The 72,089-nt window shown below is 38.3% G+C and overlaps 1 protein-coding gene across 2 annotated transcripts; it reads left to right on the top strand.

The window, feature by feature from the left end:
* Positions 1–18,165: 18,165 nt before the first annotated feature.
* On the top strand, positions 18,166–21,167 carry IZUMO3 (IZUMO family member 3). Of its 2 annotated transcripts, XM_036329165.1 has the most exons (7): positions 18,166–18,397; positions 18,534–18,608; positions 18,757–18,846; positions 19,062–19,079; positions 19,485–19,565; positions 20,620–20,710; positions 21,029–21,167. In XM_036329165.1, exons 1-7 carry the CDS (start codon positions 18,166–18,168, stop codon positions 21,165–21,167), a joined length of 726 nt encoding a protein of 241 aa, XP_036185058.1. The 2 variants fall into 2 exon arrangements, with proteins under 2 accessions (XP_036185058.1, XP_036185059.1); XM_036329166.1 differs by lacking the exon at positions 19,062–19,079.
* The last annotated feature ends 50,922 nt before the right edge of the window (positions 21,168–72,089 follow it).

Below are 72,089 nucleotides of genomic sequence, written 5' to 3'. Positions count from 1 at the left end.
TGGATGCTTTTATAAGCTAATCATAATTCTGATACCACAAATAAAAGAAAAACAGAAAAAGCAAGTATAGTTTAGCCTCACTCTTGAACAAGATGAAAAAATAAAGAAAAATTAACAAGAAATTATATTCAGTAATATACAAATGGAATTAGTAATACCTAAAACAAGGTTTACCCCAAATATATAAGGTTAGAGTAACATTCAAAAATCAATATATTTCACCATTTAAAAAATAAAGGAGCAAAATCACATAATCATTGAGGTAAGTGTCTATAATATTATACTTAGTGATGAGGATTTTAATGCTTCCCTATAAGATTAGAACAAGGCCAGATTTTATGCTCTTGCCACTTCAATCAATATTGTATTGGAAGTCCTAACCAGGTAAATAATGCAACATAGAAAAATGAAAGTTAATCAAATTTGAAAAAAATAATTAAAATAGTCTCCATTAACAGAGAACATGATGATGTACATAGAACATCTTAAGGGATCTACAGAAAAAGTATCAAAATTAAAAAATAAATTTAGCAAGAATACAGTATATAAAAGTCACATTTAAAAATAAATTTATATATCATCACCAAAAAAATTAATAATAACATTTTAAAGGCCATTTTCAATGTTAATAAAACTTGAACCATTTAGGGATAACTGCAAAACTAAATAAATAGACATGCCTTTTCATTCTCAACATTATTTAAATGTCAATTCTCCCAAAATCAATTGATAGAGTAAATGCATTCCAAATTAAACTTACAAATGATGATTTGTAAAAATAGACAAGAGGGTGGTAGAAATTAATACAAAAATAGCAAAGAAACAAAGAGAGCCAAGACACTTGAAAATTACCAAAATTGGAATAGTCACATTGTCATATATCAATAGTCAATGTAAAACATTTATCAAAAAAGTACTGAATTGGTTTAAAAACAGACAAACAGATGAAATATAATAGAAAATCCAGAGAAACACTCACATTCATATGACCAATTTTCCTTGTTCCCAAGATAAGTCACTGAGAAAGCAAAGTCTTTTAAATAAATGATGTCGGAATAACAGGATAAATGTATGAAAATAAATTACATTTGACCCCTACCAAACACTAAGACTAAGAATTTATTTGTGATGAACCAGAAAACTAAACAGAAAGCTAAAATCTTAGCTTCTAAGAGAAAACCTAGAACATCTTGATGACCTGAAAGACAGAAAATATTTCTTAAATAGGTGACAAAAAGCAGCTGAAAATGATAGATTGGGTTCCATCTATATTAAAACTGTTATTAACAAAATTTAAGCATTTAGAAGACAGAAAAGATACTTTACAGACATGCAGAAAATATTTGCAAAATGTATATCTAACAAAGGTTTTTAATCCAGATTACATAAATATCCTTACAGTTCAATAATAAAAAGACAACTCAATAGAAAACAGATCAATATGAATAATAGAAAAATCAGACATGATTGTATAAACACTTCACAAAGGAAATATATAAAAGGCCAATGGGTACAGGAAAAGGTATTCAGTATCATTAGTGTCAGGGAAATGCAAAGTAAAGCCAAACTGAGATACTAGTTCATACTATATTGACTAAAATTCAAAAGCTTGTAAATAGCAATACCAGAGTCTTTCATAATCTGGGGGAACTTGTATATCCCTGATGGGATGTAAAATTATACAAAATCTTTAGAACAAAAGCTTGCAGCTGTTATCATATACATACCCATGGCCGAGCAATTCATTCTTTTCAGCATTTATCCATGAGAAATAAAAACATGTGCCCACCAAAATACATATCTGAAAATACCATCTACATGTTCATTAATAGGATGGCTACTCAGCATGTGATATATTTAATAATACTTATACCTTAAATAATACTCATACCAAAAAAAATGAACTACTCACATATGCAACAGTTATGCGTATCAAAACCATTATGCTCAGCAAAAAAAAAAAAAAAAAAAAAAAAAAAAAGATACAAAATAACATGTGTTCTAAAATTGTGTTTAGATAAAGTTCAGTAACAAGCAACATTAACTACAGCTATGGAAATCAGACCAGTGTCTGCCTTTGCATGGAGTAGGGTACTCAATGGAAAGAGCACAAAGGAACTTTTTAAAGAAATGCAAAGATTCTACATCTTGAGTGAGGTAGAGTCACACATATACACATTTGTGTAGGCATGTACACTTAAGATCTGACCTTTTTCCAACTCAGTGTTCAGTGATGTCATTTTTGTAGCCTGAAAAAGGCCATAGTGAAAGTATTTACACATGGAAGTCTGGAAATGCCACAAATCAAGGCTTCTGTTCATCAACAAACTACTTCCAAGATCCCTCTCTCTTAAGGTGATTGATGTTAGACCAAATAGACGTCTGGGACTACTGGCATCCAGCTACCATAGGGACTGAGCAGAAGAAAAATCCTGCCTGCAACAAGGGAAGAGAAATGAAAGAGATGCTCAAAAATAACCAAAGAGACTGAATAAGATACCCAATAATATTGGAAGAAGGATAACATCAGTGATAGAAAGGGGATGTACAAAGAACCCAGTACAATAACTGTAGTTAGCTCCTGTCTTCCTTAACTCACTAAAACACCTCTATAGACCCAGTAAAAGGTGACTTTCACAGGACTGAAAACAATGCTGGCAGAATAATGTAATCAAATGCCATTACTATGATACAAAAGGAGCTAATTTTATTTTGGTCATGTCATTCTTCACAGTGTCTATCTTTACCTGACATAATAATAGTGTATTTGTTCATTTTATTGCTGCTATCCAAAAGAAGGCAGAATCCTTGTCAGACTTTTCACTAAAATAATGCCAGCACTTACACCATATCTAGTACACTGCAGGTGACAAATAAATATTAGTAGAATGAACCAGTAAATGAGAGGGGGAAAGGCAGGTTTTTTACATTGAAGATGGGGTAAATGTTCCACTATTCAATAGGTCAATGACTAAAGAAGGTGGAAGTTTGGTCTTTGATAAGGAGTTCAATTTCTTTCCTGATGACTTTGAGGTATGGAAAAACTAAGCCTCACACAGAGATTTCACCTTGATTCCTTTCCATCCTCTGTTCACAACTGTTTAAAGAAATGGTTGAAGATCCAAAAGCATATTATCAGACCCAGGCTCCAAGCTACTACATGACATAAAACAGGAGCTTACCCAGAACTGTTTTAGAGTGTCAGCAGGAAAATATCCTATATAATAAAAGGCTAATATGCAAATCGACCGAACAGCGGAAAGACTGGTCACTATGACACGCACTGACCATCAGGGGGCAAATGCTCAACACAGGAACTGCCCCCTGGTGGTCAGTGCACTCCCACAGGGGGAGTACAACTCAGCCAGAAGCTGGGCTCACAGACATCACCCGAGGGCTCCGGACTGCGAGAGGGTGCAGGCTGGGCTGAGGGACACTGCCCCCCCACCCCACCCCCGCAGCGCGAGTGCACAAATTTTGTGCACTAGGCCTCTAGTCTCTAATAAAAGACCATTTCCCAGAATTTGTCATTATTTTATGACCATCTTAAAGATGATCAACTGAAGACTGGCAGGAGATCAGTCTACCTGGGTACCTCTGGGTTACACAGCCTTGGAAATATAGCAAGTAATGCAAATAAAATAAAAGTATACTCCAACCATCATGCAAGGCGTTTGCACTACAAAAATTATATAAGAATCACTCAAATGATTTTCTATGGTATTTTTCCACATAATTCTTAGAATTTCACAAAATGTAGGAAGAATTGCTGCTGGGAAATTCTTTGAAAGTTCCTAAGTAGAATGAAGTAGAAGCACTCACAAGTAAATAAAAATTTCACCGACCCTGTGATCTTCAATAAGTTTCTTCACTCAGTTATGCATATAGATGTGTGTATATTTACCGTTCTTCCTCACTAAAATGTAAGTTTCTTGAGGCCTTGGATTTTGTTTTGTTTTTTTCCCCTGCTGTATCCTAGTGCTTAGAACAATGACTGCAATACAGTAGGCACTCTATAAACCTATGACAATAGACTGCCTGACGGGAAATGTAAAGGTATGAAACAAACAAATCACCGGCTAAAGAGTAGGAGCTACTGAAGTCCAAAAGGAGTTCAGGCCCGAGACAGTGTTAATACTGGGACCAGAATCAGTACCTATCGATAGAGAAATGGGTAAAAGAAAGTAGGAATTTGATAAGACATGGACCCAGAGTAGTCATATAATCTTGATGTAGGGAATTCCTGTAGTCATGCATTCCTTTCTGTAGAGGGTCAGGTTAGTCTAATATATTCCTGGTGAGCAGCATCTTGACACATGCAGATGCTTGAGCATTACGGGCGTGTGTGCCTGGTCCCACTGCAGACTACTGAAGAAATCAGCAGCTGACCAAGCTAATAATGTAAGACCATAATTTAAGGTCTGTCTTCTCAGTACAAACACTCTGATAACTCTCTTTTTTTGTAATTATTCCTAATTGGAATTATAATATGTGGCCCCTTTCTTAATAGAATAGATTTGAGACTTTCACATTATCTTTAAAAATCCTTAGGTTTTTTTCATTCCACATCCCTCGAAATAGCAATTCTATTTCTCTCCTTTTCTTTCAATTAAACCTTTAAAAGTTATCTCTTATTAAAAGTTTCTATTTGCCTCCAAATTATTTTGCAATTTACTACTCTCTGATATCTGAGTCTGTAAGTCCATAGAAATAATCTTTGCTGAAATCATCATTGACTTTACATGATGATTCCCATGTAAGTACATTCAAGGGCCATCTTTCAATTTTTGTTTCATCTGACTTTACATTGGACAACAGTAATCATCCCCTTCATTTTCCTATCCAGTTTTTTCCCCTTGATGTATATGCTACAAGATTTTTGCGTTTGAAAACATTTTCTTCCTACTCATCTGGTTACTTTTTCTTTGTCTCTCCGTAAGACCCATCTTCTCCAACCCAGTCATTAAATAATAGTGCTTCTCAGAGCTAAATCTTACTTCCTTTTCTGTTTTCACTCCATATTTTCTAACAGGGTAATCTCATTCACTCCCATGATTTCAATGACCACCTAAATGCTATTGACTCCAAAATTTATCTGTAGTCCAGAACTTTCCTCTGAACTCCAGATCCATATATCTAAAAGCTTACTCAACATCTCTGTTTGGATGTTTAAAAGGGCCTAATCTTCATCACATCCAAGTGACTCATAATAAAAAGAGTAACATATTAAACTTTTGCCCTGTGCCATGTGATATCATCATGAGCCTCCTCATTTCATAGATGAGGAAGGTGAGGTACAAAGAATATAAATAAATTGTCTTGAGTTCATACAATTGACAAGTATCAGACCCAAGCATTGAAACTAGGCCTCCTGGGTAGAGATGGTAGAGATCAATTTTTTAACCACTATACTGTATGGCTTCCAAATCTTCTTTTAATATTATCCATCTCTATAATAGTACTTTACTGATAAACTATCATAGGGAGCAATGAGAAACAATTTCATTCTTCTTCCACCTCATTTAACTGCCAGTTCAACTATGCTTTGTGGAGATAGTTTTTCTCTTGTTCCTTTGGAAAAATCTCCAGTATACTCCTTATATTATTTGTTAACCCAACACACACACACACACACACACACACACACACACACACACACACACACACACACACCTAATTTTACTAGTTAAAAATCAAGGCCCAAGTAATAGTTAGAAAAGCCAAAATCCATTCAGCCAAGTTATGGCCTCGATTTCCACACCCCTGGTCCAATCTAACACTTTTTTTTTTTCACTATTGCTCAATAGCTTACTATTTTCCTTCCATACACTCTGGAACCCTTAAAGGTTTTCTAAACTGCAATTTGAATGATATTTTCAAACATAAATCTGATCAGATTAGCTGCTATTTAAACTATTTCCATGGATATTCTCTACTCTGGGGCCAAAGCTACAATACTTAACCTGTCCTGCAGGGTTGAGTGTAATCTGGGCCTTAGCTCTTTTTGCAAATCCATCACATTACCCTCCGCCTTGATTTAATCAAACTTCTTTTAGTTCCTTGAGTAAATTATACTCTTCTTGCTTCAGGGCCTTTGCACACACTTCCTTCTCCATCTGGAACATTCCCTCAAAATTCTTTACCTTAGTTAAGTCCATTCCCTTTTCAGGTCTCAGTTCAAATTTATTTCTACCGTGAAAAACTCCCTTCAGCACCCATTATAAACAAGGTTCCTGTGCTTTCCTAAAACCAGGTTCTTATCTTTTAGGGTCTTTATATCAATTTTAATCATCCATTTCCTTTCACAGATTGTGATGGGAGATTTGTCTACATCACTCACATATATATCCCCAGAACCTACCTCAACACTTGATGTATTATAGAAAGTAAATGAATATGCAGTCCACTGAGTAAATTAACTATAGTAATATATTTAAGCTATAAAGCCTATTAATATGATAACATTCTATTTATGTTATTTTTATGATAAAAATAAAAAGAAAAAAATAGTTTTCTATTTATGAAAAAAAGAGAAACCTATCCTTAAAATGATCCTAGTGTTAAAAATCTCAGAATTGTATTAATTAGCAAGATTAAAAATAATACATATTTCCATAAGTGTATTTCAGGAAAACTAATGTACAAATTATATTTTTTCATGCTCAGAAATTTTGTGAAGGATGAACTAATTCTTTTAGATCATAACATCTTAGTAATACCTACAATGGATCATCACTTTCATTGTTTCATGACCTCAGATAATACCATCCATTCCATGAACACATGGCCTAGGCCATATGGAAGACAGAGTAATTTATTTGAAGTAGATTAACACAAAATTAATTTCCATAACTTAAAAAATCATTAATAAGTGTTAAATACCATAAGAGTATATAAAATATTTTAACAATGTTGCTTCACTCTATAAATGGTATTAGGACAGTGCAAGGAACATGAGCCCAGGGATCAGACAGATCAGGTGAGTCTCACCACGTCTGGGCTTTCACTCTAGCCTACCAATACTTTCCAAGTGCCAATCCAAGTCAACAAACAAACTTCTAGATCCATGTTAAGCACTGTCATCAAATGTCATTTTATAACTCAATTTAAACACGTGCAAAAATTAGTTCAACCATCTCAGTGGTTTGCTCTGTTTCATCTTCTCCATAATCTACACAGAACTAAAAATACTTTTCCCCTTTAGTTTCATCCCTCCTGAATCTATTTATCCTTTGGTTGGGCAAAGATTAAACACACATGAAGACATTTAGTCCATGTGATCTGATTCAACTGTGTAGAGACATTGCGTTGGCCCCAAACTCTTGCCCTCACAGGACACGTGAGCTATGACAAGTAGTTTTTCCTTTTGAGGGTTCAATATCTTTACTCAATATATGGAGAATATCAGATATTTGTCCATGAGGTTGCCATGAAAGTGAAATGGCAAAATACTTCTAAAAGTGTCTGACACACATCAGGACTTCATTAAATACTTAGGATCGAGCTTCCCTGCTAATATTGTCAATAAAGTCACAAGAAAAGCATTATGTACAAAAATTAGCTCTAGAAAGTGAACCAATGTTTCCCTATTAATAATTTATTGGTTAATCATAGTTTTAGTTTACTTTTGACTTTTAATAAATTAGGGAAATACAGAAGTTTGTTCACTGTTAAGACTTACTAAATATTTTACTTTAGCCTCTGTAGACTCAAGTGACTCCACTGCTTCCTGTTACTTTGGAATTTTCTTTCCTTTCGTCTCAGCTCTTAAGCTCACTACCTAGACATCTCGTAACTAGTATAGAATCACAGATGGGGCTTTGCAAATTTTACTGGAGTAGATCTGATCACTGGATTCAGTGCTTAGGTCAATGCCACATTTGCGTAATTACTTAACATTTACTTCTGCAGGCAACAAGGTCTTCAACAATTAAACTGTCTTTCCCAAATTATCAACCCCTGAGCCCATCGGATGTACCTTGAGGAGTGACATACTCAACTTAGTCAATCCCTCTCTGGAATCCCAGTACATAAGCATATTCCCTTTTACAGTTAGCATCTAAAAATACACTTTAATGAATGCTAATTTAGAATGTTCTACCTTCAAAAAATGTACACTGACTATGAAACTTTTCTTTGTTATTTTATGAGGATGTTATATGTTCACATAACTAAAAATTCCAGGAGGAGAGCAGGTTTCCAGTAAAACTTAATTTCATAGTTAAATTATGTCACGAAGACCCAGTTTCTCTTATCTCTTCATGGGCCCACTGGCCTCATGCTGTCTCCATACTATGGAATCTCAGAAGAGAGAGAGAGAGAGAGAGAGAGAGAGAGAGAGAGAGAGAGAGAGAGAGAGAGAGAGACCCTACATTTGTAGAATTTATTATTTCTGTGATATAAATACTCCCAACATGGCAGTTTCAAACTACCAATGTGATGTCACTGAATGCAAAGTGGGTTGTACAGCTCTCACTCTCATAAGGCAGTTAAGGGCCAGTTCCAACTCACCTCTGTTGGTTGCAGCTCAGTGTTCATGTTTTCACATCATAAAGTCTGAGGGACAGTTTCTCCTGGTAGCTCCTGAGGAAGGAGCAGGAAATGTTTGTTGTTGTTTGTTCCCAAAACATCCCACTAGTGTTTGCCAGTATCTCATGAACTCTGATTGTTTTACATAACCATGTTCGATGGAATTACTGGGGGAATAAAATAAATTAATTGGCTTAAGCTAGTCCAAGGCTATCTCGTTGATCTGTGGCCCAGGCCATTCAATTTCTCCATTTGGACAGAATGAAATGAAATTCCCATTCAGAAACAAGGAAACTGCTGATTTAAAAAGATAGATTCAAGAAAGAAGGGAAAGAAGGCAGGAGGGAGGGGGAAGGAAAAATGACATCAAAGCATATAAAAAATTTTAGATTAAAATATCAGCTCTATAAAGGAAGAGGCATTTCTGTTGAATGATAGTTAAATAGTAGGAACTCAACTATTTTGGACTGGATGAATGAGAAAAGTCAAAATTTTTACACAAAAGGCTACTGGCTTCTTGTTATTGAAATACTCTTTGAATTTTGATACATGGACCAGTAGATATTAATAGTTTTGTAACTACATATATTATTTAACATATTATAATATGTTATATAATATTTAATATTATTATATAATATTTAATATATAATAATTATATATATTAAGTTCTAGTCTATGATTGGTTATACTAAGGTACTAGTATATTTTTCTGGTTTTTGTTATGAGAATTGGCCTATTATCATGTACCACTCGTCTATTGATGGGCACTTGGATTGCTTCCATAGTAAAATAATAATAGTTATTATACCCCATTTTAGGATGTTGAATAGCATTTAACTCACTGTGCCATCCAACACTGGAGCCCGAAGTAGGACTGCACAGTGGCGAGCCATACAGGATGCGGAACCAGAGGTCAAACCTCCATGTTCATCAAAGGCACGGCTTCAACATCAGCAGTCACTACTGATTCCTTTAAGGCCTTTTCTGTTTTTTGAGAGACTTGAAATAATTTAGAAGTAGCAAGAAGATAGGCATCTTCTTTTTATTTCCTCTCAATGTAGCATTTTTGCAAATGTTAAAATAGCTACTCAATTGTTTTCTTCTTAGCATCCTGTGTATTTTGTGGACTGTGTTGAGATTAATAGCAGCCTGCAGTAATCTGTTGTCCTTTGTGGGAAAAGCTATGCTGCTGTTTCTGGAAAGAAATAATTGGTACGTAGCTTATAGAGCCAACGTCTGGATTTAATGGAGCATAAAGGGGTGGTATTTCTCATGAAGGAGGCATATTATCCGTTTAAACAGCTCTCAGTCTTGCACATAAATTAGGCCTTCGACAAGCTCTGGAAAAAGAGAAACCGCACAGTAATGAATTAACATGCATGCATATTCCTAACAAAGGAACCATTTCTTCTGAAAAGAAGAGAAAGCTCCAGTGTCTCTGCTACGTTTGGAAATCTAAAATTAATTATTGACTTTTCCATATTGTTTGCAACCACTTTGTTTGCCCATTTATTGTAAGGTGTATATATGGTAATTGTTTTACGGGAGCTCATAAACCTCAGACTGCAAATGAGATGATAGATGACCAATTTATCACACATGCCCTTCAGACAGAACTAGACCTGGCATAAGTGAAAAGTGGTCAATGCACACTTTGTAAAGGTCTTTTCTTAAGGCACCAGAGGAAGAAAATGAAAATGGTAAAATTCTCAAATAGCTGCAATTGAAAAACATTTTGTATTTATCTCCTAAATTTCCTCTTGCCACTCCAAAAACTGATTTGGAGTGGGTCCTAGAATCCATCTTGGTGAATATATTTATGCTAAAATGTCAATAATTTGTTGAATATGAAACTAGAAACACTCTTTTCTCGCCTAGTGTGTATAATACCACAATTTCCATTCTTTAAAAAAAAAACAGATCTGTTGTTAGACCTGCAGGAAATTTCAGGGAAAATTAATATGAAACATGCTTTTCAAGTCATCACTCTCTCTACATCATAGCCACTGTATCAAGCTGGATGAACCCCATTCGATTCAGCCCAAACACCAAGGAAAGACTGCCCAACACTGGCAGGTGGCCACTTATCTCCAGGAATGGAGAGTCCACACCTTCTTTGGCAGCTTATTCCAATACTTCAAGTCAATAACCCATTCCACCGTCTTTCCTCCACTGACTGGAAACCTCCCTGCCTCACAGATGACTCTTCCAGTTTCCTCCTGTCATTAGGTGGTAAATAGGAAGATGGTGAATTTTGTTGAGGGCTTTTTTCAGAAGACCCTCCAAGATATAACAGAATTTATTTAAATTGCCAGGGGGCTGATCAATAACATAATACAGCTGTAGTTCTGAAAAGAGGTATTTCAGCAAAAAATAATTACTAGCATATTAGGAAAAAAATCAAGAGGAAACTCAGTCATTTCAACATGACAGGTAGAACTCTGCAAATAGAGAAAGGTCCAAATGTAAAAACTTCCTATATAATAAAAGAGAAACATGGTAATTAGCCGTAACTTCGCTACCCTTCCCATTGGCTAATCAGGGTGATATGCAAATTAACTGCCAACCAAGATGGCGGCCGGCAGCCAGGCTACTGACACAAACAAGAGGCTTGCTTGCTCCAGTGATGGAGGAAGCCAACCTTCCCCGCCTGCTGCTGCTGGGCTCTGAGCTGCTAAGAAACATTGTTAAAAATATAGAAGCTAAACAAAACCCCAGAAACCTGCTTTCAGCCAGCCGGGATCTCAGAGCTGGAGTCACAACAAAGTTTCAAATACAGAAGGTAAACAAAGCACAGAAACCTGCTTTCAGCAGCCGAGGTCTGAGCTAAAGTCGGCTCTCAGCTCCAGTGACAGCTATAGAAGGGAAATAAATCCAAGAATAAAATAAAAAAAAAGGAAAAAAGGAGAGGCTGGGAGCTTCAGTCACCCACCAGCCTGAAAACGGCCCTCAGCCCCTCACCCAGACTGGCCAGGCACCCCAGTGGGGACTCCCACCCTGATCCAGGACACCCTTCAGGGCAAATAAGCCGGCCCCCACCCGTGCACCAGGCCTCTATCCTATATAGTAAAAGGGTAATATGCCTCCCAGCACTGGGATCAGTGGAGCCGCGACGCCTCCTGGCCCCTGGAGCAGTGTGACATGGGGCAGCGCCCAAACCCCCTGATTGCCCTGTGACTGTGTGTGACAGGGGGCAGGGCCACAACCTCCCTATCTGCCCTGCTCTGTTCGTGACAGGGGAAGGCGCCCCAACCCCCTGATTGGCCCTGCTCTGTGCCTGATAGGGGGGAGCTCCCCAACCCCGATTGGCCCTGCTCTGTGTGTGATGGGGTGGAGCCGCAACCTCCCCATCAGCCCTGCCCTGAGGGTGACAGGGGGGAGTGCCCCAACCCCCTGATCGGCCCTGCTCTGTGCATGATAGGGGGCAGTGCCCCAACCCCCTGATTGGCCCTACCCTGAGCGTGACTGAGGGTGGCATCACAAGCTCCTGATCGGCCATGCTCTGTGCATGACAGGGGGGAGCTCCCCAACCCCCTGATCAGCCGGCTCTGTATGTGACAGGAGTGGCACCACAACCCCGTGATCTGCCCTGCTCTGTGCGTGACAGGGAGTGGTGCCGCAACCTCCCCATCGACCCTGCCTTGAGTGTGACAGGGGGCGGCGCCCCAACCCCCCAATCGGCCCTACCCTGAGCGTGACTGAAGGTGGCATGGTAACCTCCTGAATCCCTGCTCTGTGCATGACAGGGGGCGGCGCCCCAACTCCCCAGTTGGCCCTGCTCTGAGCCCAACCAGGAGCTGCGGGGTAGGCACCTAGGGATTGGGCCTGCCCTCTGCCACCCGGGAGTGGTCTAAGCCAGCAGATACACTCAGAGCAGGCGCCTCTCTGTGTTGATCTCTCAGGCTCAGAGTGGTGCCTGCGTATTGTTTTCTCAGGCTTGGGGTCCCACCCGGCCCCTCCTCCTGAGCTAGTCTTGACCCTTACAGAGTCCTGACCTCATTTGCATATTACTTCTTTATATATATAGTTATTTTTATTACTGTATTTTAACTTCACTTGAATGTAGACAAAAACAATACTACTATTGCCTGGTATTAATTGAAGGTAATTCAGATGAACATGGATGTCTTTTTATAGACAATATTAAAGAAAATTAAGAATTTCAACTGGTAGACAAACAAGATACAGCAAAACATATATATTTTTCAAATCTTCGATAAAAGTAATTGGTGAGGAGGAAAAAATTGGGTGAATGGAGAAATGTTAGAATATGTTTGGGATTATAGACTCCCTTTATTTTAACTGTATTTAATTTTTATTTAAAACAGACTCCATTTATCTCCATTTATTTAAATGAGAAATAATAAATCATTTTTCTTTTCTCTGAAAAATCATTTCCTTGAGGGTCCCTATTTTTGATAATTTGAGGCAATGATGATTATACCTTGGGAGAACTCGACTCAAAAAAAAAAAAACATCTTGGTATCTGGAGACACATGGACTTGGAAAGCAGACAAATTCGTGTTATAACCCCAAACTAGGTGTGTTACTAGGTGTGTGACCTTCAACACATTTCTGAGTGTCTCTGAACATCAGGCTTGTATTTTATAAAAAAGAAATAGTAATGCAGGCTTGTCTTGAGAACTAAATATCATGGTGTTAATGTTGCAAGGTCACACATTTATTAACACTACTAGAGGCCGGGTGCCCAAATTCATGGACCAGTAGGGTCCCTCGGCCTGGCCTGCGGGATCGGGCTGAAACCGGCTCTCCGACATCCCCCGAGGGATCCTGGATTGCGAGAGGGCGCAGGCCAGGCTGAGGGACCCCACTGGTGCACGATCAGTGCCAGGGAGGGATGCAGGAGGTTGGCCAGCTGGGGAGGGGCCATGGGAGGGCTCCAGGGCATGTCCAGCCTGTCTTGCTCAGTCCCAATCAGATGGACCGCAACAGCAAGTTAACCTATCAGTCGGAGCGTCTGCCCCCTGGTGGTCAGTGCACATCATAGCGAGCAATTGAGTGGTCTTAGCATATCATTAGCATATTATACTTTGATTGGTTGAACGGATGACCAGATAACCAGACACTTAGCATATTAGCTTTTTATTATATAGGATTCTCAGATATACAAAGGAGACATAACTTCTTCATATTCTACAATTAATCCAAGCTTTCTCTGAACACCTCACTTCTCACCTTGCAGGGAAGAAAACAAAGAAATATCAGAACAATATGATGAGCTCCATCCCACCCAATAGTTCAAACAGTTTCCTTTGGAAGAATAATTATTTCCCATTTCCTCCCCCTTTCCTAATTCTTTCCAAAATGTGATATAAAAATGGAGTGGTAGTTGGGGAGGCTATGCTAACTTCTAGTGGCCAAAGGATGTATAGCATGTGGAGGAACATTTTCCCCTTATTTGCCCAGGAGATAGGAAAGTGCTATTTCACTTCACTGGCACTAACCTCATGAGAAGGGACTATGAACCTTGAGTAACTCTGGGATGCCCGACCTCCCTTGGGCCCAATCAAAATATCTTCCTAGTCACTGAAAAATCAGGCTTGTTTTAAGTAATCAGGAGTCCGACAATGGACTCAATCTATCTTATCCCGCATGCTAAATGGTATTAAGTCCAGCACAACCACCATGAACACTTTCTAGTATTTAAAACCCCAGCCTTTTCCTCCTGAGTGAACAATGCACTGAATTTCTTCACTGATGTGTGTTCCCTTGCATGACAACATTTTTTTAACTGTGAGGATATTTGTTTTATTCTTTGACAATGTGTTGGTACCTTCTCAGGTGAGACTGGTTCCACTCCCTCTGACTCTTCTGGTGTTGCTGGCTGGGTAATTCTACATGTTTAGCGCTCTGGGGCTATTCTCTATTTCCTCAGTGTGCGGTGGCCTTTCTTGACAGTTGGGCCCCTTCAAGGTAGTGGGGCTGCCTGCGGATGCTTCCTTTCCTGGCCTGGAGGTTTTCTATCCAGCATTCAGACAGGGACCCTTTACCTAAAGTTCTGGTGATACACACTGGCTAGTTTCCCAGTCAGACTGACTTCACGGGCACATCTCACCTAGCAGCCAGTGGGAGCGTATTGGTCCTGCCACACCACATGGGAACTTCATTGACCAGGGAGCACCTTCTATTTGCTAATCCTCCAGTTGTGGAGGATTTTAGCCTCTATGTTCATGGGATATTTGCCTGTAATTTTCTTTCATTGTAGTGTCCCTACCTGGTTTTGGAATTAGGATAAGACTGGTCTCATCAAATGAGCTTAGGAGTCTTCCCTGCTCTTGACTATTGTGAAATAATTTAGGAAGGATACGTTTTAGTTCTCCTTTGAATTTTTGATAAAATTCACCTGTGGAGCTACCTGGTCCAGAGTTTTTGTTTGTTGGGGATTTTTTCATTACTGCTTCAATTTCATTAGTTGTATTCAGTCTAGTCAGATGTTCTGATTCTTCCTGATTCAGTTTTGGAAAATTGTATGTTTCTAGGAATTTAGCCATTTCATCCAGATTGCCCAATTTGTTGATATATCATTTTTTGTAATATTTTGTTACAATCCCTAGTATTTCTCTGGATTCAGTTATTACTTCTCTTTCATTTGTGATTTTATTTATTTTTACCTGTTCTGTTTTGTTTTTCTTGATGAGTCTGGCTGTGCTTCAGATATTAAATCTCAATGCATTATACCAGCAATTTTCAAACTTTTTCACCTCATGGCACACATAAACTAATTGCTAAAATTCTGTGGCATGCCAAAATTTATATAATATCTTTTGCCAATTTCACTAAAAAATAGATTTTTTTTTTATTCATTCACAATAGATAGCTATTGTTGTGTTGGCTGTTGTCTTTTTTAAAAATATGTTTTTACTGATCTTTTTTTTAGAGAGAGGAAGCTAGAGAAATATCAATGAGAGAGGAAAACATCTATGAGAGAGAGAAACATCAATCAGTACGCACCTGACCACGGACCAAACCCACAACTTGGACATGTGCACTGACTGGGAATCGAACCCAGTGACCTTTCAGTGCACAGAACAATGCTCAACCAACTGAGCCACACTGGCAGGCCACCTGTTATCATTTCTTTATATGATAATCTAAGGGAAAAGGGGTCAGTGCTCCTGACTAAACAGTCAGGTATTGCATGTTTTAAAAATTCTTGTTGCACACGGTTGAAAATTGCTATGTTATACAATCTATAACAAAGGCCAAACACTACAAACAAGTGATTCTAGATCTTATAAAGGGGACCTTAATTGTTAGGACTATCTAGTTGTTTTGTAAAACAAAACATATACAACACTGCCCATGAATATCTTATCTGTGTAAGAACCACAAACGAGTAAATATATATCTGGAATAATGTTATGAATGCCTGTTCTACTATGTAACTATTGTACCATTTTAAGCTACTCTACAGAGTCACATTGACTATAAATCATATCCCCTCCAGGGCAGTCAAACCCAAACCAAGATCTGGGTGTTAGCCTTTAGCCTTCCACACTAGCATTCTCTTTAAGCTGTTCTATCCGAAAGGAAAGGTACATAGTGTTGACTAGGAAACATCTCATCTATAATGTATATTTCGCTACAAGAACAGTTTTTCCTTATACCTGCCTGCCAAATTTCTGAGCCCTTAGTCTTCAACTTTGGTCTCCAGAGTTAATTTAATCCCATTATCATGCACGTTTAGACCACAGCGTGTGAAAATCTTGTGGGGTATCACCTAAAGATGAGATCATCTAGCCTAAAGAAAATAAAATCAGAGCAGAGAGGTGCCAATTTCAGAGCATCAAATACTTTTAATTGCCCCCCAAAAAAATTCTGATATATCAAATTCCAAGAGATCATTTTCTATATTATCTGAGAAAATTTTGAGTCAATGGTTGAAGTATATAGAGTCAGACATGAGCTTGAATCCTGATTTCATAACTACTAAATTACTTGGCAAAGAGGATAAGATACTGACACTTTCACACCTGAAAGTGTCAGTATCTTATCTATAAAATGGAGATAATCTCTCCAAGTATTGCCTATGCCATAAGGACTTGCAATAATCTATTTGAAGTGCATAACACATATCTGGCACATGGTAGGCACAGCATTAGTGGTAGTTGGTGTTTTTTTTTGTTTGTTTGTTTTTTTAACTTACCTCACAACCTTCCCTTCCATGACTCCCATACCTTAGATCTAAATTCCACCATTAACCTTTTAGTGTTTCCTAGTTTCTAGGAGGGTTTCCTAGTTTCTTGGAATTCACAGCCATATAAGCAATAGAAGGTGTCTCATCTCCTCAAATTTCTACGCATACATTTTTGATAGCTCTATTGATGTTTCTTTTTTTCATATAGAATCCATTGGAACTAATAATTATTTAAAGTGTGTGTACATTTTACGGGGACACCCTGTATATTAGAAAAGAGGTAACTAATGCTCTAAAATGTCTGCAAAGCAGCCTTAATTTCTTCAAATAACAAAGAACATTCTTATTTAAAGAGCCTTAAACTGAAGGAAACACATGTTTATTTGGCCACTTTCCATGTAGGTAGCCTAAAAGGTCAGCCCATGATAACTGTGGTTATTTTCTTATATGTCACATGCTTCATCAATACTTTCAAGATGAGCCTACTAAAGTAGCCTAAAGGCTACTGGATTTTTACTCATCATATCTCCCTCCACTGTTATTCTAGTCTTCTTGTTCCAGACTCTTTATAAGAAGAATTATATGCCCAGCTGGTGTGGCTCAGTAGTTGAGTTTCAATTTATGAACCAGGAGGTCATGGTTCAATTCACAGTCAGAGCGCATGTGCTGGTTTAAGGGTTTAAGGCTTGATCCCCAGCAGGAAGCATGCAGGCAACATGCAGATGGTCAATGATTCTCCCTCATCACTGATGTCTCTATCTCCCTCTCACTTCCACACACACACACACACACACACACACACATATATATGAAGAATTATGTAAAAAGGTTATTGAGTATGGAAGGAAAAATCATCCTACAAAGATAGCCTAGACCAAATTTGCAAAAAATTATCATTTATTTCAAAATTATTGTTTTTAATGATATAAATTGTATACAGATACCTACTGCTAATTTTCACTGATACTGTTACAATCAGGGATTGGAACCCCAGGGAACTCAACATTCTGGCTTTTCTTGCCTCCTCTACAGAAGCAGAGTTTTGGCTAAGCGGTCTCTGAGGTTACATATATCTCTGCCTAGAGACACTACCACAATGGTCAGGGGGGATGTGGAAATTTACTAAGGACACAAGTAAAGGAGAACATAATAAAAACCTTTTTCTGATGTATCGCCCTGCGTGGAATTCTGCGGGGTGAGCTCAAGACTTTCTTTATGTTCTACACTCAGAACTCAGGTATCTGCTCCCCAGCTGGCAGTTCCCTCTCTCAGGAATGAAGGATAAAAGTCAGAAAACAGCTGAACATTCAGAGAGAAATGAAATTGCTTACAATTGGAATGAAAAATGGAAGGAAGGGTGGAGTCAAACTCTCCAGGACAAGGCTCTTATTCCTGGATTTTTGAAGGAAAGGGAACTAGGTGAACTGGTTGCCAGGACAACCTGCTGTTGGGGCAAGAGCGGTTGTGGCAAGGAAATGGGAGACCTTTGGCTGTTCCTGCTCCTGCCTCTGCCCCTGGCAGCCTTCCTTGGAGTCAAAGGCTGCTTGGAATGTGACCCCAGATTTATAAAGGATATTAAGTCATTGTTGGCAAAGTTGGTACCCTCAGAAGTCCCTGGCCGAACTGAACTGCTTGACAGGCAGATTAAAGCGATGACCAACTTAAGCTTCAGGGTCTCCCACGGGAACAAGATGCTTCGGGTGTTGGGTGAGGGAAGCTTGAGACCCTAAGAGTGTGAGAGTTAAAGGGAGAAGGGAGGCAGGGAAGAGAGCACCTGGGTCCACCTAAAATCCTCCACAAGTATAATTCTTCCCCCACATGTATGTTTGCCTTTATTTTCTAGCTGTTCAAAGGGTTGTCTATTTGAGAACATGGCTGAAGAATGAACTTTATAAAATGAGCAATAAAACATGGAAAGGTGAGGTACTGTTTCACTGTTAAAAGACTGTGATGCTCAAGCAAATATGAGAAGAGTTCCCTTGGGACAATAAGGCAAAACAATCAGGACTCAATCCTGAAGGGAAGGGCCACCCTTATTTTCTGATGTCCCTTCCACCCACTCTTAGGTGTCTTTATCCTTCAAGGCAAGCTTCTTGATGTTCGCCAAAACCTGGAATCCAAACTGAAAGAAGTATTAAAGCACTTCTCTGAAGCTGGTAATAAAATATGTCTACCTAACAACACTGACATTATGAGAGAGCAACAGGAAATGAAGGGTGAGAGAAGAAATGTAGTTTCACATGAGAGAGATTTAGAATGGCTAGGGGGAGGCTGGAGCTGAATGGATAAGCAGACAAAAACTACTTGGGTATAAATATGAAGAACTCCAAGTTGATTCTAAGCTCATTAGAACTTTCTGATTCTCTTTTAGCTTGTTCTGAAGATTGCGGTGAGTATAGTACATGTGATGCCTTGAGGTTAGCTCATCGTTTCCCATCTCCTTTGCTCTCTATAATCTGATCTCTCCTACTTGTCCCCCTGAGAACCCAGTTCCCAGAGCTGTGGTTCCAAGAAGGCATGTCAATGATATCTGATAACAAAAACTAGCTTATGAAATCTTTGATCCCTCACAGAGTTTGGAGGGGCTCAGAGGCCTCCTAAAATATAGCTACAACCCATAGCACCCGTGTAGTTAAGGCATCATTTTCCTATTTCTTCACCTGAGATCTGACTGAAATTATGGGAGGTTTGACCCATCAGAAACTTGTTTGCTGGGGGAAGAAGGAATTCACAGATGTCTGAGCTAAGGAAACTCCCTGCCATGCTCCCCTCCAATTGTCTTACTTCTCTTCAGTCCTGAATGAAGGTCCTATCCTGGATTGTTGGAGCTGTCATCAGAGCACCACGCACTGCTTCAAAGGAGAGTATTGTGGAGGTAACACAGATTGTGGTGTGGCATTTTGAGGGGTCAGTGATCAAGGTAACGAGCCATTCACTGATTTATTCAACAAATACTGAATACATATTTGAGCACCTACTATGCAGTTCACGCTAATGTTACAAATACAGTAAAAGCCAAAATGCTGAACAAAATTTGTATATCAGTATGAACTACGGGCACTGGACCGACTTAAGGACTGAGAAATACAATGTCTGAACTAAAGGTTGAGAAATTAGCTAACACAGAAAAAACAAAAGTTTCCTAGAACCTAAGGGTCTAATAATAAAAAAGATCACAGGAATCAGAAAACTGTGATGGAAATGGTGAACAGAGCAAACAGTTTGAGGTTAAAAAGAAACATCTATATGCATAAAGTTCTCAAGTTACTATTTTTCTTCTTTAAAACTCACTTTATTTTATTTTTATTGTTTACATTAGTTGGGGAGCACAAGAGACTTGGTTGGAAAGTTGTAAGGAGGACATTCTGATAACAGGGAAGTGTGTGGAAGGCCGCCTGCCCTGTTTATCGGAATTCCGACTTAGGGGAGACTTAGGGGAGTGTCAAAGGCAGTGCCCCTAATTATTCCTTGACCTTTCCAAACAAGTCTGTGCATATGCAGACCCCCAGGTGTTTACTGAAATCCTTATGCTTAATCCCTGGATGCCCTTACCAAGAGGACAATGTAAATACATGTGTCCTCCCAAGATTACTCACCGTACTGATTGTATCTAAAGATAATAAAAATTCCAATAAAAGCCTAAGGAGGCAGGCAATCCAGGTTGCCTGGCTTCTTCAGCCCGGCAGTCCCTTAGCCCTCTCCCCCGCAATGAAACTGTGTCGGAGTCATCTGTTCATGGGGCTGCTGGTCAGCCCCAGCATACATTGTTACAGATACCTCCATTTACCACCCTCCTTTGCCTACCCCCTCCACCCTCTTGCAACCCCCCACCCCTTCCTTCTGGCCAGCACCACACTGCTGTCTGTGTCTATGGGTTATCCATATATATTCTATGGCTAATCAACTCACTTTATTTTTACCCCTTCCAGAAGAGGATTCAAGGAAGCATGAGAATCGAGAAATTGGGCTATTTTTGATTTTGATAACAGAAGCTGTAATACTGGGAAGTGCTTTGCTACTGTGAGTTTTCCTCCCTCCAAATACTGGGTTAAGCATTCCTTTAGCAAAGAGACTGACCAATCTTCCCCCTCCTTCCAATGGAAAGAAGGGGAAAGAAATCACTTCAAACTTTTGGATATGATACTGACAGGAAGGAAGTGAAGGGAAGACTGATGGGGATAAAGTAGAAACAGGGGAAACGGAGGAGGTACAATGAAGTATGAGGAAAACCTTTGGAGAGTTATCTAGAAAGGGAAGAAAAAATACAATCTGTATAATTGTTTTAGAGGGTTGGGGTACTGATATTGCAATTGGAATTATCTTGTTTCTCTACTCTAGACTCCATGTTTGTGTCACTCATCAGAGGAAAATGAAGGCAATACGAAAGTCATTAGAGAATTACGTGGAGAAAAAACTTGAAGAATTAATGGGGAGGACAGATAAGAAGAACAAGCAAGATTTTGGAATCAGAAAATAAATACAAAACCATAGACAAGAGATCTTTCATGATTCTCTAAAGTGTTACTCAACGTAGAAAACTGGGAATTAAGTTCTTTTGTGGTCCTAAAATCACAGCATTTTAAAACTGATATAGAACTTAAGAGTTTCTCTAGTAAAGATCCTTACTCATGTCCCGAGGCAATGGAATCAATGAGAGGGCAAATGCTCTACCCAGAGTTGTACAGAAAGTAATGCTGCCATGTTGCAATGCACACTTAAAAAAGTGATACTCTGTAAGCTTTAATAAAAAAATGCATGGCTGGTAACTCTCATTAATTGCTGTAAGTAGAATAAATTTCCACTTCTAAGCTGCTTTTATTTCTATCTTTTGGTATTGTCACTATTTTTAAAACTGTCTCTATTAGACTTAATGTGACAGTTTTCTTTGATAATATATAACATTTAATCTTCATCATGATATCATATGCACACACCATGAAGTCCAAAATATAAGTTCTGAGTAGTTGAGGTTTAATGAGTCCTTTCCCCCTAACTCTATGCTCCATGACTGAATTTCATATTAATTTCTGATTGTTGTAGTTGTTTCCATTAAACACTTTTTTGTGTATAGTATATTAATTAGTGCTTTACATCTATCATCTAATTGAATTTTTGCAATAATCTTGTGAGTAATATTATTATCTCCATGTTGGAGATGAGGAAAGAGGAAATATCTAACTCAAGGTTACACAGCTACTAATCTAGGCTATGACAAACTCCTCTGGTGGCTGACCTTTGCTTATGCAAATCATATGATATGTACTGACAGCTATAGTCATGGATACAACTTATAATAATAAAAGCATAATATGCTAATTAGACTGGGTGTCCTTCCAGACGACCTTCCGGGCAAAGCCAGGGCTGTGAGGGAAGCCCGAGTCTCAGGTGCCAGAGGGAAGCTGGTGCTGGCAGCCAGGGGAAGGAAGGCCTACTCTTGCATGAATTTTCATGCATTGGGCCTCTAGTAACTAGATAAATGGAGAGAGAATAAATATGGGTTTATTGTCATAAAATATTCTTGATTACAGATAGTAGTGGCAAAGCCTAGAATGAAACTGAAGTTCGGCTAAGTCTAAAACATAGGAACTTTCCACTCAATTTTGTGGGGGTTTTTTCTGGAAGCTTATTTCAGAAAATAAACACCACAGTGTAGCAGCAGGGGAATAGTTTTAGGAGTTCTGCTTTATAGGTGGGTAGAATTGTTTGCAAATTGTTTACCCCTCTAGAGCTCAGAGGGCTTGCTTGTAATTGCTGCTATACTACTGAAATATGGAATGAATGGGAATGAAACTGGGAGGAAGGACCTGAACACTGATACCTTTCAGTTGCTAAATTTGAACTTCATGTTAAAAATTCCCAAAAAGAGTGTTGTTGGCATCTTCCATTTCCCCAGGATTTAAAGCTCATCTCAACCAAAAAATCTTGAGACATATTTACTTCATTCATAGTATTAATTAAATTATTGTCTGTATATTGTTTTATTTTTCCCTAGAGGCCTGATGCACAAAATTTGTGCAAGGGGCTTGGCCCTCACAGCCCCGGCTTTGTCTGGAAGTTCATTTGGACGGTCATCAGGAAGGTCATCCAGACAGTTGTTCTGCTGTTCAGTCTAATTAGCATATTAGCTCTCTATTATATAGGACTAGGGGCCTGGTGCACAGATTCATGCACCGGTGGTGTCCCTCAGCCTGGCCTGTGGAGACTGGGCTGAAACCGGCTCTCTGACATCCCCCGGGGGGGTCCCAGATTGCGAGAGGGCGCAGACCAGGCCGAGGGACTCTACCAGTGCATGAATGAGGCTGGGGAGGGACCGTCTCTAGGGAATGTCCAGCCTGTCTCGCTCAATCCCAATCAGCTGGACCCCAGCAGCAAGCTAACCTACCGATCAGAGCATCTTCCCCCTGGTGGTCAGTGCACATCATAGCGACTAGTCAAATGGTTGACTGGTCGGACACTTAGCATATTAGGCTTTTATATAGAGAGATTATAAGTAATTATATAAATGGGATAACATACCTGTTAGGATTTGAGTGTTTTCGTGTCTCTTCATTTGCTTGAGTGCAAGCTTTTAAATTTCTTATCCTATCAATTTATCCTCTCCTCCCCACTGCTTTCCTACTCCAATCTCATTTCACTCTACAAAATCTAGGTAATAATAAAAGTAATAAATAGACCAGAATATATAGAAACAATAAATTGTATGAACCTAACAACATAACCTTGATATAAAGAAATAACAAAAAAATATTGATACAACTTCCACAGTCATCATGGGAAAGTTTGGTATCCATGTATTAGAATCTTATAAAGGTAAAGAAAAAGAAATGTTAATATGATTACAGATTTTTATAACACAATAAACAACCTTAAACTATTAATATTACTTTTATTTAACCCTGTACCCATGTAAAATACATACATTTTCTTCTTTCTAATACAGATGGAGCATTGATAAAAATGATCAGTGTAGTTGGCTTGGCAGAAGGTAGCTAGTTTTCTCCTAACTAAATTCCCATTCCTCCTGGATACATGGCTAGACTACCTTTCCCAGTCTTCTCTACAGTTAGGTGGGGCTCTGTTACTGAATTCTGACCAATAGCATGTGAATACAGGAAGTGAGACAGCTGTTTCCAGGCCTGGCAATATAAACTTAAAGGAACAATCCTCCAGCCTGCTCCTTCCCTGTCCAATGGTGGATGTCAATATCCAGGGATACCTGAGAATACTGAAGATGCCTCTGATTTGGCGCATCAATTTTGTATTTCATAAAGCTTTCCATTGAAAGCCTATTTCATTAAGCTTTCATTGAGATTTTAGAATCAGCATTACATATTTATATACTATACTAATTATGTTACACAAAGGCCAAAAAGAAAATTTTAACAAATTCCTAATATTAAGAATCATTTTCAGATTATGGGCAATAAAATTAAACACTAACAACAAATGCTAAAAATACTGTGTATATTTAAATAGTAAAAATCATATTTCTACATAATTTATGATTTAAAAATGAGAGGCTTTCTCCTTGTGTGGCTATGGTCTCTACTTTAGGTCTGGACTACAAAGAGAGATCACAGAGCTTAGAGGATGCTGGGATTCCCCTCACAAAAACGTATTCCTCACAGTCTTGGTGAAAGAATGTCTTCCGGACCCCGCCCACTGTGGTTTGAGGGAGCCAGTTTTCCTGGGGGTGAAAAGACCTCATCCACCAACAGACTCATCAAGATTTAAGGGCTCAATGTCCCAGCTTCATCAGGTTTCCTTATACATCCCCTTCCCATTTACAGGATCCATTTTTTCCTAATTAATGCCCTCACCTTAACAGTAGAAACCTTACAAGGCTGGTAATTCAACTTGTGTTGCAATTCAGCCAATGGCAGGATGAGGTGTTTGATTTTCAGCAATTTCACTCATGCAACTACAGAAAATAAGGCTTTTCCTCAGCGAGAAACTCAGTTTGAGCTGAGAATTTGAATCCCTGAGCTCATCCTTTTCTTTCAATACTTTGTGCAGCAACATAGGAGTAATCAATCAACATCAATATATTCCCTAGTATTTGAAAAAATGTTTCAAAGTATCATATACAGAACCACCTAACTTCTTGCTTTTTATAAGTAGTTGATTAGGAAAATCTAATGCAGATATTTTACATATCTCTATAAATCGTTCACACCATGGACTATCAGTGCTCTCTGTACTACTAGAAATAGTCATCAGCATCTTTACAACTAATCAGATTACAGTGCTAAATCCAGAAATCCCAAAACCAATTCAGAAAACTCATCCTTATAATTCTGTTACTCTAGAACTACTTCCAGTACCAAAACCTGTATTAGCCAGGGTCCTTCAAAGAAACAGAACCAATAGGATATGTAGACACAGATATGTAAGAGGAGATATATTATGGAAATTGAATCACTCTCTTATAGAGGCAGAGATATGCTACAGCATGAAGTCTGGGAGCTAGAAAACAGGGAAAGCCAGTGATATAATCCAGTCAGACTCCAAAGGCAGCCAGTGATATTATGTTATTAAATACCTATAATTCTAAGGTATTCAATGTTAAATTCCAATCTGTTCCACATAGTATCACTCTTTTGAAAAGTTTTACTTCAGATCCTGACTTTGGGTTGAATTCCCATCAACTTTAAACTATGATCCTTCAATCTGCACATTTTACTGCATTGTTTTATAATATAAATCCAAAATGTATTCTGTATTATTTCTGGAATCACCATGATGAGGAGGGGCTGGTTGTTATTTGTTTTTACTGTTTTATAATATAATCAAATGAAAATGATCTAATTAAATTGTGTTCATCTACTAGGAAAGATCTTACGGTACTTTCCTTTCCAAATGTAAACGTGATACAAAATTAATTGCTTACAATCCTAATTTAAGCTTGAGCTAACAGTTAACATGAAAAATGGATACGTAAAAATGTCTTTCCAACAAGCAAATGCTCAACCAAAAACGCATTTATAGCAATAATAAAACAATAGAAATCATTTTATTCCTGGAACAATTAGTTACTAGGAGTTAACACATACTACAATGTCCCAATATCAACTCTGCACTAAGTTAGTTCTAACATTTCCCGAGGATATACAAGTCACTAGAGGAACATACTTCACAGACAGTCTGAGACCCTGGCACAGATGAAACAGAATTTTAAGACCCCATCATTCTTGGGTTACTTCATTAAGAATTAGTATTTTCCAAGTATTTTTTTTTTAGGATAAAGAGGTGAGGTTTTAGTTAGCTTTTTCCTTTACTGAATTTAATAATTCATTTTATCTAGAGATAATATTAAAAGGTGTCAGTTAATCTAAGGGATTCAAACATAAGTTATTGGAACACACAAAAAATAAAAGCTAACTATTAGGAAATAAATAACATCTGAGTTAACACTGAAAGATTCTTAATTTCCAATTCTTTCTAGCTTTACTCCCTTTCTTTCTGACTCAAAGAGAGGTTGTATCTTCTTCCATCTGAGGCAAATGCTTTCTTTCATGACTTACATTTTCTGACCTGCAGCCTCTTCTAGAACATTCCTTCATTATTTATCTACTATCATTTATCTACCTCCTCTTTCTCAATACTAGGTCTTCAGCCTCAGTGTTTTCTTTTTGTTGTTGTTGTTTTAATCCTCACCAGAGGATATTTTTTTCCAGTGATTTTCAGAGAGAGTGGAAGAGAGAGGGAAAAACAGAGAGAAATATTGATGTGAGAGAAACACATTGATTGGTATCTCTGTACTACTAGAAATAGTCATTAGCCCGGGAGGAGCTTGCAACCGAGGTATATGACCTTGACCGGAATCGAACAGGGGACCCTTCGGTCCCCAGGCCAACCCTCTATCCACTAAGTTAAACTTGCTAGGGCCAGTCTCAGTGTTGATCGCTACAAATTAAAGCCTCTTTTCCTCATCCTGTACCACTTCTAACAAACAACCAGCCCTCCATGCCTATCTTCTTAAAAAAGATAATTCAGTGTCCCATGACTTTTTATTCACTTTTTTTTCTCCCCCCAATTCACCACAATTTGCATTCTGCTCCTCACCACCATAAGATGGTCAGTAACCTCTTAGTTCAAAGAGTTCTCTTTATTCCTCATGTTACTTGTCAATTCTGAGATTTGTCAGAGTTCCCTCCTTAAAGCATCCCACTTGTACTAGGCAGGTTTCATTTTTATTGTTAAGGTTTTGTTCCACTTCTTCCTCCTCTGCCTACTTATTTAAGATATTGAGCACCACAGAATTCACTTCAAATATTTTCTTAATTTACACTTAGTAGAATGCCAACCATGCATGTGATTTCAACTATCACCTAAATAATTTTATCTCCATGTTCTTAGGCTTTTGTGTGCACTACTCCCCAAATCCTTGGCCTCTACTTCTGAATACATACCAGCTATATCCATCTACACAAAATACCAACTTGAAACTTAGCATGCCTGAAACTGAACTCATTATCTTAAACCGTTTCTGCTTCTATACAATTTATCCTAATCCAGAATGTCTTGCAGTCCTCATGAAGAAAATATGTATTGAATGTAGATTATGGATGAGGCATTTTGCTAAGCATTTTCATAATTATCTTTCTACAAATCCCCCAAAATTACTTTCAGCCATTTTTGAATATATGAAAAAACTGAGGCTCAGTGAGTTTAAGTAACTTCTTCCAAGTGGTTACTTGGGAAATGGTGGAGCCAGGATTCAAACAATAAATCTTAAGATTTTCTACTATCTAGCACTGGGTCCGTGGACACCATAAATTACCCACAAGGTAGAAACCTCAATTTATTCTGGAATCCTCTCTCTCTCTCTTTCATCTATCCTAGCCAGTCCCTCTTCAATTAGCATTGATTTTCACTCCTAAATATCTCTTAAATCTACTGGCTGCTGTCACAGTCACAGCCCTTCTCTTCTCTCTCAGTCTAGCTCTAGCCTCTCCAGGAGCCAAATCCATCCTTCCTGTTTACATTCACATGATCAGTCTAAAAACACAAATAGACTTCAAACTTCTAATCAAAATACTCCAATGGCTCCTCCACTCCTAAAAGAGAAGTATAAACTCTTTCATACAACACTTTGTACACCTTAAATTTTACCATCATGTTCTCTATATAATCTCACCTTTGGCCAATTGCCTTCAAGTCTCCTAAGATTTGTGAAACACACTGGGCTTTTTCTTACTCCTACCACTCTTTGCTATATTCTTCCCTATCTTAATTGCCTGGTAATCTTTCTGAACCTTCAAAACCCACATCTGAAGTAATTTCAACTCATAAAGAATTTCTTAAGATGGTCAGATAGAATTAATCACCCACAATCTTCAGGATCCACCACAATTCATTAGCTTCTGTAGGGAACTTTTCCCAGAAGACTGTTATTACTGGTTTGCATGTCTCTTTCCTAAACATAAACTCCTCAGGGACTGGGACTGTACCTTGCTTATCCTCCCATTCCCTATATCTAGCAGCATGTCACCAAACTATGCCTCAGTTTAAATATCACTTACTCGAGGAAGATTTCCTGAACTCCCATATTATGTTAGCATTTCAGACTACACTGAATCATTGTTCATTCTTTTTTGGCTTTGTAGGAATTAGGAATATCATCTCTATTATAAGAACCCCTTGGCCCTAACGCTGTCAAGCTGTAACGACCAGAGGCTGTGTGCGTGGCAAGGCGCGCTCGGGTGGCCAGGGACTTGACTCTGGGTCCCGCATCCCACCCAGAATGGCGGGAGTCAGTGCAATTGGATCTTGCACGATATCGCGTGCTGGGCATCTAGTATAAGTATAAATTAATGTCCGATTCCAAGAGAACAGAAATCATGTCTGCTATTTGTTCAAAGAGCTTGTTGCAATACCTGGCACAAAATAATGAATATTAGTTGGATGAAAGTATGAATATGTAAATGAAAGCACTGATGAGTACTGTTACTGTATTTGTAACTGAGAACACCTGAAATATTCTTAATACTACCACCCAGACACTTTGTCTGCCATACTGTCTACCTTCACTTTAGTCCTCATCTTTAAAATCCCTTGCAGCTCGATGTCCAGCACTACCATGAAACAAGGGCTCCCTTAACATTACTGGATGCTCACACATTCCATAAAGTTCAGTTAAGACTTAGAATAAGTACTAAATTCCCGGATCAAGCGCTCTGGTTCTCAGTGTGAAACCACGTTCAAGGGCATCTATGAGAAGTCCCCAGGACCTCCATTTGTACCGCAGAGGAGCTTGGTTAACAGTTTGCCACCAGCCTGCCTTATTGCCAATTGGGTCAGAAACCTGAAAACACACACACACACACACACACACACACACACACACACACCACACACACACACACACACACACACACACACACACACACCACACATACACAATCACCAAACTTCCTAAGAGTTTTCAGAACTCTGAGCATTGACCTAAATCCAGAAATAATCTCAGAGATCAGAGATTGATGTGAATCCCGAGTTATCCTGTTTGTGAGGAAAAGGCAGGAGCTGAGTAAGGAGGTAGAGTTGTTGGTATGCAGGTACTTAAGGTTTGAAACACAGAAGGAACTGAAATGGACTGAGCCTTTGCTTTTCCTAACTTCAAAATGCATGCTTTTCTTTCTCAACTTACCTAAATACAGGGTGAATAGCAAGACTGAGTAAGGACAATAGCTGGAGGAAAGTCAGAGAATGGAAAGAAATATCTGAAGAATAGAGAGGGCACCACACTCCGCTTTATCTCAAAGAGCATGCCCGCCTCCAGGCCCTTGGTCTGCATCCCTAGATGTAGCGTTCCTAAACCTGCCAAGTGATTTCACATGTGCAGGCACATCGCCCTCTTAAAGAGGCAACAATTACAAGCTCCTTCCAACCCAAGGACAGCATTGGCAGGAAGGCATGTCTGCCTAGCATCCACTTTAGACTATTACGGGGCTTTCTCTGAGGCATTCTCTCCAAAGGCTTCACCAAGCAAGGCTTTATCAATCCGCCTCATGAGGTGGCCGTTCATGACTTCGACAGAACTTACTAAGAAGTACAGGCTCTTCAGGATTCAGAATTCATGTTTCCTGTCATCCACACTCGCTTTATCTTACTAACAGTGTCAAAAATGTTCAACAAGATTTTCTAGGGAATCAAACATTTGCTGGGTTTATCTTTGGCACTTTGGAAATCTATGTGAATAATACTTTCAAGTCAACAAGACATCATTTATTGAGTTGTTTCTCTAACTGATAACCCCAGTCTGGGCTATGAAAATAGTCCAAAGAGAGTTCAAAGAAAAAGTTGAAAGGATTAAACCCAGAGCCTGTGATGCAGTGCTTATTAAAACATACAAACCCCGCTGAGAACCAACTGTATCTCCTCGAAAGGAAATGCAAGAGAAACTTAGAGTCATTATTTCTGGGTGGTATAGGTTACAAGTGGTTATTTTCTCCTTTTTGTTTGTTGGTGTTTTTGATTTTTCTACAGTGAACTTGTATCTTCTGTGGAAAGAAAGGCTATTTGACTTCAATATGCGGGCAAAATTTGTTCCAAACTGTCCAAGGGATTAATTTAATCCAATAGGTCGTTTATGGAGTAGGTTTTACAAAACAAAGCGGCCCAAATTACTGTTTCATTAGATTTTTACTCTTGGAAATGAACTTAGGTTTAATATTCTTTTTCCTGTCCTATAATTCGGGTATCTTTTGTTCTAAAGGTTTATTGTGGTAAAATCCTTTCAATGCCTCTATGCTATGCACTCAATACCAAGTGGGAGGCTAAAACAGATGGAAATGCAGTAACATTAAAACCATAAAACATATAATTCAAGTCATTTATATTTATTTATATTTCATTATATTTAATTATTAATGCAACTAAAATGATTATTTAAGCAACAACATATTTGTCTTTGATTATGAGGTACAAAAAGCTGAAAAGTCGTTCTCCATCCTGAGCCCTCAGCCATTTAAGGTATTACATGCTGCCCATCTGCCAACACAACAGGTCAGCTGAGGACCTGCTTCTCTTTGATTTGCCACCTCCTCTTACTATATCATCACGTGTCTCACTCTTGTCACCATACCCCATTTATGATCTTGCTATCTCAAGGATATTTCCATGTGATCTCCTCTTTGGTTCAGACAGCACTGTCCAATAGAATTTAATGTAAAAAACATACATAATTTTAAATTTCCTAGTAGCCATATTAAGAAAGAAATTTTAAAGGTGAAATTAATTTTAAAAATAAATTTCAATCTAAATATCCAAACTAAATATCATTTTAACATGTAATCTATACAAAATATTAGTGAGTTATTTATTAGTTTACGTATTAAGTCTCAAAATCTGGCTTGTATTTTGTACTTTTAGCACATCTCAATTTGAAATTTGATTGGAAATACTTGATCTGCATTTATGTATCATAAAATGTATAAATAAAAATCTACGTCCAAAGTTGTCCCAAACATGCTTCAAGTTTTCCAATCACTGAATCTAGTATCAGTTTTTAATGCACTTTAATTAAAGTTAAATAAAATTAAAAATTCAATTTCCCAGTCATACTAGCTGTATTCCAAGTGCTCAATAGCTGCAAGAGGCAAGTGGCTGCCATATCAGACAGCAGGCAACACAAGTTTAGAATCCATGACTATTTCTGGTCAAACTTTCAAAAATTGTATATTTTTTCCAAGGCCCTTGGGATTAACCCTCAGATGTGGCCAACACACTAAAGCCCAATAGTGGCTCTTACAGACACCTTCCACAGGAGACATATTCAGACAGTAACCAATACACACACACTCCCAAGAAAACACTTCAGAACACATCTCCATCTGATTGTGGCTCCTGGCAGATGAAGGCTCCCTGTCTCAGGGAACAACTACCGCACTCTGAAATAATATGGAGATAATTCTTGAAGAGGCACAGTATTTTCACAATATAAATGAAGGACTAAGGTTAGAAAATGTGAATGAAAACATAAATGGCTGACTTTGGGATATATGTGAATGTTTTCAGGCAATAAATATTTATTTTTATTTTTTTTTAAATATATTTTATTGATTTTTTACAGAGAGGAAGGGAGAGGGATAGAAAGTTAGAAATATCAATGAGAGAGAAACATCGATCAGCTGCCTCCTGCACACCTCCTACTGGGGATGTGCCCGCAACCAAGGTGCATGCCCTTGACCGGAATCGAACCTGGGACCCTTCAGTCCTCAGGCCGAGGCTCTATCCACCGAGCCCAACTGGTCAGGGCAAAGATTGATTTATTAAGTTATCAACCCAAAGGCAGACTACTGTAGTGCCCCAGAGCAATACAACCTGAGAGGCGCCTACTGTGTTGCTCTTGCTTATGACCAAATTTGGGGCTTTCCCCTGTAGTTGATCCCATTGTTGACAAAAATATACCTTTAAAAAAAGCCGATGGTTTATACGGCCTTTTGGTGAGAGGAGGAGTACTGTTCTGTTTTCTCAGGAATGGACAGAGAAGCTTGGGCAAAGATTCTTGTGTAATTGATTTGCATTGAGTCCATTTAAAATTCTTCAGTGAGAGAAAAATTCCAGGAATTGTCAGGCTTTCTGGAAGTTTCTTATGCAATCACACTGTCTATCCTAATGTGGTTGCAGGGATCAGAGGCAGTATCTACATGTCAGGTAAGAAATGTGTAACTAAATGGACATTTTGTTTTAGATTTTAGAATGTTCTCTTTCTACACATACATAATTATAACTTATTTTCCTTGTGCCTTTTCTAATAAATAATGTATTTTGAATTATATTCTTTATATACAACCATTTATATACAACTTAAACAGGTTTTATGGCAAGAAAGTGAGCCATTTTAATGTAGCCTTGAAGAGATCAAGATTATTTGTTCAGAATCTTATTTTGTTTATTTAAGATTTATTTCATTAATCTGTTAGAACAGCACTATATAACAGATATATAATGCCAGCCAAAAATGTGAATCACATATAATTTAAAATGTTCTAGTCTCCATATTAAAAACTATTTTAAAAAAAGCTCAGCCAGTATGACTCAGTGGTTGAGTGTCAACCCAGGGACCAAGAGGATCACTTCCCCATCAGGGCATCTGCCCGGGTTTCCAGCTCCATCCCCAGGAGGAGGTGTACAAGAGGCAGCTGACTAATGTTTCTCTCTCATCGATCTTTCTATATCCCTCTCCCTTCTTCTCTTTCTAAAAATCAATAAAAACATATTTTAAAACAACATAAAAAAGAAACAGGTATAATTGATACATCATTCCATTACCTTAAATAGACAAGTGCTATTTTCTATTTTTCTTAAACGAAGGCACTCAAATCCAGTACGTGTTTTATACTTAAAGCCCATATCAATTCGGACTAGACACATTTCAAGTACTCGATAGCCACATGTTGCTAGTGAGTGCACTGCTGAATAGTACAGATGGAGAAAATCTGCACAGTGAAACTTCAGTGTAAGCTGCTGAATATGTTACTTTGTCAAGCAAGTTGGAAACACAGAAGTAGGTCAAAATTATGTTTAGTAATCAGTTAAATGTCAACTTTTCATATTGGCTAAAACAAAATGAAAAGAAATCTATCATTATTTTCTGTAAAAAGTATTACCTGGCCTACGAATGCAGCACTTCTGTTCTTTCCTATCAGCAAATTTTCAGGTGAGGCTCACTATATCCAGACAGCACCACAGTTAAACATCCCGGGTCATGGTGTAAACTGGTTCCTGAAATTAGTTCACATAATTACCTGTCAGTGGAATATGTTATTGGTTGTTGTTTTTTCCCAAACATTTTTTTAAATTTAACATCTTCAGGGCTCCCTTAGAAAATTGAATGAAATATTGGAATGACCACTCTGAGTGAAAAATGTTCATTTATATTTCACCCTTTCTTCCATTCAAATGCATGATTCTTCTCAGTGTTGAAAAATCTATAGCATTGATCTCTGTGAAGTAAAGAATTACCTTATTTTACAGCACAGTTCGGTGAGACACTGGATATGCTGGAGACATGTTTACAAAAAGAATATATCCACAAGCTATTAGATTGTCATACATTGGTGCACATGTCTGCCTATATAATACTTTTCTCCATGTTCAATGGTGCATATCAAGTTAACAACCACAATTTATTATCTAATGGATTCTGTGATTAATAGGATAGCTCATATTTTAATCAGTCATAGATTTCTTTTCAATGAGGTCTACTTGCCCTAAGCACAATATAGTCATAGAATCTTAACTTTTCACAATAGTCTTTCTTCTGCATTCCTCTCTATTTATTTTTAACAAAAGAGATTTCATGTGAATGCTGTTAATAAGTTTAATAATTCATTTTGTGATACTTCTTTATTTTAAAAGAACTATTTGATTAGTTCTGAAAGAGTGAGTTGGATTTGGAGTTAGCAATAACCATTGTAAATACTAGAGGCCTGGTGCATGACATTCATGCCCTCGGGGTAGGGGGTGTCCCTCAGCCCAGCCTGTACCTTTTAGCAATCTGGGAGCCCTCAGGGGATGTCTGACTGATGGCTTAGGCCCATTCCCCACAGGAAGCAGCTTAAGCCAGCAGTAGGACATCCTTAGTGCTGCTGGGGAGGTGGGAGAGGCTCCAGCCACCATTGCTGCGCTTGCCAGCTATCAGCCCAGCTTGTGGCTAAGCGGTGCTCCCCCTGTGGGAGTGCACTGACCACCAGCGGGAAACTCCTGCATTGAGTGTCTGCCCCTGGTGGTCAGTGAGCATCATAGCGACCAGTTGTTCCACCGTTTGGTCAATTTGCATAGTTCCCTTTTATTATATAGGATAATAATGATAGTTTATTGATTGCCTTCCACTATGTCAGAGGAATATCATTTTTCTTCTTACCACCAAAGCAACTTTTTCCTACTTGATTTTGCTGATCACAATTTACCTTATATTATAATAACTTAGAAATAGCCACTCTATCTTATGCTTCATTATAAGCTATTTGATAAAAGGGATGATGTTATAATATATTCACTTCCCTATTTTATAAAACCAGCAGATTAACTTACATAGTATAGATCAGTGGTTCTCAACCTTCCTAATGCCTCAACCCTTTAATACAGTTCCTCATGTTGTGGTGACCCCCAATTTCATTGTTACAAATTGAACATAATTAAAGCATAGTGATTAATCACAAAAACAATATGTAATTATATATGTGTTTTCCGATGGTCTTAGGCGACCCCTGTGAAAGGGTCGTTAGACCACCAAAGGGGTCGCGACCCACAGGTTGAGAACCGCTGGTATAGATGCTTCATAAAAATATGTGGACTTGCCCTAACTGGTTTAGCTCAATGGTTAGATCATTGGCCCTCCAACTGAAGGGCCACCAGTTAAATTCCTGTCAAGGGCATGTACCTCGGTTGCAGGCTCTACCCCTGGCCCAGGTAAGGGCATGTGCGAGAGACAACCAAATGATGTGTCTCTCTCACACTGATGTTTCTTTCTGTCTCCCACCCTCTCTTCCACTCTCTCTAAAAATCAATGAGAAAAAATATCCTCAGGTAAGGATTAACATATATATATATGTATATATATATATGTATGTATATGTATATATATACACATATATATGTGTATATATATACACACACATATATATTAACATATAGAATGTATATGTGTGTGTATATATATATACATATATATATTCTATAAATGTCTGTAAGACTGTGACCTCACTATTAGTCTAACAAATGAGTTAACCAGTCCATACCAAAACATGAAGTCATAATAGCTATATTAGCTATTATATATTATACTATAGTAGGACTATTCAATGATTACTCTGTCCTAGGCATTATATACATTAGTGGCAGTGTTTTAATTATCCTATAATCTTTTAATTATCCTAGAGGGATAATTAAACCTATGAAATAGGCACTATGAATATCCTTGTTGCAAACAAAACAAGACAGGACAATTGAGTGTTGGGGGGTGGGGGGGAAAGGCACTTGTTTCAGAGCAGAGTGACTGAGTCAGGGTGTCTGCAAAATTAGAGTTCTTAACCACTGAACAACAACAACACTGCTTTTGAGGTGTCAGGTTCTGGGAATCTTAGGTGACAAGGCCTTTAAACAATGGAGTTCCTAATTCTGGGGATGCTGCTACTGAATGATGCGCTAGATACATTAGGAAAATACAAAATAAATGTCACTCACAAGTATACGAATGTTGAGACAGAATCATATATTTAAAAGTAACTCTGTTACTAGTGTTTGGTAACTCTGTCATTCTTTATTCTTTGTAGGTTGTATGTACCTACCATGACACATTTTAATTCTCTTTGAGGTTTTCATTTTTTTCCCTCCCGGATTCTGACATATCTGTGTGTGACTGAAAAATGTTCTGATCTTTGAGAATGTGTTCAAGTTTGTTGGTTTATAACTACAGTCAAATTTGGAGTGGCCACTATTGATTTTTAATCTTGACTAGACAATTGAATTTTCTCAATGACCAGGGACTATTAAGAGTTTATTGGATTGAAGTTGCTTGTTTCATTTTTGTTCTAGGTTGAAAGAGCATTTGCTATAAACCTGCTACAACATCTGTTGAAACATATTCCTGAGGGAAACAACAAACAAATTAAACAAAGTAAACACACACACACACATAAAGTACTTCTCCTATACTTTCATTTTCATATATTTCTCAAAATAGTTTGAAAAATAGAAAATGTCACCCTTTACTACAGTTGCATTTTAGTTACCTATGTATAACTAAATATATATTTTATATATGTAATAATATACATTAAATATAGCTTATATATTCAATATGCAGGGGTGGAAAACAGTAGGTTTACAGTTGTGAGTAACATTCTTTTGAGTTAATAAATCATAACCTGCATGTATTTTTCCATGCAAACAACTGTAAACTTACTTTTCCTACCCCTGTGTGTAATAATATAAAATAATTGTAGCTTATATATTTAATATATAATAATACAAATAAATAGTATTCAAAATACAAAACTACATCAGAAGATAGATGAAAAGTTAAGGACCACAGCAAAAGCTTTTCCTACACATCACAGTAATGGCTGATGACCATGCTGCAAGTCCCACTGGCTGTTCTAGGGATCCTAAAAGCATGACTCTTTTAAATGCCTCCATCTGGACTTGAAGGAAGAATTAGACCATCCATTTTCCACATCCATTTTCTTTGTTCCTCTGTGTCCCTAGCCAGTTCCAAATTGAGCAATACAATTAAATTCTGAAATCAAAGAGGTTTTTGAAAAAATTCCTAAGTACTTTGGTTTCCTTTCCATAATGTAGAGAGAAAATTGAATATGGAACATATTGGCAGCTTTCTGGTTTAATCAGTTTCCACAAAGTGAATGGACAAGTGATTGTATGTAATCAAATAAGTACTTTCAAGTAAGTATAAACTAGTTTATTTGCCAAAGTTCAAATTTCTGTCAAATGGGGCCCTTAGATCAGTTAGCACTCACACTCTTGAATAGGTGAAAGAAGAAAGAAAGAAAGAAAGAAAGAAAGAAAGAAAGAAAGAAAGAAAGAAAGAAAGAAAGAAAGAAAGAAAGAAAGAAAAAGAAAGAAGGAGGGAGGGAGGGAAAGTGAGAGAAAAAGGAAGGAAGGAAGGAAGGAAGGAAGGAAGGAAGGAAGGAAGGAAGGAAGGAAGGAAGGAAGGAGGGAGGGAGGGAGGGAGGGAGGGAGGGAGGGAGGGAGGGAGGGAGGGGAGGGAGGGAGGGAGGAAGGAAGGAAGGAAGGAAGGAAGGAAGGAAGGAAGGAAGGAAGGAAGGAAGGAAAAAGGGAGGAAAGGATGGAAGATGGATGCGTGATTTGTATTTCTGATTATAAAGTTATGAAATCCCCCCTTAAGTAATGATGTGTTTAGTATGCAAGTGAAATGAGAGATGAAGGATGATCAGAGGTCCAGAGAAAAAGTCGTGTTTTCTGAGAACAATTATTTTACCAAAATTGCCATCTTTGCAATCTGTGAAGGCCTTCAGCCGGCCTGTGAATGAGTCTAGTGCAGGGGTGGGCAAATTTTTTGACTCAAAGGCCACAATGGGTTCTTAAACTGGACCGGAGGGCCGGAACAAAAGCATGGATGGAGTGTTTGTGTGAACTAATATAAATTCAAAGTAAACATCATTACATAAAAGGGTACAGTCTTTTTTTTTTTTGGTTTTATTCATTTCAAACGGGCCGGATCCGGCCCGCAGGCCGTAGTTTGCCCACGGCTGGTCTAGTGGCACATCTGCCCTATTTTCTATGTGATGCAAAGTGATCTCAGGTGCACTGCAATGCTTAGCACTTGTGAAACCCTGTGTCCTGTGCATTCAGAGTTTCCTATTTTACAAGCTTTCTACTTCTTTTTCTTCCCCACTGTTTATCCCTTTAATCAGACATCTTCAGCAACTTCAGTATTGAAGCTTAAAGAATGGGTGGGGAGAGATTAACCAAAGAACTTAATGAGCATAACCCATGGACACAGTCAATAGTGTGCTGAAGGCCTGGAAGGGAGCTGTAGGTGCAGGGTAGAGGGGGTCAATGGGAGGAAGAGAGGGACAATAAAGATCAATATTTTAAAAAGAAGAGGGAACAAAGAATTCCTGGGAAAATATATTCCATATGTATGCATTTCAATAGTCTGCCAGGAAGTGTTTATGCTCCCCCAACCCTCTCTTCTTATACTGCCACTTAGAGGATGCCTCTACGTGTTCTCAGCCAGGTACATCTTACAGGCATTGTCTTGAATCTCCACCAAAAATCCCTACCATGGAATTTAGAACGACTTCAATTGCACAACTAAGTTCTAAGGCTCACACAGTTTAACTACTCCAATATTATGAAACTCATAAATGAGCTAAACTAAATTAAATGTGTCTCTGAATGTAAATAGAGGCACACCTTTTACCCCTTTATAATCAGAGACAGGGCAAAAAGTGACTACTCTCATCTCTAGATACTCTTTATTGTCTTAGCATAAGCCCCCTGCACTGGAGTGTTGGAATGTAACCCTATTTAAAACATATTCCGGCATCACTCTGCAATTGATGACTTTAAAAGTCATCTCAGAAACATAAAACCCACCCATATACAGTGTATGCTACCCTTCTTCCATGCCAGACAATATAATTTGTTCCATTTCCTGAAGGTTAGGTTAATTTGAATAGAGACAAAAAGGAATCCTGAAGAAGAAAAATAATGACCACAACAACAAACCAAGCCACTTAATCTGAATTCAGAGGTTCTGGCTAGTTCAAACAACTAATAAAGGACATGGGAAGAATACAATTTGCCGCAATTTTGCAAAAGAAGAGAAAACCTTCCTTTATAAATAGCTCTGGCTTCCTATCTAGCCAAGCAAGCAGCGAGGCAGAGGCAGATAATAATGTGATTACTCGGGTAATGATATGCATTAGATACATTATGGGAAACAATAATGCTCCCCACTGTATGCCGTCAGTCCAGTTATTGATTTTCCTTAATGTTAAAAGTGCTACTCTAAAACTGAAAAGAGATATCCTTTATTTATTCTCCTTCCCTTTCAGTCTCCAAGTCCATAGATCCTTTGATGCAGAGTAGTACACCAAGATAATGAAGTAATATATATCTAATCTGACACCTACTGGGCCAGGCTAATGTTTCAGATAAAACTGCTAGGGTACCGCTGCTTGTGGAAAAAGCAATGTATGAAAAGAAAAAAACAAAAAAACAAAACAAAAAAAACATCTGAGCTTTCCTTCCATTTTTGTTTGGTCTTGTTCTCGAAAGCATCCTTACAGACCAAGTATATTTTCTTCTCAAATCGTAATGGTAACATATTGATTAGTCCACAGATTAGATCCAGCTGATGGATTTACATTAAAATGTTCTCTTCAGAATATATGTTTCATCTCTTTCAGCTTTCAATACATTATCATTGTATAGAAAACAGATATGTATGCACCTGGATATAGTTCCCTTCTTCCATCTTCTGAAACTCTAGCTTACATCACTTCTACTCACACCCACACAACACACACCCATCCCTATCCTAACTTGCCCTCATTCTACACTTGACTCCTCCTTTTAATTAACACTCAGTACCTAGAGATGCAAACTTTTAATGAACATCAGAACAAGTATTCGTTAAATACAGGGCAGCATGGCAAAACCTGACTTTCCTTTTCATTTCACAAAATAGAGGAGTGTTGTTGTTTTTTTTTAAATCTTTACTAAATTCTAAACACACTGTCCTTGTCAAGCGAATAAGTAAGTAAAAGAATAGACTCATGTCAAAAGTTTCTTGTTTGACTGATCTGTTCCAACAGAAAAATCAAGCTTTGTATTTGCTGTGCCAATACTTTGCGCCAGATGCCTGACACTAATTTCCTTCATTATCTAATGTCCCCACCACTTTTTTTTAACTCTAGAGAATAAAGAGCATTTCTTCTTGTCATTTTCACTTGGCCAATTTAATTTAAACTGGCCCCAGAGGATCTGAAACAGCACGTCCAAAGCGCAGACCTAAGATCAGTAACACAGGATCTAAAAGCATCTCAGTACCTTCTTCAGCTTAATCAATGGAAATCATATGTGCATTTCTAATGACCCTGTCCATACGTTTTAAGAGTGGAGAAATAAAGCTAACAGATAATTCAATTTTGTCAATATATCTAAAACAAGGTCTTTTCTGGGTCTCTTAAAATTAATTATTAAGAATGAGAAAATTGCTTAATTGGTCTTTCCATGTAACCAACTTTTCATTTAGCTTATTTCTTGTTTAGCCTAATGCAATTTAGGTAAATAGACTAAAATATTTTTCACAGGTATAAGAAAATAAGCAACAATAGGAATTAATTATTCCGTTTTTACTAAATGGCTCTAGGCCCTGTTATGATTACTTCTTCCAAATTATTAATAAAGAGACTTGAAGTATAAGCAGAATGAGAAATCATTCCTTTTCTCAGTACACGAAAACCACTATTTTCCCCTTTCTACCCATAAGCCTCAGTGAGAGACTAATTCAGATATCTTTTCATTTAAATGGTTTTCTATATAGAATCTTTTTTTTGTCTTCCCTCCCACTTCAACTTTCAAATTCTCTTCAAAAAAGCTTTCTGAGACCTCTCATTTATGTACCTAAAATGCCCAAAAGGCCTGGCTATAAGAAGCATTTTCCACCTAAGAGTTTCCTGAATATGTGCCAAATCTTGTACTACAGACATTAGCAGGCCTTTGAGGTATTGCCAGAGTCCTATGAGTCAGTGTGCGTATCAAAGGTTGTCTGTATCCAGAATATAGATTATATCCTACACATATACATTCTAATAATTTAAAATGATGCAGAGGTGTACAAAGTAGAAATTAATTTCAAAACATCATCAAAATAACAGTGGTAATTGGTCCTAGTTTTACCTTTGCTGAAAAATTTTTATTTTAAGTCTTAGCTTTAGGGAATTATGCTCTCAAGTTGTAACAGATCTCGATAAAAAGTGGTAACTGTAAACCTTTCAGAAGATAGTGCCAATGGTAACATATCCAAGTGAACTGTTGTGTGTTTTTTAACTTATTCCTCATCCATGCTTAAAGTTCTCATAAAAACTAACCTAACCATATGTCATTTCCATCTAACAAACTATACGATGGTTTTGTCCAAAATAGCTATTCATTTTTTCCTTCGTGAATTTGATGATTATAAATATATCTTGTATTAAAAAGATTTGATATCATTAACATTTATTTTACATACTTTCATTGTATTGGATTTTAGCTTCGTTTTTTTTTCTAGTCTGTAAAATGGGAATACTAATAATACCCATTTATCAGTTTGATACGAGGCTTGGCATGCAAGTTGCTTGCAGCAATGCATTCCCAGCTGCAGGTGCTCATAAATAATGGTTTCCTCCACTTACAACCACTGAGAGAAAAATAAAATTTATATCAGTGCTTGCTTACAAGTGATTAAAGTAAAATGCAGAAATAACTGACAGACTTTCATGTTAATACAGTGAGAAAGAACTGGAACCCAGATATGCTGCTCCTAAACTAACCTATTCACTCATTTACATCCATATACTATAGCTTCTGGGGTGTGTGTCAATAAACAAATAAGACCAAGTTCCTGCTTTCCTGCACTCCTGGAGGTTGTGTTTTTATGGGAAGAACATAAAGAGTCAATAGGTCATGTGACATAAGGCAGAATAAAGCAGGCAGGAGAGATAAAAACAGGAGTAGCTGAGAATGGTGGATCATGTTACCTTGGATCACACTGAGAAGGCTCTGCAATGGGGTCACATTGGGCAGGACCATGAGGATGGGAGGGAGGGAGGCATGTAGGTATCTGAAGATCACTCCAAGGATGACTAGTGTGTTCTAGAGATAGCAAGGCAGCCTGTGGGTCTAGAGGAGGTGGAGGCAGGAAGGAGAGGTCAGAACAGTCAGAGTAGAGAGCTGACAGAATGCCTGGCAGCCCATTTTTCCTCACTGCATTGTTGTCCTTCTCTTGTGAGTCAGTGTAGTTTTTACTTTGTGGTACAGGAACTCCTTCTAGTGCGCTGCTCCTCTTCTCTTCCGCCCAACCATTGCTTAGAAAGCTCCAAAAATAATAATGCAAAACTGGAAGTTTACAATGCTTCTCCAAATGTACTACTTGTCTGTGGGGCGCAGCTACAGTGTTTTGGCCAGGTCCAAGCCTCGGACTAATGAAAGGACAGGGTCTTCTCATTGCCACGTGCAAGTCCCAGCTGGAGGGCAGGGCGCCCCCAGCACAATCATAGCCAACAGCTATGGTCCAAGCACGTAGCCCCACGTGCCTTGTGATAGAGTTCAGGTGCATGTAGTTAAGTGAGGTTGAAACTCACGAGAATGCTGTAAACAAAGTGATCACGCCCCTACTTTGCCTCATGGCATCTGCTAGAAAATAAAGACACGGCTTGTGGGCGCTGGCGCTGTCTCCTCATCAGGGAGCAGCATCCCACCGAGACCCAGCTTTCATTCTCTTGTCTGTCTTTTCTCAATCCTTTCACCCCCCGCGCCCCCCCACCCCCCCAGGATCACCCTTGGCTGAGCTGGCGCGGCACATAAGGCGCCCTGGGGCTGAGTATGCCATGGCCATGCCAGCTCCCCACACTTGTCGATCACCACAGTGAAGGTGCTGTTAATCACGTTTCATAGGTGAGGAAATGGAGAAACTAAGGAACTTGATGATTTTTCCAGAGACATAGCACCAGAAAGCAATATGCTTAGCTTTGAAACACTGCGCCAAGCAACCTGCATCCCACTGTTCTATTTCTCAATGTGATCTTAGAATAAAAGTGCCATTTATAGTTTTCTGTGACAGAAGGAAGGCTTAGAAAAATGTCATATCTCAAAATCACTAAATGCAGTTAAATGTAATGTATGTGAAATATTATGCTTCTTGATGGTTCTGTTGGTTGGAGTTTCATCCCATGCACCAAAATGGTGTGGGTTGGGTTCCCAGTTCAGGGCACATGCCTGAGTTGTGGGTTCCATTTCCTATCAGGGCACATAAGGGAGACAATGCCTTCCTTCTCTCTCTCTCTCTCTCTCTCTCTCTCTCTCTCTCTCTCTCTCTCTCAAATCAGTACACATATCCCTGGGTGAGAATTATAAAAAATGTATCTCATAATATAGATTATATGTGGTTCCTTTTTAAGGGAATATGATTCCTAATTTTGTATGGGGTGGGGGGAGAAATAAATTCCATTAAAAATAAAACCTCCATCTGATTTTGATATGTCGTTTGTTTAAAATGAATCACTTTTAAATGCACATTTTATAGAACATCTCCAGTAATCTTCGCCACTATCACACATTTCTGATTTATTGTTAATAGACATGAGCCACATAATAGCAAGGCAACAAATATCATTTGTTCCTCGACTCTAACAAAGTTAGAAAATTTGGGTGAGCATCATAAATTAACAGCAACTTCTACAAATATTTTGTGGACAGCCAGAAAACATTCAAGTTTTTCTCTATAGCAGAGTTAATCTACATGCTGGCCAGCCATCACACTTAATTAAATTTGTAAGGGTCACATCAGAGGTAAAGAATATTATCCACACGGGGAATGTAATAGGAATACTAATTCACTCAAAGGGTCTCAGTTGCCCTTTCAGCTTCACCCTTTCTTATAGAAATTCTTATTGTCAGAATAAAAATATCAAGCTAAGCAGAGCTACTAACTCATACCCTTGTTTAAGTCCAATTTGAATGTCTCATAAAATCATCCATTACTATGAGCAATAAGTATTTATATTGAGGCTTCATCCATCTGTTCTCATTCAAATAAAGGAGGATATTGTTTGTATACAGAAAAAAATTATATCCCAAGGAAATGTGTCTTTGCCATTTGCTCACCACAATAATACTTAAGAGTACAGTAATTTTAATGTGTGTCATACCTACAGGGCATGAACTACTGAGTTAAATATCACAATTAGCAACTGTAAATGCCCTTCTCAAAATTCGCTACCGTACTCTAATAATTCCTCCAAGCTGGTTGTCCATTTATGGTACTGCCAGGGTCCAACCCCAGCAGGTCCAGGGGTCCCCAAAGGCGTGGATGGAGTCGGCGAGGAAGGAATGATACGGAGACAGTGTTCAGTTGATCAGCAGCCTAGCCAGGATCTCTAGCCAGGATCTCCAGCCAAGTTCTGGTCTGGATCTCCAGAGAGGTTCTGCTTAGGATCTCCAGCCAGGTTCTGTGTCCATGTTCTCTTGCTAGGTTCTCCAGCCAGGTTCTGTAGCCATGTTCCCTCGCTAGGTTCTCCAGCCAGGTTCTGCCCAGGTTCTCCAGCCAGGTTCAGTCACCAGGTTCTAGTCAGGTTCTCTTGCCAATTTCTGTAGTCAGGTTCAGCCCAGGATCTTTTGCCATGTTCTCTCCAGCGAAGTTCTTCTGTCTCTAGGCTCTGTGTAGGTTCTGTGTTCTAAGTTCTGTGTTCTAAGTTCTGTGTCTTGCTGTCTTGTTACAACTGTATTTATACCAGTTGATTCAATCCTATCAATCTCTATTACAAAGGTTAGGGCGTTTCTTATCTCCATTCCAGGGAGTAAAGATTATGTAGCTTAAGCATGATTGTTCATAGTTAAAGTGATTAATTACCCACCTGGCACTTAGTTGAGGGGTTTTATTCCCTCCCTAACTTCAGGGGAAAATCCCTACCTGGGGAAACAACCTTTCTCAGAGAGGAGACCTTGGTTAAAACACAGTGCCAAGAAGGCGAGCAAACATATTAAGAACCGTATGCCATATATGCCAGGTCCCTTGAAACAGCAAGCATGGACCGGCTCCCGGCATGGTACCTTCTTCCTCTAAACCTGCCACTATAGACAAGCTGGTTTTGATGTTTAAAGCTCAGGTTCTGCCATGCACTAAGCTGACCACAATTTTCTAGCAAACAGATGAAGCTCATGTATATCTTGAAACTGTCCACTTTGCCAACAGACTACTATGTACTAGGATTCTAAACTGCTTGATTTCCTAAGCAGAAAGTCAATGAAAAAGAGCACACAGACCTTCGTGAATGAGCAGACCTCAGTTACAATTCTGACTCTTACTAATCATCTGAAACAATGCAGGTGGACTGCTTTATCTCACTTAGCCTCAGTTTCCTCAATGCGAACATGCTGATAACATTCCCTCCCTCATGTCATTGTTATTTGATAAGCATGATTATAAGTATATGTAAGTATTATTAGTAGACTAGAGACCCAATGCATGAAATTCCTGCAAGAGTAGGCCTTCCTTCCCCAGGCTGCTGGCACCAGCTTCCCTCTGGCACCCAGGACCCGGGCTTCCCTCCGGCCCGACTTCATCCAGAAGGACGTCCAGAAGGATGTCCGGAATGACATCAGGTCTAATTACCATATTACTCTTTTATTATTATAGATAATACTTAATATATAAGGATTATTGTGTGTGTGTGTGTGTGTGTGTGTGTGTGTGTGTGTGTGTGTGTGTGTGTGTTTGGTTGGTAGCTGATATTAAAAAAAGAAACACTGCCAGAAAAAAAAGTCTTTCCTCATAAGCTTTGGGTAAGAAGAGTGACTATTTCATTATACTTGCAATTGTCATTTCAAAGCCCTGTCTCTAGTTTCTTAAGGCTCTGCTAGCTCCGTGATATAACTAGATGGAAATCATTCTACTGTGACCAAGTTACATCTCAATACCAAGCCCTCATTTTTCATGTCTCCTGCTTAAAAACAAACAGCCAGCTCCAGAGAAAGACAAGCAGTTAACTGATATGAACCTAGACTAGAACAGTGACATTTTCAGAAATGAAATAAACAATTCTCAAAGGATTCGCTTCTTAAATTTTTATCTGCAAAGAGCTTTCTAAAATCTTGCTCTTTGAGATATGACTTGATTTTATCTCCCAAGGCAGGTCAGCCGTAAGCTGGCTGTGATGCTGGTTTCATGGCAATTTGAGGGTCAATAATTACTTTCTTCTGAATTTCTCACCTAATAGCTAAATTCTTTGCCTGTCACATGAATATCTGTGCTTAAGCCTTTTGTATTCAGTGAGTCAAAGTTCAGAAGCTATGGATTATATGAGCTAATAATTCACATGTAACAAAAACACTGAAAAGGAATGATATACATATAAGATGTAATCATGTTGCAACTTTATTTTTGCCTACCACTGCCCATTTAAAATGTATCGAGTGGGGGAAACAAGTACCTTTACATTTTTGGTAATAGATAATTCTACAATAACGCTACATTACAAAGCCTTGTCTTGCTTCAGTAGTTATATTTGGTAGCCTGCATGCCTTCAGGGAGAGGGTATCGTTGACTCCTGTTCTCTTTCTCTGCTCAGCTATTCCACCTCTTGCTCAAATCCACTGCTGCTTTTTAACTCCCTATTGCCAAAGAGTGTGGGGAAGGAGGTCAGAACAGCAGACCAGGGAAGTGCTTACTTGCTTTCCCTCTGGGCCAGGCAGAAGTTCCAGAATGCAGTGCCTTCAGGAAGCTCTTCAGTGCTCTGCTCAGCCTATGTAACTGCAGCCTCGTGGCCACTCCTCCAGGCTCAGCCCTGGCTCTCTGGGTGTCCACACTTCCACTTGCTATTGGAGTTCTTGACCCGAGTAGGAGGCCCTCTGAGCAGGACTAAACTTCTGGTCACATCATTCGCTATCATGTTCAGTGCAACTGTGGTTACTCCCAGATGCAGCCTCCTACTTTCCCACTTGTCCAGCCAAATTCAGCTTTCATGGTGTGCTCTCAAGTCCTCGTTATAGGAAGACATCTTTACCCCAGAGTCATAGGAACAGCCCTCGTACACCTAATTTGATGATTTCACTTATTCCAGGACCTGACAATTTTGTTGTTTTGGTGCCTGCGCTCAAACTTTAATTTTATCTCGTCACAGTTACACATGTAAAATATATGTGACATGTAAGATATGACACAATATCTGACACATACCATGTACTTATGTAATGGTAGTTGTCATTTATTAACATCACTACCATCAATATAATATTCCTCACCTAGGAAGAAGTATGTCCTACTCACCATGTCTTAACAGATCACATATATAGGGATGTTTATAACAGCTTTGTCATAGCCAAAGCCTGGAAACAATCTAAATGTCTATTAAGAGGTAACCAGATAAACAAATTGTGGCATATTCCTACAATGCAATACTAGTCAGCAGTAAAAAAATGAACTATGGATACACACAACACAGATGAAATCTCAAAATAATTATGATGAATGATAAAAGCCATATTCAAAAATATTTCCAGCATGTCTGATTCCATTTATATACAATTCTATAAAACGCAAACTAATCTGTAGAGACAGAAAAGATGGGTAGTTTCTTGGGGAAGGAGGCACTGGCAAGGAAGGAAGGGTGGGAAACATTACAAAAGGTATTGAGGAGCTTTTAGATTTGATGAAGGTGTTTATTATCTTGACTCTGGCGAGGGTTTTATTGGTGGGTGCATATTGAAAATATAAAACTGTACACTTCATTTATGTTCAGTTTATTGCATGTCAATTATGCCTCAAGAAAGCTGTTTTTATCAAAATGTAAATAGCACAAGAGTGGGGCACCCACTAAATGATACCAACACACTACTGTGCTTTCATTAGAGTTTCTCAGACTGGTTTATAATCATTTTATTTATAATGTTTAATAACAAGCACCAGTAAGATCAAACCTCAGAGGGAAGGTAGGGGAGGGGAAGGGTAAGGGTGAGAGATCAACCAAAGGACTTGTATGCATGCATATAAGCCTAACCAATGGATGCAGATACCAGGCGGGTGAGGGCATGAGTGGGGGGGTGGGAGGGATTATGGGGGATAAGGACACATATGTAATATCTTAATCAGTAAAGAAAAAAATAAATAAATAAAAGTTAAAAGGTATTATGTATATTAAAAGAGGGGCTATCTTTGATGCAATTATAACATGCACACATACAGATACACTCCCACCCGCCGAGATACACAAACAGTAAAAGCATGGAAACATAAAATATGTACTTGATGTTTGAAATTTAATAGCTCAGTTAGTCCTTCAGAATCCTCCATCTGAAGGCAGGCTAGCCAACTCAGACACAATTACTTCATGAGTAAAATAAGGACAATGCCACCCACATCAAGGATTTCAAGCCCCTAGACTCCTCCTTCCGGCCATTCTGAAAGTTCTGGCTCCATGCCTGCCTGCTCACCAAGTGAAAGCAGCAAGTGCAACACCATCTAGCATACTTCTGACCGAAGGTCAAGTTCCTCTAAAACATGTAATCATTTGTGCCAAAGATTGTCCAGGTGGACTGAAAGAAGTAAGCCTATGTTTTCCTTGAAGGGAAACTAGACGAATATTATTTAAAAATTGCAAATAATGGCCTGGGAACTCCACTGCTTAGCATAAAATTCAAAATAACTGATACCATAACATGCCAGACCTTGATGAAATAGTGGGCAGGCCAATCAGAAGACATGTGGAGTGAGGCAGGGTGACTCAGAGTGAGAGAGAAACCTCAGTTCCACCTCTTCGGTCAGATAAAGTACTTAACAGGCAGATCATCTTTAATCAGAAGTCACCCTCTCAACAGGCCCTCTCTGATGTCTACTCTAAAATTACCCTGCTCTTCCCTCCCTGATATACCTTCATCCTTATCGTTATCCATGTTACTTGCTTAGGTGGTTTATTATCTATCGACTCCTACTAAAATATGAGCTCTGCTGAAGGTGTGGGTTTCATGCATTCACTGTGGTTTTCCTGTCACCTACACCATCCAACAAGTGAAAGGCCTTCACCATTTGTTGAGTTAGCAATGAATCATGATATTGAGGGCAATCTGAGGGAGCTGATGGAGGAGCAATGAGTTTAGACTTGTGCTCACACACAGCTTTCTGAGTCTGGCTGCTGATTTAAAAAGAAAAATCAAATTCTGGCACTGTTGGCAATGCTGACCTCTGGGATGCTCTTTCCAAGAGCAATATGCATTTGCTCCTAGATTGAAACCATGTATATCACCAAGTCTTAATCCTAACTAGCTCCAGCCCCTTTTCTTTGGGCAAATCTCAAACTCATGGCAGGAGCTCCCCAACTGACCTCCTCCTGAGTGTTGCCCATAGAATGGACTGTGGGAAGTCCCACATTACACTGGCTTAATACCAAGTCAGCTTTTCATTAGTATCATTCTTTCATTCTTCGTAGCAAGATGCTTGTGTCTTCTAGTACTTAAAGACTCTAAGCTCTGGGACTGGCAGTGGCTAACTGTAGGCATGGGAGTTAGGATTCCATTTCCCTTCACCGACGGCTGTAAATGGTATTTTGATACTGTGACTCTCTGTAGACTTTGGATTTAAACTGCCTCAGTCTTCATGCCAGAACTAGCATATCCTAGCCTTGTAACTTTAGGCAAGTGACTTAATTTTCCAAGTCTTAGTTCTCTCACCTCTAAAACAGGCGTGGCGACCATATCTCCCTCACAGAATTGCCATTAGCATCAACTGAGGCAATGCATGTGAGCATCTTCGCACAATGATTAGCCACTGTTTGTGTTCTATAGATATTAGATATCATTGCTGTGAAACTTTAAATGTATGAAAGGCAAGACTTAATGTTTTCTTCAGACTGTGTAAACAATAAGAGGAATGCAGTGATAAATGTATGCATTAAACTGCCCAACTCTGATTGCTGACAGTTTTCTGATAGTCTTGGTCAGAAAGCTTATAATTTAAAAATGGAATAATTTGGACTAATATTAAATTGACTACAACAAGGTGCCCTGAGATAGTTTACAGTTTATTTCAATGCATTTTCTTATAATGAATGCATATAAGTAAAATCTTTTTTACTTCTATGCCTTTTTCCTTCTGTCTTACTCCTGAGTGTGAAGAGATAATGGGCAAAGCCAGAGAATGACCAGGGACTGATGGGGTGGCCAGCAGAGACTTCTCTGAGGAAGAACATGTCACTCTATTCTTTAAAAAGGAAAAGAGGTGACCTATTTCCATATTCCTCAAGGTCTAGGCATCCACATAAGCCAATGATAAGCATTTAGCATTGAGCTCCAATGCCTCCTAAGCTCTCATTACCACATAAAAAATAGCTCCAGCTCTCAGAGCTCTCTGTTCCCACTGCTCTGCTTGGTATTCCTTCTTGGCCCTTACACATATATTATGCAATAATTTGGTTGTGTTTATTTCTATCTTCCCACACTGAAAGGTAGACTTCATAAGAGCTTGACTTTATCTATTCTGTTCACTGTCTCCCTCCCAGTCCCTAGAAGTATACCTGGTACACAGTAGATATTCACTAAACATATGGACATGAATTAATTTCACGAAAAAGAGAAAATGACTCCAATCTTTGCGGCCATAAGAAAGCAGTCCTTATGTTGGCTCAATGTTTTATCTAAAGTGAGATAGTTCTACCAAAGAACCATTGTGTATAAAATAGAATAAAGCCAAGCGTAATGAAAATACTAAGGAAAAGTTTTTATATAATCAAAAATTCTACACTGGGATGCATGGCTCTCTACAAGTACCCTCACTCAAATCACCTGCAGATAAAATTAATTTTAAATTTCAAAAGAAAAGACTGAAAAATCTAATCACCTTGTTTGCTTTCTTATAAGGACTGGAATATCCAGATATTTAGAAACATATGGAGAGTTTATTAAATCTTTTATTTTTACCTGAATAAATGCAATCTTGCAGGGCAATAATATTTTTGCATTTTGAAAAATACATTTTTTCCAAAATTGGTTATATTTGTAAATCACCACCAAGAAGAACACCTACACTTTTTTCTAAAAATTTCCTTTCCCCACAAACACCAAGGGGGGGGAAATAGGCCAATTTGTCTTGTGAAAGGCCCTGGGTTTGCAGAAGGAACCGTTATTTTAACCAGATCAATCCCAATTTGCTTTTCACAGAAGGCTCACACCCAACCCTGAATCTGTCCTTTGTCAGAGCACTGGGATTTAACATGCGTAGCTCCATGGCATCAATGGCTGTCCTGCACACATCAATCCCTGGCTGTCAGTGACAGGCACACCCCGCAGAAGACACTTGTTGGACAGCTGAGAGAGTTGTTCCACACTTGTCCTCTGCGGCATGACTGATATCCTTTCATTTTTCCCTTTTGTGCTCAGAAAAATCAATGGCTGTGATAGATCCCTACTGCAGCAAACATATGGCAGTGGGATCTGAGCCCATCTGACCTCTCCCAAGACACATCTTCCAGAACACTGGGGAGAGTTCAGTTAGTATTTTAACAAACAATATGTTCTCAACCCATAGAAGCGTTCGGCTACACAGAGCTTCATGATGGGCTATTTTAAAGGCGTCCCTAAGACCCAGACTTGTCTGTGATATCCTCTTTGTTTTTATAAATACTAAATATTTCCATTGCAGATTTTGTCTCAGTTCCTTCATTAAAAAAAAAAAAATGTCACCTGCCACTCAGGAGAGCTGCATTGCATAGGGACACTATATGGAAACGAGCTAAATCCTATTTTCCAGTAGCTACCACAATAGTAAGGAAACAAAAACATGGTCTTAAAATTATATTTCTAGTAGTGATCACTGAAGAAAAGCTTAAAATAAAACATGAATGTGAACTATATAAAAAAGACCAACTCCAACAGACGTACGCTACTAAATAAAGCAGGGATATGTCTGATCTCTACCGTGTCCACGAAAACCAGACTTCAATATGCCTGCGTTAGAAACCTGCCATATAAATTTAGTTCATTAAAGGAAATCGTCAGCATGCAGATTTTGAGCATATGTATAAATAATGTTCATTTTGTAGCACATAATGGAATACACTTCAAGCATTTACCTTGAAATGCATATTTAACAAGAGAAGGCACACAGCATTATTTAAAGATTTATGACCCAGGTTAAAATTCCTGCTTCTGTCATTTATGAGCTTTGTAACCTTGGAAAATTACCTAACCTCTTTCAGCTTTTTCACTATTAAAACTGTTATAACATTAGCATTATCAAAACTTCCTCTTTCAATCTGTCAGAGAGGACACTTCATAGCTTTCCTGATATAGTTTAATTAAAGTCATTATAAATAAAATGTGTTTAAGGAGAACGGTATATAAATGGTGTGTTTGTGCATACAGATATATATAACACAATATATATGTATGTGTGTGCACATATACAAGTACATAATAAGCAAGTAACATTAAAACACATTTTTAAATATTTTAAGGTAGCATTTCATTATCTTTATAGAACCTGAATTATTAAATAAACTATGAGGAAGTCATAAATATGTAAGTGAAAACCTCCAAGAATGAGTCTTTCAAAAACAAAAGTCAAAATATTGAAAACTTCTTGAAAAATAACCAAACACCTTTTCTAGTAATTTGAAATAAGGTTCTCCATTCCATGACTATGAAAAGTCACTTGTAATCAATCATTAAATATATTTCTGATCCACATTTACTGTTATTCATCCTAGGAGACTTCAAATTTACTTTCTAGCAGCATGTATCTGGATGAGGGAGTTTCTACTAAAACACTATGCCAGGTGATTTCTCACTTTGTAAATCGGCCATTTAGCTCTTCATAATTCTTTGCATTTTTCCATGTGCTCCCAGGATGGACTTCCCAGGGAGAAGTTTCCTGAAAGCCATGAACCCCCAATGTGGCTTGAACTCTGAGTAACATAGTTCAAAATATACTGATGCATTTAAGCTCCATGACTGAGGCCTATAGTCCTGACTGTGGAACTGGCTACCCTTCTATAATTAACTCAATGTTGGTTCATTTCCTATGTTTGTCTTTCAACAGAAGGGGATACAATGCAATAGCTTGAGAAATGAAAGACCTTCTCATTTGCACATGAAAAACCATCTTATGTGGTAGCTCCATGGGGCTGTCTGCAAAGCTCTGTGTATACACTGCATTTAAGGGCTTAGATCTCTCTGCACCTGCTGTGTCAGGACAGATCCCCAGGAGTGTGAAGCCTGTTAGAGCAGGAGGCTTCAGGCTGTGTCTACAGGACGCCAGTACAGCTAGCTGGTCAATCCAATTCATTTGATTAGGGAAAAAAAAAAAGTCAGTCACTCCAGTAGGGGAAAATTCACCGAACTGTTTTGTGTGTGTGTGTGTGTGTGTGTGTGTTTGTGTGTGTTTGTGTGTGTGTGTGTGTGTGTGTGTGTGTGTGTGTGTGTGTTGTGTAGACAAATAAATTGGTTCTTCATTTTCCATTTTGCCACCTGTTCTGTGGTGCTGTGTAGACTTAGCTCCAGGCTCATCGTCAGTTTTAATCACACTAAATGCGGCACTGAATCAACTTTTCAATCTGAAAGCTGCCATCTGCTCAATTCCAGAGAAGAGACTTTGAAGATGCTACCCCATTGCAGGCCTATGGAAGCCTGAGGCAGCTTTTCCAAATGGAAAATGCAGCCCTGGTTGCTGTTTCTGTGAGGCTTCCCTTAAGAGACAAAGTATTTTGTGTATTACTCTATAGAGATTTATATCACTGACTGCTTGTTTATAATGGGGATGCAGTGCTGCTGAGTTATAAAAGGACAGTAGCCATTATCCAGTTAATAGAGTTATTAACTACAGCCAAATTGGTTCAATAATTTGAAAGCAACAAGGAGTAGCTCAGAAATTCTTGGACCACTCACACACTGTGAAGGACTTTAGGGTAGTCCCATAAATAGTCTAGGGAACAGCAGAGATCATTAATACTACAACACACAGCATATTTACATTTTGTGCACTGGCTCCTCTATGAGTCACTTGGGGTGTATATTTCTCCTGGAAGTTTCTTCTCAGCAGCCTCATCACAGGTCACTGGTATCAGCTCCTGGGAATAAGGAACTTATCCATGGATTATAACCCACATTAACAAAACTACAATATGATTTAATATAAAAGGTAAACATATTACTATCTATGTTTCATAGAGTACTTTCAGTACACAGAGGTATTTAATATTTGCGTAATAAAATAGGTATTTTACTAAGTATAATCTAAATTTTATAATAATCCTATTTTTTACAAGAACCAATGTTCAAGACCTAACCTTTGGTTGTCAGTAAATCAAACCTTACAAGTGTCCCTAAATATGCTGGTGCTTACCATTATATGGACCATTATGCTGTACAATTTCCACATCAACAAAATGACAGCTTAGGCTGTTTCCAAATCTTAGCTATTGTAAATTGTGCTGCTATGAACATAGGGGTGCATATATCCTTTCTGATTGGTGTTTCTAGTTTCTTGGGATATATTTCCCATCAGTAGATGAGTGGATTAAAAAAGCTGTGGTACATCTACACAACGGAATACTATGCTGCTGTAAAAAGGAAGGCTCTCCTACCATTTGCAACAGCATGGATGGAGCTGGAGAGCATTATGCTAAGTGAAATAAGCCAGTCAGAGAAGAATAAATATCACATTATCTCATTCATTTGTAGAATGAACAACATGAACAGATAAACAAAAACAGATCCAAGGACAGAGAAGCATCGAGCAGATGGAAGGTAGGGGAGGGTGGGGGTAGGGGGAGAGATCAACCAAATGACTTGTATGTATGCATATAAGCATAACCAATCGACACAGACATCAGGGTGTGAGGGCATGAGCAGTGCATGGGGGGGGGGAGCAATCGGGGGATAAGGACGTATATGTAATACCTTAATCAATAAAAAAAAAAGACGACAGCTGGATCAAGTTGTGAGTTGTCTGAGATTAGCTCTCAAACTAGTCTCCTTTATTTGTTTCCAAGAGGCCAGACCATGTTAAGACAAAAACTTGTTTTCACCTTCAATTTGAAGCAAACTATGAGAGAGAGAGAACATTCCCCAACTGATATAGTAAAAAAAAAAAAATTAACTTAAATAGAAATTTGAAGGATTTAACTGAGATGTAAAAAAGTTCTTCACAATGGGGAGTTAGGATGGGCCACAGAGAGAAAAATAAATGCTCTTATAAAAAGCAGACATTAATTTGTCTAGAACGTTTAAGTGCAATTCTGCCAAAAGGTCAGAGGATTGATTTCCAGGGTCTTGCTGGCTAATTAACAATTTGCTTTAGCAAAACCGGCAAGTAACTCAGAACTACACACATCTATTATTTATTAAATGTGATGTATACTGGGATTTTTAAATAGATAATTTAAAGACCACATCCCTATGTTCAATAAGCATGTATCTGTCAAATGGGAGAGGGATTGGGGGACGATGGTATAGCATGAGTATCTGTGATAGTCTAAAACAAATGACTGCTTAACAACATGAATTAATGCTTTTTATATGACAAAAACACTGTAACCATTTGGTTGGTGCAAAGGTTTGGGCTAAATACTAAATAGAGATAACTCTTCGGGAGTAAGAGTTATAACCAAATACATGAATCAAGGATTATAACCAAATACATGAATCAAGACCCTTTGCTGGACATTGATCTGAGTCATGTATGCTGATTCCAATCGTCTGTTAGTGCAAAAATGAATGGAGGGAGCAAGAGATTGTGAGATTCGTGATCATCTATTTAGACTTAATCTTTCTCATACATATAAATAATCCCTCCACACCCCTTTAACAGCACTGTAAAAGCTCTCCACAAGGCTATATTCCACCAACGTCAGTTCCCTGGGGTATCTGTGAGCTCTGTCCTTCCCAGCGCCCTCTGTGCCGGGTATTCTGGACTGATTCCATCTGTGTGGCTGCACACCTCTCCTGCGGGGATTTCCTTTTCCATGCGTACACTGTAACTCCTGTTTTCATAAGCTCATCTGTGTTCTGCATACTCCCCAACTGTGGTCGGAGTTATCCATAGAAGTTTTCTAGGAAAGGATACATGGAAAGTAAATGGTTGTAATTATGTATGCTTGGGAATGTCTTTATTCTATCCTCAGACTGATTAAAGCTTGACTATATGTTGGACAATGTGTGGAAAATGTTTTATTCTGAATTTTAAAGAATCACATTCAGCTTCCAGTATGGCTACCGAGAGGTCCTATGTCAGTCTGACTGTGGTCCAGAACGTGTAACCCATTTTTCTAAACAATCTAGATCCTTTTCTTTATTTTTGCCATTTGAACATGTTACGTTGCCTGGGAGGGAGTCTTTCTTCATCATTTTTCTGAATGCTTCTGGACCCTTTCATTCTAAAAACTCATATCCCGCACCTTCCTGAAAAAGTCTTCTCTTATTTCTTTGATATTTACTATTACCTGACTCTTTGCTGCTTTTTCTCTTTCTGAAACTCCCGTTAGTTGGGTATTGAACTTCATCTCTTTGTCTTTGTGTTCTACTAGACTACACATTATTTTTCCTGGAACACTTCAATTTTTTAAATACTATATTTTTAACTTCAAGGAACTCTTCTTCAATCCCTGATTGTTTCTCTGATTATCATACTGTTTCTGTGTGATGAGTACAATTTCTCTTATTTACAGAGAGATAAGAGAAAATTTTCTTTTACGTCATGTAGACTTTCACCCCCCCCTTATTCCTTTCTGTTCTCTTGGTGAGTTTTTAGGAGGCAGTGCCTTCTTCTAATGCACGATATTTTACCAAATTTCAACTGTTCAACTGTGAAATGAAGAGAGATGATGTCGACAGATTTTCAGATGCCGAAGTATAAATCTCAGAGGTAGGGGAACCTTATAAGCAGGGGACACCTGAGTAGAGGTTAAAGATGGGAACAAAATGAGGGGCAAGTCTGTAGAAATGATCACTGTTGTGCTATCTCTGAGAAAGGAACAGCCAAAGTCAAAAACGTTTGACCTCCAGGAAGGCAAGCTACTCACAAAGAGGCAGAGTGCCAGCAGGAAGAAAGCTAGGGGATAGATGGAAGGAAGACAACTCTGAATGCATTTGCCTTGACAGTGTTCTCTCTAGCCCAGGTTCAAGGACAAGGGAAGATACAGGGGCAGATGAAACACATGATCTGAGTAAAGAAATTAATAGCAATGAAGAGGTCAGGGGCAGAAATGGTTTGCAGAAATAGTTGTGGCAGGGCATAGAATTCTGGGGGGGAAAATAGCTAAAGGAGACATCAATAAAGATCAGGGACAATCAATTCTAACTATGTTAAAGCCCAAAGGTTACAGAAGTGACCATTCAATTTTTAAAGAAAAGTCAAAGGATATTTCTTATTCTAGAATCTTAATAGTGAGTGAGAGGAGACTTGAAAACACTCTAAGGGTCTGCATTTGGAAGAGTTCCAGGTGCTTATTTTAATTACATTTTCCTTATTTTACATTACAAAGCACGCCCAATTTTGAAGCATAATATATTTTTTGGAGTCCATTTATTTGGCAACACACATACAATAATTAGCAAAGCTTGGAAATCAGAATTGTGTTATAAAAGATAGATATTAATGCAGATATTGATGCATTTTATTTACTAATTCATACATTTTGTCACACACTAATATGTTTGAGGAACTACTATGTACCAGTACTAGGTATTAAGACATTTAACAGAAAAAATTCAAAAACATCACCATAATTGTGATAGGAGAGAAAAAACACACAAAAATATAGTATTCTATGAAATAAGTATTTTCAAGGAAACATAAAACTTTAAATATAACATTTCTTATACCTATAATCAAGTATTGCTGTAAAACTCCTTATAGCACAGCTATAGTAGGTACTTTATAAGGAGGCATTATTTTGAAGGAATTATTTGCAAACATTTTCAAAATGCATAAACAGGTCATATTTGCATTTGGTAAGAGCTATGATTTTAGCATATCTGACACAAGTTTATATAATAGCAAACTGAAAGAGAAAGAGCCAGAGGAAAGCAAACTCAGGAGATGAAAACTATGTATGTCTGATCAAAAAACTCTGGGCTTCAAAAATGGAATATTTGGCAATTGCAAACAGACAAAATAACTCTCTATAATTAGTACTTTATATCTCTGATGCAAAAAAAAAAAATCAAACAAACACTGACCAGCACCTAGCCCAGATCTAGATCAAATATTTGTTGGGTGAATGGATGAATAAAATATCAATGCAGTCGAAATGTGTGTGGACTACTGTGAGATAAGGAAGCACATCAAGGAATCATGCAAATTCAGAAACATAAAAGATTATAGGGGCTACAACAACCAATTTTCTCTAAATTGCTACCATCAGCTGGTGGCTAACATTAAAAATCCACATTTTTATAGTTGCTGCACATGCTACTTAAGCTTAAGCAACCATATATCTTTATTCCATGGCATGAATTCCCTCCTTTTTAATGTATTCTCTTGTCATCTTTATAAATATCCAAGTTAAATATAGTCTTTTTTTCAATTTCAGAATTCATGTATTTATTGTGGGTACAGATATTTAAAATGTACTTGCATTGTCACATGGATTAAACAAAACAAAACAAAACAAGAAACGCTGAGACCCAAAGATTTAGTCATTTCTTCAAGACGACACAATGACCCCACGTATAGGTGGGTACAGAATTTGTGTTTTCCAATTCACTGTGCAGAACTGTCCCCAATTCAAAACTATTCCAAAATTCTGCTTTCCTTCTTTTCTGCAGTGACTTTTCAGACCAGCATAATGCTTGCCAAAAATTAGCCTGTTATATTAAAAATACATTTTCTACAGAAATAATTCATGTTTTAAGAAATGATTTAGAGAATGTAACCAGCCAAAAACTCATATATCAAGGCACCAAAATCCTACTTTTATTTTTAAAATTTATTTTATTGAATTTATTGTAGTTACATCATTTAATAAAATTATATAGGTTTCCAGTATATGATCCTATAATACATCACTACCCAAAGTCTAGTCTCCTTCCATCACTATTTACCACCCCCTTTACCTTCTACCTCCCTTCACCCTACTTTCCTCCTGGTACTCGTCATACTGTTGACTGTATCCATGAGGTTTTGGGGAGGTTGTCTTAATTCTTTCACTAAAATCACCTAGTACCCGCCCTCTGCCCCCAACAGTTGTCAGTCACTCTGTTCTCTGTCTCCTTGAGTCTGCTTCTATTTTGTTTATTTATTGTTGTTCATTGGATTCCATTAATAAGTGAAATCACATGATATTCCATTTCTCTGACTGGCATATTTCACTTAGCATAATACTCTCTAGGTCCCTCCATGCTGTCACAAAGCTAAGAGTTCCTTGCTTTTTCACAGATGTATAGCATTCCACTGTGTAACTGTACCACTGCTTTCTTATCCACTCATCTATTGATGGGCACTTGGGCTGCTTTCAGATCTTGGCTATTGTAAATAGTGCTGCAATGAACATAGGGGTGCATACATACTTTCAAATCAGTGTTTTGAGTACCTTTGAATATATTCCCAGAAGATAAATGGCTGGGTCATAAGGCAGTTCCATTTTTAACTTTTTGAGGAAATTCCACAGTTTTCCACAGTGGCTGCACTAGTCTGTATTCCCACCAACAATGCACAAGGGTTTTTTCCACATCTTTGCCAACACTTGCTGTTTGCTTGTTTGTTTGTTTTTTATTGAGATGGCCATTCTGACAGGTGTGAGTTGATATCTCATTGTGGTTTTAATTAGCATTTTTATGATGGTTAGTGATCTTGAGCATCTTTTCATGTCTATTTGCCATTTGTATGTCCTCTTTGGAGAAGTGCCTATTCAGGTCCCTTGCCAATTTTTCATTTAGATTATTTGGCGTTGAGTTGAGTTCTTTGTAAATTTTGGGTCGTAAGCCCTAATCAAATGTATCATTGGTGAATATGATCTCCCATTCAGTGGGTGATGGTTTCCTTTATTGTGCAAAATGTTTTAGTTTGACGTAATCCAATTTGTTTATTTTTTCTGTTGTTTCCCTTGTCTGAGGAGATATAGCAGAAAAATTATTACTAAGAGAAATGTCCAAGATTTTGTTGTCTATGTTTTCTTCTAGAATTTTTATGGTATCAAGTCTTACATTTAAGTCTCTAATCAATTTTGAGTTGATTCTTATATGTAATATAAGAAGGTGGTCTAGTTTTATTTTGTGCACATATCTGTCCAATTTTCTCAACATCATTCATTAAATACACTCTCTTTACCCCATTCTACATTTTTGCCTTCTTTGTCAAATATTAATTGACCATCTAGGCATGGTTTACTTCTGGGTTCTCTATTCTGTTCCATTGATCTGTCTTTTTCTATGCCCACACCATGCTCTTTTGATTACTGTGGCCTTATAGTATAGTTTGATATTAGGTAGCATGATTCCTCAGACTTTGTTCTTTGTTCTCCATTCCCAAGATTGCTATGGCTATTATGGGTCTTTTGTGGTTCCATATAAATGTTTGAATTACTTGTTCTGGTTCTGTGAAATGTACCATTGGGAATTTATAATTATGTAAAATATATAGATTGTTTTAGTTAGTATGGACATTTTAACAACGTTCAATTACTCCTATCAATGAGCATAGTATATGATTCCATTCATCTGTATCTTCTTCAGTTTCTTTCTTCAGTATCATAATTTTCCAAGTACAGTTCTTTTACCTCTTTGGTTAAATTTATTTCCAGTTGTTTTCTTTTTATGAAATTTTAAATGAGATGTATTCTTAGTTACCTTTTCTGATACTTCATTATTGGTGTATAAAAATGCAACTGATTTCTGGATATTTATTTTGTGTCCTGCTACTTTACTGACTATATCAGTTCCAGTAGTTTTTTATAGAATCTTTAGGGTTCTATATATACAATATCATATCATTAGCAAATAACAACAGTTTTACTTTTTCCTTTCCAATTTGGATGCATTTTATTTCTTCTTCTGGCCTCATTGATGTGGCTAGGACAGCCAGTACTGTGTTGAATAAGAGCAGAAAAAGTGGACACCCCTGACTTGTCCCTGATATTAAGGGAAATGCTTTTAGTTTTCCCCATTGAATAGGATGTTAGCTGGGTATGTCATATATGGCCTTTATTATGTTGAGATATGCTCCCATTTTCTCAATTTGCTGGAAGTCTTTACTGTAAATGGGTGCTAGATTGTGTCACAAACTGTTTCTGCAACTACTGATGTAATCATATGATGTGTATCCTTCATTTTGTTTATGTGATATATCGTGTTATTGGTTGGCAGATATTGGACCAATGTTGCCTCCCCAGAATAAATGCCACTTGATCATAGTGTATGATCTTTTAAATATATATAATGCTGGATTCAGTTGGCTAATAATTTGTTGAGGCCAAGGAAGAAGAGGACTGACTGGCATAGCCTAGGGAAATGAGGATCCTGAAGGGTACATGCCCCAGAATCTTCCTCACCTGACACCCACAGGAGCAGCAGCACACACATTAATACCCACAGGCACCCTTGCATGCATACTTGGGTGCAGAAACACAGATGCACACGCATGCACATGCTGACACAATGTGCACACACAGGGAAAGGACTGGAAGGAACAGTGAGTACCCCTGCCAGGGCTCTCCTCCCTGGGACTTTGCTGTATACATAATTCTGGATTCCTTTAAAATTCACTATTGTAGCCCTAACCGGTTTGGCTCAGTGGATAGAGTGTTGGCCTGCGGACTGAAAGGTCCCAGGTTTGATTCTGGTCAAAGTCATGTACCTTAGTTGTGGGCACATCCCCAGTTGTGGGTGTGCAGGAGGCAGCTGATCGATGTTTCTCTCTGATCTATGTTTCTAACTCTCTCTCCCTCTACCTTCCTCTCTGTAAAAAATCAATAAAATATATTTAAAAAATAAAATAGAATTCACTACTGTATTACAATAAACCTTTATTTTAATAATTAAAAAAATAATGTACTTTACTCCCTAGATGAGTGATAAATGGATAACAGTGAACATATGATTTCAATATTTATAGAATTATCTAAGTCATATATGAATTATAAAAATTTAGACCTCACCTGAAGAAGATAAGAGATCTGCATGCCCCACCCCAGAGGTTACCATCAGGACTGGCTTCTTGGGTCTCTCTCAGGCTCTGCCTCTCTCATTCTGTTTGCCTCTGTCACAGGCAGACTTATATTCACATATGTATGCCTACTTGTTGAAATGACATGTATGGAGTCTAACAGGTGGGATACTGGGTGCAGATGGTTGGTCCACTTTTCCCACATAAGAGGAACCCTGAGGTCTTTATCTGTCAGCATTTAAAGACCCCTGCACCCATTTTAGCAGGTGCTTAGCTTTCCTCGTCCATGTGGACCAGGGCTGGTGGATCCCATCCCCTCTCCATGGATACTAGTGTTTTCCAAATTCCTAGCTATTTCTTCAGTGCTCTGATGGGTGGTCTCAAAAATACATCTTTGAAACCATGTGTAAGAACTTGAGTGGGGTAATCTTTAAGATGAGCTCTGCCAGGTGAAGGGGTGAACCTGTGGAACTTTGGTGGGTCCAGCACACTCTTTTCCCAGAGGAAGGGCCTTCCCTCTTCTCTCCAAGGGATCTGCTGGGTCCTCTGCTTCCTCATTTTGTCCCCAGGGCTGGTCCCCACCAGACCAGAAGCCTGCCAGCCTGATGGTGACAGTGCCCTCCCCCGGTGTTAACAGGGCATGTCTCCCCATCGGGGAGCTGGGCATCTCTGACATGTACTGGCATGTGCACTGCCTCTCATTGGAGGTGCATGTGTTACCCTCTGCCCCTTTAGAACACACCTGTGTTGAAGAGCTTTCTACAACACAATGATAATACACTTCTCTCTGGCCTTAGGTTGTGAGGAATGCTTTCCAGCTTGGAGTCTGTCTTTCCAGCTTTCTGCCTTTCTCTCATTTTTGTTTTGGGAACAGGAAGAGCCAGCCTTTGCCTGACTACCTCCTGGCCCTGGGGTCACACTTAGCACAGAGGTCTCCACTTCGAGATGATGCACACACTTACTAAAGGGCTTCTGTTTTTACATCTGCTCTCTAAACCATCTGGGATTTCCCTTTCAAATAACCAAAATGTAGTGTCAGATAAAAACAGACAAAAATATGTGAGCAGACACATAACGGCACCTAGTGTAAGATTCCATTTACAGGAAACATCCAGAATTGCTAAAGGAGGAGACATAGAAAGCTGATCCGGGGCTGCCAAGGGCTTTGCCATTAACTGTCCTTCTATTCCCTTGCATCTTATCACCACAGTTCAGAATATTCACAGGAGGAAACTTGAGCGAGAATCAGCGATGGTCTGACAGATAATGGCAGAAACACCCCAGATGGATCTAGGATTAAGCTGTAAACACTGCTGCATGAACCTCTATGAACACTTTGAATCTCTAGGATCAAAAGATTTTTGTTCTTTTTTTAAAAATATATATTTTATTGATTTTTTACAGAGAGGAAGGGAGAGGGATAGAGAGTTAGAAACATGGATGAGAGAGAAACATCTGTCAGCTGCCTCCTGCACACCCCCTACTGGGGATGTGCCCGCAACCAAGGTACATGCCTTGACCGGAATCAAACCTGGGACCCTCCAGTCCGCAGGCCGATGCTCTATGCACTGATCCAAACCGGATAGGGCAGATTTTTATTCTTACAAAGGTTCTCAAAATTAAAAAGAATTAGAATCAAGATGATCATTCCTGTACTCTCTACAGAGTTCATATTGAAAATGTGCATTTTAATCAGGTGAGCTAATAGCATCAATTTATAAATGACAGTTAATTTTTCCCCCACTAAATACTTTCTATCTTCTTCTCAGAAACATAGTAGATTGGATATATCAACTGGTAAGCTGTGGCTAATCAATACTAAATTGCTAAAGTTGGAGCATGAGCTTTCTTGCTTGGGATTTTCCACTGAATATCATAAATAGCAGAATCCACCTTTCCTTTATTTTTTGCATGCAGATAAAACATCCCTTTAGTTAGTAACTGTATCCTAGCTGTACTACAAAAGTGGCATAGGAGTAATAGTGATAATAGCTAACATTAATTAAGAGTTTATTATGTGGCTCTACATGTATTAACTCTTTCAACCTTACTGCCAGTATGCATTTTTGCAGACAGCAATTATACAGAAGGTGTCTTAATGATGATCATATCCCTGACTGTCTTGGTGTTTCTTTTCCATGCTATATAGACTGGCACTGTTCAGTGAGTTCAGCTGAAGCAGTCTGTGATCAGAGACAGGGCATTTGCTCAACAGGTTCTGGCCAGCAATAAAAATGTTTTGCATGTATGTTGATTAATTCAAACCCATGGAGCAGACATGTAAATGGCAGATCAGCTTAAGGAGTACTCAGTTCGTTTTCTCAGGGACAACATCTGCACCTTTTACGGGTCTGGAAAGGTAGGCAAGTGAATGAAAGCAAATGCACAGAATTTAGTTTTATTCTTGCCTGTGCTCTGTTAACTGCATTACTGTGTGCGCTAGTTACTTGATAGGCACTAGAAATCTCTAGAATGGACAGTTATTCTGAGAGGTAAAGTCGAGATTAACAAATGCATCTAACGCTGCTTATGAAGGGAATTTTAGAATTATCAGTTCAGCACCCACCACTCCTTTAAAACTGTTTAAAACATTTATTCCATTTATGTTTTGTTTGTAACTAGTCCCTATCCCAACCACTATTTGTGTTCTTTTTCTTGCTACGATCAGAGAGTGAGCTTTCCTGTCTCTGGCCCTCAATCAGACAGTGCACACACCATGGGCACTTGTTTCCTTTACTTCCTTATGCTCATTCATCAAACCTGTAGCTGACAGAAACAGACTTCTGAAAAGCATCACTGGCTCAAAAACAAAACGCAGGTGATTTCTGCCCCTTTGTGACCCTTTAGCATCCGTTATGTAGCATTTCCCAGGTGTCAGTTACTGACTAAAGAAACAGAAATAACATTTAAATAATGCCTTTCAGACTTAATTAATTCATAGTGGCAAGTAAGAAAATAATATATGGTTAAAAGATCAGTTTTGATTTATAAAGAACTTTTCTTTTCAACCATATTAAAGATACAAAAACAAAAACAAATGGCCTATGTATAATAAATGCAGTTTTGATCCTTCTAGATACTAAACTGTCACGGAAATTCAATTCGCTCCATAAATCATGACACAGTATGGAATACCTACAATTCCTAGTTTTCTTTAAAGATGAAACAAAGAGAAACAAACATTAAAATGTTGGGTGCTACACTAGGGTAATCACATCTATTAGTTCACTTAATATTCACATAAACCTTAGAAGGTTGGCATTATAACCCCCCATTTTACAGATGGGAAGAGTGAGTTTTAAAAGAGTGAAATAACTTGATCAAAACCATGAAGTTGTTAAATGGCCTAGATAGAACAGGAACCTAAATTTTCAGCTTCACCTTCCCCCTTTGCCCTTCTCTCTGTAGGAAACCACTCTCTATGTGCCATACTGAGTATGTGGGAAAAAAGATAGGGGAGGGAGGAGTGGCAGAGAGTTAGACAGATATGGAGAGAAGAGAGAGAGAGATAAAAAGGGGAATTGAGTCTTTGAACAAAAAATATATCCACTTTCCATTTTCTGCACTATTTAAATACAAACTAATCTTTCTGGTTTCATGGGCAAAATTTAGTTTAGATGATTATAAAAATGTTTCTGTGGGGACAGAGTGGGACAGCTGCTTTAATTCCAAACTGTTTTCTACTCTTTATACTTGGGAGAAGATATTAGAGAAAAGTTAAGTATACAGCAGTCACTGACTTCAAATTAAGTGGTAATAAATGCAGATTTCCATGAAGATTCAATGAGTTAGTAATTACAGTTTTATTGCAATTTGAAATGGTGAAATAAACTCAGTCTCCACTGCCCCATACATGTAATTGATGAGTTAATTTCTCTTCGGTACTCTCGCTGTTCTAATATTTCTCCATCAATGCCATGAAAATTAATAGGATGCAAAATGTATGAAATTATACCCACTAAAAAAGCCATTGTACAGTACCAGGGAGGCATATTTATTTCATCTGTGGGTGTTATGGGGTCACCGTCTTTCTTTCCCCCTCTCCCAGTGACATTTTCTGATCTGACATTCTGTGACATTTTCAGTTTAATATTGCTAATACCCAGGCTGCAGAATTAAAAGTACACCCCGAGGAAGGGTTGAACACAGACACATCCGGAGAGAGTAACTATTTTTCCTCCTCCTAACAAATGTTTATATGAAAACAATGCACACAGTACGAAGCAGGGAACAACTATTTATCCTCACTTACTTTGTTGGTAGAGGTTAGGGGAGGAAGGTGGTCAATTCTAGGTTCCCAAGGGTTGACCCTTCTCTGGAATCTTGTTGTGCAATGAACCAAAGTGAGACACTACCTGTGTGTCACCAGGAACTATATAATAAATGTGTAAAGTAGACCTTGAAAGAAAGGTGCTCCACATACAGCTAGTGTGGCATCCATATGTTGAGACAGCTGAAGAAAGGTCTCAACAATAATGATTCACAGGCCACAGGAGGCCCTACACTATATATCCTTACCTGATGAATAAGCCACAGTGTTAATTGAATGCTGATGCTCACTGACATTTTATAGGGTTCTGTTCAGTGAATGAAAGGTTAGATTCATCTTTTAAAGTGTAGTTGAAAATCTATCTCTTGGCAGTATCTGTGGATTCCTACTGCATCCCAAGGATGCCAGTTCATCTCTTCCCTGGTTCGGTTACTGTAACCAGGTAAGCAGTACATTTTTTTCCCTGGGAAGGGGAATACCCATACAAGATTCAAACATTACTTTTGAGTGAAAGAAATATGAACAATTTCTGAGCTATGGGAATTGGTTCTGTTTACCATTTTCAAATGCCAAATAAGATATTTACTTTAGACTGATCCCACCTTCCTTTTTCCCACTAGCACTGGCCCATGATCTATTGGAAGAAATGAGCCCATCCCCATCCTTCAAATATGGACAATATAGGAATGATATCTGGGCTTGAGATGGGAACAAAGGACCTGGGGTGAACTCAGAAGATATTTTGATCTGCCAGAGCAGGTGAAAAAATGAGACAACTTTTGGGTTTTGGGTTTTTTTGTTTGTTTGTTTTCTTTAAACTTATTTGAGATATAATTGACAAATAAAATTGTATATATTTAAGGCATACAATGTGCTGATTAGGTTTTGTGAAATGTTTACCCCAATCAAGCTAATTATCATATCCATCACCTCACACAGTTACTTTTTTTTCTCATGTGTGGTAAGAACACGAAGGATCTACTCTCTTAGCATATTTCAAGTATACAATACAGTATGAGCTATAGTCATTTGGTGTACATTGGATCCTCAAAACTTATTCATCTTTTAACTAAAAGTTTGTTCCCTTTGACCAACTTTAGTCATTAGTTTGCACCTAATCCACTGTGATGTTAGTCCCAGGCATCCCTGGCTTGCCTGAGTGCTCTGCTTTAGGGTCCTCTCAGGCAAAGTCACCATGTGCCAAATGCTAAGTGCTACTGCACAGAACTTCTGAGAGTCAAGCAATACCAGAAAAAGTATTGGGCCCTAGAGGGACTCGAGCCTGTTGTGAGTTTCATTCTGTTAAAACTTCAGATTATAAGAGTGTAAATAATTGTGAGTACCTTTCAGTCTGCTACTACCTTATTGGTCAACATTTTGCAAGCAAAGACTTATGAAGAAGGGCAGATGAGAATGTGCAGCCATTTGCCACTGTCAGTCAGCTTGACTTTATCATTACAAATGTTTATAAATAATATCAGAAATGAAGCCCACTGCTATTTTCCTTTGCTGTATAGTTTTTGTTTGTTGTTTTTAATGGTGAAGCTACGTGCTTTGCAGGGAGCAGGTTTGAAAAGCTCCCATTTTCTTATGTGGTTTTGCTAAGCATCAAAATGTAAATGATAGCTGGATTTTTTCCTCTTTAGCACCAGTCTTCTGCCTTCCTTTCTATATATGGAGAAAAATGGATAATAGATGGAACGACACATGTATTTCCATCTATTTTCATTATTTGGCAATTGTTTTAGTTTATAGCTATTTAAGATGTATTTAATATTAAGTTGCATAAAAATACTTTCCTTAAATATAGCCTTTTTTGTAAGAAAAATCATCTTGAGGGTTCCTTTTTTCTAAGTGCTCCCATATGTAAGAGACAATTGGAAGATTTATATGTAACAGTTAGGAGTGACCACCGTAGGTCATAATATCTTTCCCTTTTTTTACCCACATTGTGACAAAGGTGGTTACTATGAAGATTTATCTTAATTTACACGATAGCCATATATAATTACAGCATGCCTGTAGGCTTATATGAAGAAATTGCATATTTATTTAAATATAATTACAATATAATCATTGATATAGTAGATATTAGAATTAACAGTTACATAATCCTGGGAACAAAGTTCTATCAAATTAGTAAATTGGTGACATTTTAATAACCTGATCATAATATGTGTTCTTTTTGCTTACAGTACAGAGACATGTTAGAAAGAAGAGAATAATATTTCTAGAAATGGATTTGATAGGCATGGCAACTAGGTAGCTAAATGTTAAAAAGATAAAGGGGACACTTACTGAGTGTCTTGTGTGCAGCAAAGTGTTGTACTTGGTGCTCTAACATAGGTGACGTTCAGGAACAACATGTTTATCTGTTTTTTCTTAAGCACCTTAATATGTTTAGACAGTGAGGTATTTGCAGAAGACAAATATGTAGGCACTTTGTAAACCTAACAAATATATTTGTAGCTTGTAATAATACATATGTGAATATCACACAGATGGGTATTTGATAAACATATTCTACATATGATAGGGCCATGTCTTAAACACTAAAGTTAATTACATTGACATAGCCATGTGGATTTCCAGTACCTCCATTTTCAAGATTTTCCCTCCGTCTTCTATCTTCTCTGGCCCTAGTTGGGCATTTTATATGATTACAAAGGGTTTATTATGAGGCACTGGGTAATATAGACGCATAAAACATGATTTTTCACCATAAAAACTTTTATTCTAGAGGGAACATCCAAAATAAAACAGGGTATACTGTGTACAAAGTGAACAGGGGCACAGGCACAGGGTTAAGGAGGGGACGATTCAGAAAAGAGGTGGTATATAATCTGGATCTTGGGCAGTAAATAAGATGTCCATAGGTAGAAGGGAAGTAAAGGGAAAAGAAAAAGCATGAACACAAATAATGCCACTGAGTAGCATGGTGAGGTAACTAACTGTTTTATAAGCTGCCTTTAAATCATTTTATACACAGACATCATATAAATTAAAATACAGTAATACAATTTAAATGACAACTACAAAATGAATTTGACCATGGATTTAGGAAAGAAAAGTGCAATATTAAGGTATTCTAGAACCAAGTTTTTCTAGAACAAAAACTTATGAAGGAGGTGACAACAGAGCACAAACAGGAAGAAACTGGTAACAGTGGTAGATAGATGATAAAAAAAAAAGAAGACAGACCATATATTGAATATAATAGAAAACAGAATAATTTTAGTATCTTTACATTCTCTTCTCTTTCCATGCTTTGGAAATAACTAAGTTCCAAAATTTATTCTATTGGAAAAATCTATAATTAAAAATATATATCCCAAGAATGAAAAATATAGATTAAGAAATTATGGAAATAATTGGATAAGTAAATCTTAGGAATAAAAAGATACTGCCAAAACATTTTTAAAAATTCTCACTAGAGTACATTGATAAAGATGTGAAAAAAATGGAATTGTTGAGCACTGTTGGTGGGAATATAAAATGGTGCAACCACTGATTTATGGGAATTAAAAAATTAAAAATAGAATTAACATGATTCAGCAATTCTACTTCTGGATAAATACCTAAAAACTGAAAATAACATTTCTTACCCCAGCTTCAGGTCAAAATGGCAATGTAGGTAAATGTGGTACTCCCATCCTCCCACAACCACATCAAAATTACAACTAAACTACAGAACAACTATCATGCAGAACCACTTTAAATCTAGCTGAATAAGTCCTACAACTAAGGATTTAAAGAAGCCACATCAAGACTGGTAAGAGGGGCAGAGATGTGTAATGGACTGGTCCCACACCCACCTGTAACAGATAAAAATCAGGATATCTCAGCTGCAGAGAGATCCACCCTGAGGAGTGACGGGTCCTAGCCCCACAGCAGAAGACCCAGGCCAGAGTTTTCTAGTGCTGGGAAGAGAAATCCCCATAACTTATAGCTGTAAAAACCAGGAAGGATTATAGCTGATTAGAGACAAACTAGGTGGTGGTGTGTGTGGGGGGGGGGGGGGGGGGCGGGGGGGGAGCAAGGGGGGCCTGGCACTGCTGGTGTCCCAGGCAATTCCTCTTAAATGGCTTGCAAATAGATTTACTTGGACTCACTTGCTCTGAACTCCAGCACTGGGACAATAGCTCAAAAGGCACCAGCAACATACGGGAAGGAACTGAGTGTCTGGAATCAGGGCAAGAGCTGAAGGGACAGCTTTCTCCCAGACAGAGTGCTGGAAGAGGCCATTGTTCCTTTGCTGAGCCCACGCCCCCCACAGAACCTGCAGGTTGGTACCATATCTGAGTCTCCATCAACCTGGGTCTCACTGTTTGCCAACCCTGGTAATTCCCTGGGATCCCACTTACCCAACTTGCTGGTCCAATCCAAGCTGTTTCCATTACAAGTGGCTTTTCCATACAAATGCCCTATCTCAGCTCATGCTTTAGACTTTCCTAAAATTTCAAACAAGCATTATCTGGCCTCAGCATGCCCCATACTCTTGCTAAGTGGTCCCAGGCCTGGCACCAGTGGCAGTCAGCCTTGGTTCACAGCTTGGCCTTTCCTTGGCACCTCCAAGCCCAGTGCAAGTAGCAGTTATCTAAAGATTGCTTTAGAGCTAATGTTGGATGACCTCAGTAGACCATAGATGGTGGCTGACCTTGGCCTACACCTTCCGGGAGGCCCCAGAATCATCATACCTAGGGGACAGCTTCTGACCACATGGAAGCACCACCCAACCATCTCTAAAAGTTTCACACTCAAGGTATAAACTCAGCAAGCACAGGAGCCGCACAGAAGTAAGTTCTGTTCTGGGGGGTGGGCCCCTGCACAGTTGATCCTCCACAGTGGTCACAGCCAGTCCTTGAAGCCCATTGGCCTGGTGGGTTAATCTCTTCTACTGACGTGTCAGCAACAATCAAGGCTCAACTACAATAGGAGGGTGTGCACATACCACAAGGGGGAAAGCACACCTGGAGTGGCAAGCTTGGGTAATAGGAGAGGCTGTGCCACTGGACCCTACAGAACACTGAGTACATAAGGACACTCTACCAAGTCCAGGAGACATAACAGCTCTACCTGATACATAGAAACAAACACAGGGAGTCTGCCACAATGAGGAGACAAAGAAACATGCCCCAAATGAAAAAACAGAACAAAATTCCAGAAGAAAGGAAAAAAAAAAAACAACTAAACAAAATTGAGACAATCAGACAATCAATCTACTGGAGGCAGAGTTCAAAACACTGGTTATAAGGATGCTCAATAAACTTAAGGGATGGGAGCTAAATTAGTGAGAACTTAAAGAGATAGGATACATAAAAACAAAATTAGGAAACATAAAAAAAAGAGCCAGTCAGAACTGAAGAATACATTAACTGAAATAAAAAATACATTATAGGAAATCAACATTGGAGTAGATGAAGCAGAGGATCAGCTCAGAGATTTGGAAGATAAGAAAGTAGAAAACACCCAATTAGAATAGGAAAAAGAAAAAAAATCTCCCAAAATGAGGATAGAATAAGGAGCGTCTGGGACAGTTTCAAGCATACCAACATTCACATCATGGGGGTGCCAGAAGGAGAATAGAGAGAGCAAGAATTGAAAACCTATGTGAAAAAATAAGAACAGAAAACATCCCTATACTGGTGAAAATATAGACATACAACTTCCAGAAGCATAGAGAGTCCCAAACAAGATGAACACAAAGAGGCCCACACCACATCATAATAAAAAGGCCAATTATTAAAGACAGAGAGAGAATTTTCTCTTAAAAGTAGCAAGAA

Source organism: Myotis myotis, unplaced genomic scaffold, assembly GCF_014108235.1.
Source record: "Myotis myotis isolate mMyoMyo1 unplaced genomic scaffold, mMyoMyo1.p scaffold_m19_p_12, whole genome shotgun sequence".
Taxonomy (NCBI): domain Eukaryota; kingdom Metazoa; phylum Chordata; class Mammalia; order Chiroptera; family Vespertilionidae; genus Myotis; species Myotis myotis.
The sequence above is the reverse complement of the archived record's forward strand: the minus strand, read 5'-3'. Positions and strand labels throughout refer to the sequence as shown.

Coding starts and splice junctions, on each gene's coding strand:
- IZUMO3 (XM_036329165.1), top strand. CDS start 18,166: ATGGGAGACCTTTGGCTGTTCCTGCTCCTGCCTCTGCCCCTGGCAGCC. Junction 18,398..18,533: donor CAAGATGCTTCGGGTGTTGG/GTGAGGGAAGCT, acceptor TTTATTTTCTAG/CTGTTCAAAGGGTTGTCTAT. Junction 20,711..21,028: donor CTGGGAAGTGCTTTGCTACT/GTGAGTTTTCCT, acceptor TCTCTACTCTAG/ACTCCATGTTTGTGTCACTC.